At 34.7% G+C, this 71,621-nt stretch overlaps 5 protein-coding genes across 13 annotated transcripts; 3 read left to right on the forward strand and 2 right to left on the reverse strand.

Moving 5' to 3' along the window:
• Window positions 1-15,283: 15,283 nt before the first annotated feature.
• Window positions 15,284-22,630, forward strand: LOC107768414 (uncharacterized). Of its 5 annotated transcripts, none has more exons than XM_016587541.2 (8): window positions 15,284-17,870; window positions 17,961-18,019; window positions 18,348-18,400; window positions 18,582-18,653; window positions 19,598-19,722; window positions 19,870-20,038; window positions 21,808-22,123; window positions 22,205-22,630. In XM_016587541.2, the coding sequence occupies exon 1, from the start codon at window positions 15,467-15,469 to the stop codon at window positions 17,756-17,758; it is 2,292 nt and encodes a 763-aa protein (XP_016443027.1). In that variant the 5' UTR covers window positions 15,284-15,466; the 3' UTR covers window positions 17,759-17,870; window positions 17,961-18,019; window positions 18,348-18,400; window positions 18,582-18,653; window positions 19,598-19,722; window positions 19,870-20,038; window positions 21,808-22,123; window positions 22,205-22,630. The 5 variants fall into 5 exon arrangements, with proteins under 5 accessions (XP_016443027.1, XP_075103990.1, XP_075103993.1 ...); XM_075247889.1 differs by having other exon boundaries at window positions 15,325-17,870; window positions 18,348-18,407; window positions 18,588-18,653; XM_075247892.1 differs by having other exon boundaries at window positions 15,325-17,870; window positions 18,348-18,407; window positions 18,588-18,653; window positions 21,765-22,123; window positions 22,205-22,559.
• Window positions 22,631-24,437: 1,807 nt separating this feature from the next.
• On the forward strand, window positions 24,438-27,503 carry LOC107768389 (palmitoyl-acyl carrier protein thioesterase, chloroplastic-like). The gene is made up of 6 exons (XM_016587516.2): window positions 24,438-24,974; window positions 25,387-25,520; window positions 25,953-26,066; window positions 26,353-26,521; window positions 26,619-26,687; window positions 26,775-27,503. Exons 1-6 carry the CDS (start codon window positions 24,474-24,476, stop codon window positions 27,120-27,122), a joined length of 1,335 nt encoding a protein of 444 aa, XP_016443002.2. The 5' UTR covers window positions 24,438-24,473; the 3' UTR covers window positions 27,123-27,503.
• A 785-nt stretch (window positions 27,504-28,288) lies between these two features.
• On the reverse strand, window positions 28,289-35,198 carry LOC107768420 (CDP-diacylglycerol--serine O-phosphatidyltransferase 1). Of its 4 annotated transcripts, none has more exons than XM_016587554.2 (13): window positions 34,820-35,198; window positions 33,237-33,440; window positions 31,937-32,002; window positions 31,792-31,851; window positions 31,347-31,437; window positions 31,137-31,191; window positions 30,936-31,015; window positions 30,715-30,831; window positions 30,520-30,604; window positions 29,464-29,555; window positions 29,051-29,304; window positions 28,855-28,943; window positions 28,289-28,675 (listed from the first exon to the last, which is right to left on the reverse strand). In XM_016587554.2, exons 2-13 carry the CDS (start codon window positions 33,398-33,400, stop codon window positions 28,548-28,550), a joined length of 1,281 nt encoding a protein of 426 aa, XP_016443040.1. In that variant the 5' UTR covers window positions 33,401-33,440; window positions 34,820-35,198; the 3' UTR covers window positions 28,289-28,547. The 4 variants fall into 4 exon arrangements, with proteins under 4 accessions (XP_016443040.1, XP_016443047.1, XP_075104047.1 ...); XM_016587561.2 differs by lacking the exon at window positions 34,820-35,198 and adding an exon at window positions 34,609-34,740; XM_075247946.1 differs by lacking the exon at window positions 34,820-35,198 and adding an exon at window positions 33,845-33,946.
• A 13,544-nt stretch (window positions 35,199-48,742) lies between these two features.
• LOC107768435 (fructose-bisphosphate aldolase 3, chloroplastic) lies at window positions 48,743-52,798 on the reverse strand. 2 transcript variants are annotated; one of them, XM_075247117.1, is made up of 6 exons: window positions 52,428-52,798; window positions 50,868-51,137; window positions 50,625-50,734; window positions 50,408-50,498; window positions 49,861-50,130; window positions 48,743-49,299 (listed from the first exon to the last, which is right to left on the reverse strand). In XM_075247117.1, the coding sequence occupies exons 1-6, from the start codon at window positions 52,593-52,595 to the stop codon at window positions 49,021-49,023; spliced, it is 1,188 nt and encodes a 395-aa protein (XP_075103218.1). In that variant the 5' UTR covers window positions 52,596-52,798; the 3' UTR covers window positions 48,743-49,020. The 2 variants fall into 2 exon arrangements, with proteins under 2 accessions (XP_075103218.1, XP_075103219.1); XM_075247118.1 differs by lacking the exon at window positions 52,428-52,798 and adding an exon at window positions 52,133-52,154.
• A 6,042-nt stretch (window positions 52,799-58,840) lies between these two features.
• LOC107768447 (2-oxoglutarate and iron-dependent oxygenase domain-containing protein CP2-like) lies at window positions 58,841-64,179 on the forward strand. Its single transcript, XM_016587578.2, has 9 exons — window positions 58,841-59,336; window positions 60,479-60,526; window positions 60,784-60,960; window positions 61,056-61,206; window positions 61,311-61,397; window positions 61,584-61,708; window positions 62,815-62,933; window positions 63,635-63,746; window positions 63,888-64,179. Exons 1-9 carry the CDS (start codon window positions 59,010-59,012, stop codon window positions 63,921-63,923), a joined length of 1,182 nt encoding a protein of 393 aa, XP_016443064.1. The 5' UTR covers window positions 58,841-59,009; the 3' UTR covers window positions 63,924-64,179.
• The last annotated feature ends 7,442 nt before the right edge of the window (window positions 64,180-71,621 follow it).

Consider the following 71,621-nt stretch of genomic DNA (forward strand, 5'->3'; position numbering starts at 1 on the left):
ATATATTATTCAAACTTCAAACTTATGTACATAATGAACTGAAAACTCCTCTATTTATAGATGAAAGGAAGCAGCTGCGAGGTTTTTCAGGAAGCAGCTGTGAGGCTTTTCTTTAGCTGCTTGTAAGTTGTCTGCATGAGCTGCTTGCAACCTGTCTGTTTAATAAGAAGCTGCTGCAAATCATTTCATTGAGCTGCTTGCAACCTGTCTGCATCAGCTGCTTGTAGATAAACTTCAATAGAGTACTAAATGGATAATTTTCTTCAGGAAGATTATCTATAGCGGATTAATAAATGAATATCCATAATATAATTATTTTCATAACAAAAAAGAGTTTCTTTCTAAGACAAAATCAAGAAGCAGAGATGGTGGTGAGCTTCCTTTGCACTTTCAATTTCACTTCATCAAAGTACCCTACCATAACTAGTTTTAAAGTTAATAAATTTGATAAGCAAAATTAACATCTTATTCGAGACTAGACCTACTATTATGTGACTAATTGGAATTAGCTGTTGTTTCCTTTTCCTCTCAAGCTCTGCCTGCAAGTTCAAAAGGAAAAGAAAACAAGAAAATTCTTTAAGTTCATGCTATAGTGCTAGGATTCTATAGTCCAAGGATATAAAGTTATAATTCAGTTTGAATGGACAATAAAGCATATTTCAAAATTAAGGACATTTCTGAAAATATATTTACTACTAGGGCATGTTTCAGATGTGCAATTTCTTCTTTTAGCTGGTTCATCTATTATGAGTTATAGTGTGAATGAACAATAAACTATATTCCATCTATTATGCATTTTCTTGTGCATTCAAGAAGTATTGTCCTGCCATACCCATCACACCCACTAAACAAAAGCTGCGAGACGCACACCGCTTGTAAGAAACAGCTCTAAAAGTGAAAATATACAACACCAATTTGAGATATTAAACACAATATGAGTGGAAAATATTAGAGTTTGAAGAATCAAATTAGCTTGACCAAAAACCGTAAAGAATGCTCGAAAAGGGATGGAGAAACCGTAGGACCCCTAGCTCGAACTAAAATTTTTTAAGTGAAGTCGAAATTTGACAAAATCGAAGCAAAATTCACTCCAAATGAGCTCCTCCATTAATTTTCTCTTGCAATTTCTTCAAATTTGTTTGAGGTCTGCATTTGATTCGGAGAGAGAGAGATGGAGAATAAGGAGAGAGGGTTAAGATCTTTTTCTTGTTTTACTGAGAAATACACTTCATTTTGCTTTACCAGGTGAATATGCAATAAGCTCTAACAATATCACGTGAAAGCTTTAATTAATGTAAGAGAATTCACTTTTGGAGAAATAGATGATACCCAAATTACCCTTGGTATTAGCAAACTTATGTTTGCAACGTTAAGTTCCGTTAGTAAAAGGACTAGTACTTTGATTAATTGAAGGTTAGATGTATTGAGTCAAATATCACAGGGACTAAAACCGCAATTAGATAATAATACAAGGACGAAAATAGCCGTTTCCCCGGGATTATAAGTTCTTATTGTATTATGTATATGAAAAAAACTCAATTTATCACACCCAGATTCAGTCTGGTTGGGCTCATTATATGGTCATAACATGAGGTAAAATTTTCATGTGGCAACCAGTTTTGCGCCACCCATTGAATTTTTAATTATTTTTTAAAAAGAGTTTATTTGATACTCAATTTTTGAATAACTTCGTATACATACACTTTTCTCTTATTCTTTCCTACTGTTTTCTTCTTCTTTGTGCTTAGAGTTTCTTCTTCTTCTTTTTAGTTGCAAAGTGGATTTGTGAAATTTGTTGTTGTTTGATAATTTGATGATTGAAATTTGTTCTTTATGATATTTGAAAGTTATGTTTCAAATTTGAGCTCATTTGAAATAGATTTTGGCATTGAATCGTGTATTGGATTGTCGAAATTCGAAGAATAAGTTTATGTATGAGAACTTAAGATTCGAAACTGAAGTTGCATTCAATAGATTGAATTACTTAAGATTCGAATTTCTGAAGTTGCATTTGAAAGACAGAAGACTTCAAATTTGATTTCTGAAGTTGCATTGAAAAGATTGAACTACTTCAGATCCGAGCGGATACACTCCACAAAATTTTGTGCAATGTGAGTATAACTTCAAAAGTGGGTATATATAAAAATGCCTCTAATATGAGTGGGCCAATCACATTAACTAGTGAGATAACAATATCAACCTTTAGGAGAGCAGCCCATGGACTAGCCCATAACCAACGTAAGGCCAGGGTTAAGCTAGCATTTTAAAGGGCAAAAAACATAAATAGGAAAAATTTAAGAAAATTTTCCAGAAACATAGCACCAATAGCTATTTTACACACACGACAACTAAATAATTATATTCCTAGCAGACACCATTAAACCATGTACCTATAATCACGATTCACGCACCCAATATATTTATTTCCTTAATGAAAACGTTCCTAGTACTTTGTAACTTTTTTTCTGTATTTCTCTTGAAACCAATCCCTAACATATTTAAATGGTAATATGTTTTTCTTATTTTTTTGCTGGAATTAATTTATTCCATAACAGATTTTCTACTTTTATACATGGATCTACTTACTAGGAAAAAAAGTACATGTACCTTTTTTATACATCATAAACTCTAGTGAAAGTATACATCTTTATATTTTGAAAAAATAAAATACATATGTTTCAAGAAAAATATATTATATATTTGAGGTATATATACAATATTATTTTTTGGTAATTAACTTTCTTTTTTGTATTAATCACCAAAGAGAAACTGTACAAACCATAGTCATGCTAACTCGGCTGACTATCTCAAAGCTGAAGGATAAACAAAAGATACCTATTTTACAGACAAACTAATGAATCTACTCTGTTCCTAGCCAAAACTGTTGAATGTAGCTCTTAGCTCGAGTAGCTACTCTAACATTGCGTATGTAAGCTATCTCCCGCACAAGGACATCACTCCCTCAGAACCTTTTCTCAAATATACGTGTGTTTCTTTCAATCCATATTGCATGCGAAATCTCGGCATAGATCATTTTGAAGATGCTAGCCTTCTTGGATTTCCCTTTTCCCTGCTTGATGATTCACTGAAGATGTTGGTCCCAGCAAGTGGTAGCCATATATGATCTCTGAATCCAAGCCATTACTTTCTTCCCTAGTTCTCTAATGTACGAGCATGTAACAAAGAGGTGCTCCCTTGATTCATCCTGCTCTTGACACATAACACATTGAGGGGTAACATTTATACCCCAAGTGGCTAGTCTATCTTTAGTTGGCAATCGTCCATGAAGCAATAGCCACAATGTGAAGACTGCTTTTGGCCTAGCAGTATTCTGGAAAATCAGGCATTTCCAGCTTACTCTTGGCACATCACCTAGAAGCTGCAGGTATATTTGTCTAATAATGCTTTTGCTGTTATTATTTATACTTTGTGTCTGCAATAGAGTTGATCTAGCTCCAATTATTCGTCTCACCATCCAACTGGCTTGTTGTGGTATTGTCATTTATTGTAGCTGTTGTTGTTTGATGTAATAAGCATTAATCCACCTTATCTATAGCTTGTCTTGCTTATGTGCCAAGTCCCAACAAGTTTTGGCAATTGCTGCTTTGTTCTACAAAAGGAGATTAATGAGATTAAGTCTACCAGCTGACTTGGGAGTACAAATCTTTTCCCATGCTACTAAGGACTTCTTGGTTATTGTGTTAGTTCCAGACCAGATGTAGCTTCTACAGAGTGCTTCTATCATTTTCAGTACCTTAGCAGCATTGAAGGGTTCTGTGGTTTCTCCATTCACAAGAATAGTATAGTTGACAGTCTTAATACATTCCATTATCCATCCGATAAACCTGTCCGGGAATCTAAGCTCCTTCATCACCTGTTGTAAGAAGATCCATTCTACTGAATTATAAGCTTTCTGGAGATCAATCTTTATCATACATCTAGGTGATATCTAGGCCCTAGTGTAAGATTTGACTAGCTCATGAGCTATGACATTATCAGCAATCTTTCTACCAGGGATGAAGCCTACTTGAGGCTCACATATGATGCAAGGCACGACTTTTTGCAATCTGGAAGCCAAGATTTTAGAAATCATCTTATATAGGATTGAACAACAGGCTATTGGTATGTACTCTCTGACTGTGGTGGGTTTACTCACTTTAGGAACCAATATAACAGTAGTGCAATTTATAGCCTTATAGAGTTTCCGTCGAGAAGAATTCCTTTATAGCATCTATGACCTGAATTTTGATGATGTCTTATGCTTTCTTGAAGAAAACTGAATTAAAGTCATTAATACCTGGAGCTTTATCATCACCAATTGCTTTGAGGCTCTCAGTAATCTCTTGACTAGTTACTTCTGTACATAGATCAACCATTTGCTGGTAAGATAGTATAGGACCATTCTTCATGTACATTATGTTGATGGCAGGCAAAGTAGTAGCAGTTGTTCCCATTAAGCTCTTATAGAAATCAACAATCTCTCTTTTGATAGCATCATGGTCAGTCACCTTGTCTCCTAGCAAAGTTGTAATTTCTGTGATTTGTTTCTTTTGAGTTCTATCCTTCATCACTGCTATAAAGTACTTAGAGTTTGAATCTCCAAGTTGTATCCATTTTGCTCTAGCTTTCTGCTGAAGGACACTCTCTTCAATTAAGGACCACTTCTCAAGGTTTAGTAGGACTTTTTTCTCCATATCAAGTAAATCATCAGTGCAACCCTGTGAAATTTTCTCTTGAATGTTACTCAGCTATATTCTGGCCTTCTCAATTTTCTGAGTAATGCCCCTGAATTCCTTGGAGTACCCTGTGAACTATGTGTACTCCATATGCTAGCAACTGTTTGTGAAAATTCCTCATGTTCTGCACATATGTTAAAGAATCTAAAAGGCACTCTACCTTTCCATGTGGAGGTTGTCAGAGATAACAACATAGGAGCATGATATGAGATTTGAGGCAAACCATAGTTAGTCTCCACATGACCCCCACGACATCATCCATTCATAATTTCCAAATACTCTATCCAATCTACTGGTGACCCTATCAGTTCCAGGCTGCTTGTTAGACCATGTATAATAGTCACCTTTCCAAGGTAATTCTATTAATGCAGTGTGTTGAAGGCAGGCAGCAAAATCTTAGATTTTTGAGTAGCTTACTGGGTTACTAGATAACATGTCATTGGAGTATAATACTGTATTAAAATCTCCAGCTATCATCCATGGGACTGCTCTATTTATTGAGAGTTGCTGCAGTCTATCCCACATGGTTCTTCTTTGTTCAAGCCCATTGTACCCATACACTACTGTGAGTAAACAATCAATATATCCTCTTCTACTTTTTACCTGACAGTGTATCATTTGAGCATCATCTTTAATACCATTAACAATCAGGTTAGTGGCATCCCATAGTATCCAGATTCTTTCATTACTTGCATCTTTGTAGTTTGTCAGCATATTCCATCCAAGTGTAATAGCTTTTGCAATCCTTTGAGCATTCTATTCCTTCACTTTAGTTTCTATGAGTCTTACTATATTTGCTCTAATATACTCTCTTACCTCATTTTGTTTATATCTTTTATTTACACCCATTATGTTCCAGAACACCCAATTCATCATAGATGTATGATAGATCCACCTCTATCCCCAGGTGGCTTGTGAGTTTCTTGTCTACTTGATTATTGTGGTAATACTAATATTATCTCCTTTTGTCCTTTTATCTTTTTATTTTCTTGAGCCGATGGTCTTTCGAAAACAGCCTTTCTACTCCTTCGGGGTAGGGGTAAGGTCTGCGTACACACTACCCTCCCCAGACCCCATTAGTGGAATTTTACTGGGTTGTTGTTGTTGTTGTTGTTATTGTATTTTAAATCTATTCTTCACTGGGATGGGGGTCAAAGCTGGAAAGTTGATGTAGTCAAGTTCAGGGCTATTCTGCATTGCTTTGCCTCTATCATCATTCTTCTCCATTGCAGCTACAGGTCTTATTATGTTATGTTGGGCATTAGTCCCTCTAGGTTCAGGTAAACTTGTTATTCCTTTTTGAGCTACAACTTCCACATTATTATCCTCTAGTTTCTGTTCAACTGATGGAGTCTGCTTTGCATTCTAAGATTCAGTTGCAATACGTATAGGCCTTTTGGTTCTCCATTCGTGTGTGACAACCTTGTTACCCCTTAAGGCTGGCAAGTGGGTCGGTCCAGGCAGGGGACCGCGGCCCATGTGGGCTTTTGAGCCTAAACAGTCCTTAACGAGATAAGCCTGTGACCGTGGAGGTGGGCCGGTCTTTTGGACCGGTCCTTCACATTGAGCCTGCGAGACCGGGACCGTTTGAGACCGGGACCGAACTGGTCCTTGGCGGGCCTAAACGGTCATAATTTTAAAAAAAAAATCTGACCGTTTGGGATTGCAAAAATCTGGTCGTTGGCCTTTAAACAATAGTCGTTGGCTAGATTGCAAAAATCTGGTCGTTGGCTATTTATAAAATAGCCATTTAACCCCCAAACTTTTTATAATTATACTTTTTCCCTTTTTTTCAACTATAAATACCCCCTCATTCTTTTATTTTTCTCACAAAATCATCAATGTCTCTCTAATTTTCTTCTATAATTGCTACTATTGCTTGCTTTATTGTTACAATTTGTGAAAAAATTGTGAAGTTGGTGAATTGAAATCTTCAAGTCTTCAGCGATAATCAATTTTCAACAAGTTGTTCGTCAATTCGGTAAACTCGTTCCAACTCTTAATTTTTAATATTATAGTTTTGTTTATTTTATTTATTTTCTATTATTTGATTAATTACGATGTCTTTCTTAAAAAAATATTTTGGTAAAAATAAGGGAAAATCCAAGAGTGGCGAATCTAGTGGCCAATATGTTCCTCCTCCACTTCCCCCGGCTCCCCGAACCAAACCCCGTACCCATCCTACACCTGCTATTTTTAATAGTGATAATAGTTTATTATAATTTACTGAGAGTCAATTTTGCCATAAGATTGGAGCTGGTGAACAATTAGACCATGAATTAATGAATGCTCTTTATTCTAATCCAACTATTAATGAAAATGATGATGAGGAGGAAATAGATTTTGATGAAACGCAACCAGATGACGATACACACACTAGTCCTGCTCCTGAAGTTAACCCAACTAATGATAATCCAAATGATGTCCCGTCTGACCCTCTTGTTACTACCCTTATTTTTTCTAGACAACGTACCAAACAGACAGAAACATCTATTGTTTGGCCATTGTTTACTCAACTAATTCCACAAAATAAGACTAAGTGTAAAACTTGTGCCAAAGAGTTAACTTTTAAATAATTTGGAGGTCGGGGGGAGGGAACTTTTGCTAGACATATATTGATACACCCTCAAGATAAAACCAAATATCTTCGTATGAAAGCCTTGGCCGAGGGGACAAGTGTACCTACTCCTAGTCAGGCCGACCCTAGTACCGGGTCAAATCAATTTCAACCGGAAATTAATACTATTGCCGGTTATATTTTATATTATGATCCAAAAATAAATCGGGAAGAATTGACAAAAATGGTTACTGTTATGTGCTTACCCTATAGTTTTTCTTCTAACCCTCACTTTGTGCATTATATTAGAAAAGTTTATAATCCTACTTATAAAGGTTTTCCTCGCACAACCGTAAAGAGTGATATTTATAAATATAAACATGAATATGAACAATATTTGCGCTATTTATTTACTCATATAAATTATCGTGTTGCTATTACAACTGATATTGGTAGAAGTGGTAATGACTGTGATTACCTTATTGTTACCAGTCATTGGATTGATGAGGATTGGATAATGCAAAAGTGCATTATTGCTTATAAAATAATTAATTCACGTCACACATGACAGTTTATTTCTAGCACAGTTACAGATATTTATAAATATTTTTGCATTATTGATAAAATCATGTCGGTTTCAATGGATAATACTACTAGTAACACAAATATTGTAGCTTTGCTTACCACTACACTAAGTCCTGCATTTAGTAATATTTTTTTATGTTAGATGTATTTGTCATATTTACTATTTAATTATAGGTGATGGTATGGGAATTTTAAATATTGAAATTGAAAAGGTTAAAATGGCTCTTAACTGGCTTTTTTATTCAAACCGTAGAAGTAGACTTAGAGAATATTTTAAAAGATGCGATGAATTTGGCCTAAGAGAAAGAAAGGTTCCTAAACCTTGTCCAACTAGATGGAATTACATGTATGAAAGTTTGGTTGTTGCATATGAATATAGAAACCCCATAAACTCAACATTTAATGCACATGTAAGTGATGATGATGAGCACCTTACAAATGGGGATTGGGCTAATGTTAAAATACTTGTAGATTTTTTAGAAAAATTTCATATTGCTACAAATGAATTTTCTGGGCAATATTACCATACTATTTCTAACTGTTTAGTTTATATTGCAGAATTTGCAAATTTGTTTGCTCATTTTTCAGAGGGTGGGGAAATTTTTCAACTTGCTATTGATTCTATGAGAAAAAAAGTTTAAAAAATATTTTTTCCCTATTTCCCCTATTTATGGTATTGCTGCCTTGTTAAATCCTACTATGAAATTATGAGGTCCTCAATTTTGGTATGAAACTGTTTATAAAGGGTTTAGCACTTGAAGAAGAGGAGTTGTCTAAACTTCCGGAAGCAATAGACTCAATTAAAATAAATACTCAAACTATTTATAATGCTTATCAAGTTGCATTAGATCAGGCTAGACCAAATATTCCAACTCCTTCTTCTTCTGATTCTTAATCATCTAAAAGAACTGCAAGAGTAAGAGCACTTAGTGCTTGGGCGGGTTTCAGGGGTTCTCAAGGTTCTACTACTAGTAATTTTTCACAACTAAATGAGCTTGAAGTTTATTTGTCACAAGGAATTGAGGAAGTGAATCCTAACGGCTCCTTTAATATTTTGGAATGGTGAAAGGACAAAGAAAAACACTTTCCGATTCTTTCAAGGATGGCCCGAGATATTTTAACTATTCAAGCTTCAACAATGGCATCAGAGAGTGCTTTAAGTCAAGCAAGACTTCAACTCGATGATTATAGAGCATCTATGAGGGAGAGCTTGGAAAAATCAGTACTTTTCAGAGATTGGATCCGTTCAGAAAGAAGAAATTTTGGACTTGCTGAATCACAACCAGAGGTAGACGAAGCTTACGAAGAAATGCTAGTTGAACTTGCGGAGGATGCTGCTTCGCCCAGAAGTGGCGATGACCAAGCTACTTTTCCGCCACCGCCAACAGAAATTCCTCGGACCTTGATGGATTTATGAAGTTTGTAAGAGATACCATGTAACTTGTATGAACAAAAATTAGTATGTATTATGTAACTTGTATTTTGGCACATCTTGATTAGTTTTTTTCTTTTTCTCAATGGTGGTATTAGCACCTTGTTGTGCTCATTCCACAGGGGGGAGGAAGACTAGGAAAGATATTGCCATATTTATTTAATGCTATAATAAAATTATAACGCATTGCTTTGAATATCTCTTTACAATATTTTTATCTTTAAATTTGAATTAAAAAATTTAGGTCACATATAATTTACAAGGAATTGCCTTAGATATTTTTTATTACCATATTTATTTCTCTAACTTCTATAAAAAATTTAAAAAAAATATCCGTTGGGCCCACTTAGCCCGTTTAAGCCCAGGACCGGGATCGGGACTGGCGCACTTAGCCCATTTAAGTCCGGGACCGGTCCACTTGTCAGCCTTATTACACTTAGAAATCCCTGATAATCCAAATGACGTCCCGTCTGACCCTCTTGTTACTACCCCTACTTTTTCTAGACAACGTACCAAACGGACAGAAACATCTATTGTTTGGCATTTTTTACTCAACTAATTCCACTAAATAAGGCTAAGTATAAAACTTATGGCAAGGAGTTAGCTTTTAAATATTTTGGAGGTCGGGGGGAACGAGAACTTTGGCTAGACACATATTGATACACCCTCAAGATGAAGTCAAATATCTTCGTATGAAAGCCTTGGCCGAGGGGACAAGTGTACCTACTCCTAGTCAGGGCTGACCCTAGTACCGGGTCAAATCAGTTTCAACCGGGAATTAATACTGTTACCGGTTATATTTTATATTATGATCCAAAAAAAAATCGGGAAGAATTGACAAAAATGGTTACTGTTATGTGTTTACCCTATAATTTTCCTTCTAACCCTCACTTTGTGCATTATATTAGAACTTTTTTTAATCCTACTTATAAAGATTTTCCTCGCACAACCGTAAACAACGATATTTATAAATATAAACATGAATATGAACAATATTTGCGCTATTTATTTACTCATATAAATTATCGTGTTGCTATTACAACTGATATTGGTAGAAGTGGTAATGACTGTGATTACCTTACTGTTACCAGTCATTGGATTGATGAGGATTGGATAATGCAAAAGCGCATTATTGCTTATAGAATAATTAATTCACGTCACACAGGGCAGTTTATTTCTAGCACGATTACGGATATTTGTAGATATTTTTGCATTAATGATAAAATAATGTCAGTTTCAATGGATAATGCTACTAGTAACACAAATATTGTAGCTTTGCTTACTACTACACTAAGTCCTGCATTTAGTAATATATTTTTTTTATGTTAGATGTATTTGTCATATTTACTATTTAATTATAGGTGATGGTATGAGAATTTTAAATATTGAAATTGAAAAGGTTAAAATGACTCTTAACTGGCTTTTTTATTCAACCCGTAGAAGTAGACTTAGAGAATATTTTAAAAGATGCGATGAATTTGGCCTAAGAGAAAGAAAGGTTCATAAACCTTGTCCAACTAGATAGAATTACATGTATGAAAGTTTAGTTGTTGCATATGAATATAGAAACCACATAAACTTAACGTTTAATGCTCATGTAAGTGATGATGATGAGCACCTTACAAATGCGGATTGGGCTAATATTAAAATGCTTGTAGATTTTTTAGAAATTTTTTTTATTGCTACAAATAAATTTTCTGGGCAATATTACCATACTATTTCTAACTGTTTAGTTTATATTGCAGAATTTGCAAATTTGTTTGCTCATTTTTCAGAGGGTGGAGAAATTTTTCAACTTGCTATTGATTCTATGAGAAAAAAAGTTTAAAAAATATTTTTTTTCCCTATTCCCCCTATTTATGATGTTGCTGCCTTGTTAAATCCTATTATGAAATTAGGAGGTCCTCAATTTTGGTATGAAACTGTTTATAAAGGGTTTAGCACTTGAAGAACCTCAATTAAAATAAATACTGAAACTATTTATAATGCTTATCAAGTTGCATTAGATCAGGCTAGACCAAATATTTCAACTCCTTCTTCTTCTGATTCTTAATCATCTAAAAGAACTGCAAGAGTAAGAGCACTTAGTGCTTGGGCGGGTTTCGGGGGTTCTCAAGGTTCTACTACTAGTAATTTTTCACAACTAAATGAGCTTGAAATTTATTTGTCACAAGGAATTGAGGAAGTGAATCCTAACGGCTCCTTTAATATTTTGGAATGGTGAAAGGACAAAGAAAAATACTTTCCGATTCTTTCAAGGATGGCCCGAGATATTTTAACTATTCAAGCTTCAACAATGGCATCAGAGAGCGCTTTAAGTCAAGCAAGACTTCAACTCGGTGATTATAGAGCATCTATGAGGGAGAGCTTGGAAAAATCAGTACTTTTCAGAGATTGGATCCGTTCGGGAAGGAGAAATTTTGGACTTGCTGAATCATAACCAGAGGTAGACGAAGCTTACGAAGAAATGCTAGTTGAACTTACGGAGGATGCTGCTTCGCCCAGAAGCGGCGATGACCAAGCTACTTTTTCGCCACCGCCAACAGAAATTCCTCGGACCTTGATGGATTTATGAAGTTTGTAAGAGATACCATGTAACTTGTATGAACAAAAATTAGTATATATTATGTAACTTGTATTTTGGCACATCTTGATTAGTTTTTTTCTTCTTCTCAATGGTGGTATTAGCACCTTGTTGTGCTCATTCCATAGGGGGAGAAAGACTAAGAAAGATATTGCCATATTTTTTTTAATGCTATAATAAAATTATAACGTATTGCTTTGAATATCTCTTTACAATATTTTTATCTTTAAATTTGAATTAAAAAATTTAGGTCACATATAATTTACAAGGAATTACCTTAGATATTTTTTATTACCATATTTTTTTCTCTAACTTCTATAAAAAATTTTAAAAAAATATCCGTTGGGCCCACTTAGCCCGTTTAAGCCCGGGTTTAAGCCCGGGACCGGCGCACTTAGCCCATTTAATCCCCGGACCGGCCCACTTGTCAGCTTTATTACACTTTGTTCTCCTTATCTGATTTGGCTGCTGCATAACGGGATGGGTTTGGGTAGTACATTTATGTCCCACAACCAAACATTTATCACAATAAACAGGTTTTCAGTCGTAGGTTACAGAGTGTGGAAATTTCTTTCCATAAGGGTCCATAACCATGATTTCAGTGGGCAATTCTTTTGTAACATCAACTTCAATAAGCATTTGAGCATAGGATACTCGAGTCTGCTTAGTAGTACACTCATCAACAAAGACAAGGGTCTCTATTACACTAGCAATCCTGCTCAAAGAGCCAACTCCCCAGCACGACATAGGTAATTTAAGAAACTTTACCTATAGTGGCATAACAGTAGGGAATTCCTCTGTGAAATCAAAATCTGGAGTCCATGGTTTTAGGATGATGGCTTATTATCAATTGAGTAAGGACCAACACATAATATCTCTCGTGCATCTGCTGTAGACTAAAATTTAATGATATAATAGCCTTCATCATGATAGAACAGTTCAGGTTCAGTCACATGAGCCCAATGCAACTTGATGTATCGCCTCATTGCATTATACCCTGGGCCATCACCTATGATATATGCTAGCAGTGCACATCTCCATATGTTCTCTTCCTCTTCTACTTCTATCTTATCTAATTGAACCGTAGGTTGACCATCAATAATTTGTGGCGGAATATAGGATAGTGACATACCATTGGTGGCAAATCGATTCTTCTGAAACAGAGTTATCCATGGGGCTTTAGGTCTAGTAGACTCATCAGCCACTACCACCTCTATCCCTGTTGATTTCTCCACATTACCTTGGATATTTACTTGATTTTGAGCTTGATCTATCAGGTTTACCATTCCATTGACTGGCACTGATAGGGAAGATGCAAATTGACTACTTGTCACTGGGGTGTTCAGATCTAGCCTCTTTGAGATACCAGGGTTCAGCGATGAAGAGCCAATTTCACATGCAGTACCTCCGATTGGAGCTGAATCTACAATGGGGACAGATGTTGGCGTAGTTATCTCTTGCGTCGATTTCTCCATCGGTGGTTGACTACGAGTTACCACCAACCTTACAAAGTTAGCTAAGGGTTGCTTCTTAGGTCGACCACGTCCTCTAACTCTCCCTTTCGCCATGGCTGACACAGGCGGCGTACGTTAATTCACGTGCGCCGGGAGCATGGTATATATACAATATAAACCATGTAATTTTATATCATGATTATTCCAGGGAGTACTTTCTTATTAAAATGATCAAAGATATATTATTACCATTGGTATACATAGTATTTCTCATTAAAATAGCATATTCTTAAAAAGATCACATAAGGTATATTCTTACGTTAATATTTATATACATTGCATTTCTAAAATTAAAAAAAAATTATACCAGATATGTGCTAATATATTACCTTAATACCATCATAACATATATTGAGTTATACTATGTATATTAATACATTAGTATACCTCTAAAAATGAATTATACCATGAATATATAATATTATACTTACATAAAAATATAATATAATTGAGTTATACCATGTATACTACCTTTTCTCCTATATTAATACAATAGTATAAACAGAATTCCTCTAAAAAGTTATACCAAATATATGTATAATGAATAATTGGATATGTAGTATTAGTTTCATAATGATTAAATGAGTGTAACAATTAAGAAATGTAATGAAAAATATGAGAACATAACTAAATCTCTAATTTAAAATAGGAGAGAGAGTGTGAAAAGACAAACACCCCATATTTTGTGCATTTTGGCTCTCATTAATTATGTACATAATCTCTATCTGCCATTAATGTAAAAAAATTTACCATTTATGAAATAAACAAAGAGTAGTATTATTTTCTTAAATATTTTTTTAAAAGTTATCAACCGTGTATTTTATCCCATTTTAAACTTGAAGAATTAACCCAAATGGCCGCCTACCTAATCTTTTAAACTAAAAATAGCCTAAAGATGTATATTATATATATAATTCATGTATAATATATGTATAACTATGTCTAATCAATGTATAATGTATGCATACCGGCTAAAAAAAGTAAACATTACATCTGACCGGCTATTTACGTAACAATCCCTTTAAACTTTAAAGGCCCTTTAATTGATGAATTGGGCTAATAAAATCTATAGCCCAAGTGGGCAAGTTTTGGGTTGGGGCAGCACATTTTAACACTTCAAGCTAGTAATGAGTTTCAAAATTTAAAGGTGAAACTCCATGATAATCATCTAAATTTTTTACCTTCGAAATTTAAAACTGCATCATTTCAATTGTAGGGGCTGAAAAGTACTTTTAAATTTTTATCCATTAAAATGTATTTGAACGTGAACTTGGCTTTAAAAGAAAAGTGTGAAAGCTAAAGATTGTAAATGAAAACTAATATGTAATTTGGTCCGTAAGCATTTGGACAATATTTGGTTGAAGTTAAAAACAAAAATCTAAAATTGAGGTTGAAAAAGCATATTCAAAAATATTCACTGACTGCTGAGAAAAATAATAATTGAGAAAATAACTTACTTTCACCTAGTATTTGCAACAAACTATTTGAATATTACTATGATTAAATAACAAATTAACGTAAAAATACATACAAATTTAACCATAATAAGGCAATACATAATAAAACGCTACTATATAATTATTGGTTTGATATAAACAATATTTGAGTCGGACCTAAAGCCCGTTAGGATTGGCTTAAAAAAAAGTAAATTTTCAGCATAAATAGCTATTAAGCCAAAAAGCAATAAGTTGGGATTGTCCAGCTTATTGATTTAGGTTTGTTTTAAGCAGTTTTTAACTTATTTTAAACACTTTTTAACTTTGTCAATCGCTTAAAAAAATTAAAAAAACTTAGAAGCTGATTTGACCCGCTTAAAAGCCGATCCAAATAGAGGATCCTTCGAGTCCGACCCATTGAAAAAACGGGTCCGGATTCCGGGCTAAGGATCCAGCAGTAAACACAACACGCAGCTACCTTCTTCGCCGCTCGCTTCTTTGCTTCTCTTCTTCTTCTTCTTCTTATGTGCGTACAGTTGCCAAAATTCAATACCCATCTCGGGTAACTACGCCGTCAGTTTCAGGAACCATTCGTTTCTCTTCAATACCCAAAACTCAATGCATGTTTTTCCTAATTTTTCTCTTTTACAGAATGATCCTTTATTATGTTAGAGCTTCAAAATCCAATCTTAAAGATTTCAACTTTCTCTTTTCTTCCCTCAAACGCTTAATCTTCTATTCATCTCATTTTCAATACCCATCTGACTTAACAATCACAAATATTAGAGCTAACAGTAATGATATTGACAATATTAAGAGGAGTTATAATAACAATAATGGTGCTATGGCTGATAATCCCATTAAAAATTCAGACTTTAAGGAAATTTTCTTAAAGAAAATTGAAGAAAAGAGATGGGATTTTGATGAGGAATTTTGGGTTGTTCCAGATTGTTTTAATTCTTTGATTTATGATTCTGATTTGTTAGTGAAAACTCTTAGCTCAATTCGTCGTAGGCCGAATGTGGCGTTGAGATTATTCAAGTGGGCTGAAGGGCAAAAAGGGTTTAATTATTCAGAGTTTGTTTTTTGTACTATTCTTGATATTTTAATACAGAATGGTTGGCTTAAATCTGCTTATTGGGTGGTTGAAAGGGTGATTAGTTGTAATGTGCATAGAGTCGTCGATGTTTTGGTCGATGGGTATTTGAATTTGCAAGTTTCTGTTGAGATACTTAATCTTTTCTTGAGGGTTTACGCGAAGAACGCGAATGTGGAGCAATGCTTGTTAGTTTTTGAAAAGATGTTGAGGAATGAGTTGTTGCCTGATGTGAAGAATTGTAATAGAATTTTAAGGAATTTGAGGGATAGGAATATGGTTGCGAAGGCAAGAGACGTGTATAGGATGATGGACAAAGTCGGGATAAAGCCGAGCATAGTTACTTATAATACGATGCTGGATTCGTTTTGTAGAGAAGGCGAAGTGCAACAGGCTGTGGATCTTTTATCGGAAATGCAGAGGAGGGAGTGTTATCCAAATGATGTTACGTACAATATCTTGATTAATGGGTTGTCGAAGAAAGGGGAGTTTAACTTGGCTAGAGGTTTAATTGGAGAGATGTTGAATAAAGGATTGGAGGTTTCGGCTTATACATATAACCCTTTAATTTATGGATACTGTGAGAAGGGAATGGTTGTTGAGGCCTTGGGCCTTGGAGTGGAGATGGAGGTAAGAGGAGCTTCACCGACTGTGTCTACTTATAATACATTCATTTATGCGCTTTGCCAGCAGGGGCGAGCAAGTGAAGCAAGGCAGTGGTTTTCTGTCATGTTGAAGAAGAATTTGGTGCCGGACATAATGTCATACAACACTTTGATTTATGGATATTGTCGATTGGGGAAAACTGATGATGCCTTTTCATTATTACATGATTTAAGAAGTGGTGACATTTTTCCTACGGTAGTCACCTATAATACAATTATGGATGGACTCTGTGGAAAAGGTGAGTTAGAGGATGCTATGCAGCTGAAAGACGAAATGACGAGATGCGGTATCTCTCCTGATGTGTTTACTTACACGATTCTTGTTCATGGTTCCTGCAAGGCGGGAAATTTACCATTGGCAAAAGAACTATTTGATGAGATGTTACACAAGGGGTTGGAGCCGGACTCCGTTGCCTACACAACTCGAATAGCAGGTGAACTGCGGTTGGGTGACATGTTGAAGGCGTGCAAACTACAAGAGGAAATGTCGGTGAAGGGATTCCCACCAGATATAATAATCTACAATGTATTTGTTGATGGCATCGCTAAGCTGGGTAATCTAGAAGAAGCAACTGAGTTGTTACATAAGATGGTTGGCGACGGACTTATGCCTGACCATGTAACATATACCAGTGTAATTCATGCCTACCTCGAATTTGGGAACCTAAAGAAAGCCAGAGAGTTGTTTGATGAGATGATAAGCAAAGAGATATCTCCAACAGTTGTAACTTACACAGTGCTGATTCATGCGCATGCTGGTAAGGGGAGGCTTGAACTTGCACATATGTATTTTTCGGAGATGCAACAGAAGAGCATTCTGCCAAATGTGATTACCTACAATGCGCTGATAAATGGCCTTTGCAAATATAGAAGAATAAATGAGGCTTACAGTTACTTTGCTGAGATGAAAGCAAGAGGAATTGGCCCTAATAAATACACATACACCATTTTGATAAATGAGAACTGTGATTTGGGTAACTGGCAAGAGGTTTCGAGACTGTTCAAAGAGATGTTGGATATAAGGATCCAACCTGATTCTTTAACGTACAGTGCGATGTTGAAAAATCTCGGCAAAGATTGTAAATCACATGCCATGGAATACCTTGACTTCATAATTTTAGGTGATGAAGGCACTGCTGAAGCAAAGAGTTGAGCAATCCGTGAACGACCACTGGAATTCTTGAATGACTACCTTCAGTTCTTGAACTTTGATCCGAAGGTATAACACCGTGAGCTTCGTGCAGACACCTCTGTAATAGCTGCTGGTACGTGTCTGGTATATGCTATTCTGACCTCTAATTATTTTAATCATTGTTCTCCACCATGCATTTACTACTTTTATATCCTTTTATTAGGTGAAGCAGATAGAACCTGTCATGGTTCATTTTGGATTTGGGCCTACTTCATATTTGGTGTAAGATTGCTGAACCTACTTTGCCTTTCTCTTCAAATTAATGCATGGATCTTTGAATAAAATTTTCATTCATATCTCTCTCTATCATCTAATAAGTGGCTCTTAATTTGCCCTTTCCTCGTTTTTGTTCCCTCTGTTTCCTTTCTCAAAATTTTGTCGCAATTTTACTTGCATACAAGCCTAATAAGTAATAATCTGCTCCAACGTCATGGCTGAGTATCTGATCTAAACCTTTTTTCAAAGGAAATTAAGACCATGATGCTAGATATTAGAGGCAAAAATTTAATTTTTTGTTGTTGAATGTCACCTCCTATTTTTTTCTTTGCAGGGCAAACACAAAAGTCTATGCACATTTCCATATAACACAAAACTCAATTGCAGGTTAGTGGTATTTAATTTCAGTTGAGGGTCTCAAATGTTATCAAGTTTCCATTTTCTTGGGCTTTCCTTGCATTTATGTTCAGTTATTGGTCTGTCTTCCTGTGTAACGATTCTAATTTTTGGAAACACTAAAGATATATGGTAGACTTGCAAAACTGCTTACCACTGTCTTGTTAAATAGGACTAGGACGGGCTTATTAGCTTCAACCTACTTTGTTGCTGTCGGTTCTGTGCAGAAAGCCGGGATTGACATGTAAGATCTTGGTGCATTTGAGATACTTAAATTTTTTCAGTGAAATGCAACATCTTTTGACTTTTTTCAAGAGCGTCTTTCTATAATCTGTACTCATAGGGGCTTTTTATGCCTATTTCCAATATAAGCTGGCTGCAAGTATATGTGCTCCAAAAAGCTACATTAAGGAATGGAATGTGTTTTCTATGTTACAGAAGACAGTAGTCCAATAAGAGGCTGTGATATTCAGAGGGTTGTGGAACTGTGAATCTGAACGAAAATATGTTGGCTAGCCCTTTTACATTTGCAATTATATGATGATCTAATGACTTGATTTGATTGGTCCTGCCTTTTAAAATGAATAAATCTCTGGTTAGTCTTGCCCTCTACAAAATAGTTGTGGACTTTATGACTTTATTATCCCAGTTTTCTCCTTGGCAGTCTGTTTAAGGATATGCGTGTACTGTTCCTTTCACGAACATGTAGTTTACTTTTGTTCGTTCCTTTACCTTTTGATGGCTGGGCATTGGGTTAACGCAATAAATATCTATGCATGTTGACATGTTTGAAGTGAGACTTACAAGTACCTCTTCCTGCATTTCGCTCTTGGTTTAAGGGATTTCTTCCTTCCAACTGCCCCTGTCCCACCCCAACCAACATGGACTCTCTGTCTTTGGAAACTGCATATGTACAAAAATAAAATTATACGATTAAGGGGAAATAATACCATTTTATATTAATCGATTCAGAAATATCAAACAAATGTGACATAGTTTAGGTGATTAGGATATAGATTGGATGTGAACTCTATATCCAATCAGAAGTCGATCATTGTTTTATATGTAGAGATGAGAGGTGTCTCTTTTGATGTCTATCACACTGCATCTAAACCTTTTTTTTCGCTTTATGTAAAACCTAGCTATCTCATTTGATATGAGCTGTTTGATCATTGTTTTTCCGTACAGCAATCATGGTTTTATCCAAGCTGCAGAGGTATCAAGGAGAGATTTACGCCTTCTTCTGTGTCCTCTGAACCTGCAGAGATTCTTAAGAATGTGGTGACGTGCAAATTCTTGAAAAATTTGCGCTGGTACTTGTATAATTTTTTTCTTCATTTAATGAAATCTGAGAAACATATCCTGTATGCTTCTGTATTTAAGGTTAATTTCCTGCTTAGTTCCGCTATTAGGATTTACCTTTTTGTGGCCTATCTGACCAGATATAAAAAAATTGTCAGGTCAGTGGCACGTGTTGCTCCGATCCCTGAATATTTCTACACAAATGTCAAAGCAGTAAAGCAAATAATGCAACATACTCTGGAAGTCGTGAGTGGTGGATAAATGATCGTTGAGGATAGTGCTATTCTGGTTGAATCTGCCATATCAAATTCAATCATTTAAAGCGTGGTAATAGTTACTTACCTGAGGCCTTTTAAAGTCTAAGTTGTGTCATAAAGTTTCACCCTTTTCATGTGGCATGTTTGTTGGTTTACATGCTTCCCACTGGTTGGTGCTATGCCTTCTTTTTTTTTGGTAAGTATGCCTGTTTTTATTTTATTCTTCTATTTTCCAAATGTTTCCTGTTGGCCAAACTAAACATGTGTCCACACAAACATTTACTGAGTTAAGTATTCCTGATTATTTAATCCCAATTTCAAAGGTGCGCCGATCTATCGTTGCATTAAACTTATGAGTCATGCAATAGAACTTTCGGAAATAGTGATAGAATGTAGACTTAGGGACACTACAAGTGCAATAGAGAACTAGTTTACATCTTTATGCATAGTAGATCTACGATGGGAGGTATATTCTCGTGAAGAATATTCATGAAAATTTATCACAAGAGGAAAGATCTATACATGTTCATTGACCTAGAGAAAGCATATGATAAAGCACCAAGAAAAATCTTTTGTTGGGTGCGGAAGAAGAAAGAAATTTATATTGGATATATAAATGTCATAAACGACATTGTATGAAGGAGTAGTCACTAGTGTGTAGTAGGGGATGCAAAGGAGTACCCGTAACAATTGGTTTACAATAGGTCTCGGTATTGAACTTTTACTTGTTACTCTAGTTATGGATGGACTAGCTCGATGTTCTAGGAGAACTATATGAAAGATGATTGGTATGAAAGATGAAAATGTTACAGAGAATTAAAATAAGGTTGTTGAAAACTTGAAATAAACATGTGCTACTAGAGTGTTTTTTTTTTAAAATGATAACAGGTTTCATTGATATATAGATAAATCTCAGCGCCAAGATAGTGCTGAGAGAAAAGGTCCCTAGTTACAAGACTTCCAAAAACTAAGAGACTGATGAACAAAAACAAGTGGAGAAAAACAAGTCTTGTGGCATTTACAAGGACCCGATGAGATCAACTAGGGAATCTGCATCTTGTACTAAAGCTTCTTTACACCAAAAGTGAAATAAAGATATACAATTCATTTTAATCTTCTGTTCAGGATTTGCTGAGTCTTCAAAACATCTGGAGTTCCTTTCCAGCCAGATAGTCCACCAAATGCAGTGCTACTAGAGTGTTATGTGATAGAATGATACCTACAAAAGTGAGTCAAGTTCTATGTAACTGTTATAAGACCAGAAATGTTATATCGGAGTGAATGCTGGGTTCTAAAGTCCATCATATTCACAAGGTGAGTGTCATAGATATGCTAATACTAAGATGGATGTGAGGTTATACAAGATTAGATTAGATTAAAAATGACCATATTAGGTAGAAAGGAAAAATCTATATGGGCGATAACGATAAGATAATATTGTAGTTGCATTTCTTCCTCTTTCTAAGGTGAGTGTTCTCTCTCTAGTGATTGATATAGGTGATTCCTGGAAATGGCCACCCAACATAGAGAGCCTCCAACCTTACCTAGGAGGGGAAGAACAGATACGTCATCATAAATGAATGCATAAATCATTAAACGAGTGTTAACCACATGTTTATGTATAATCTATAGTGAACTGGTATTTCTGTGGTTTATTTAATTGGCAAGTTGAGCACTTTGTGCACTGTGGATGTTCTGTACCTTTCTTGCATTCTTATAACGCCCTGTGCTCTAAAAGTATTTATGGGCTAGTTGAGAACACAGGCCTGACATCCACATTGTTTTTTGGGTAACAGATATCCTGACAATTATTTTCCATGTGCTCTGCCTGAAATGCAGCGGTAAATGGTCAAATGCAAGTTTTGAGCTCACAGAACAATACGTGTTGCGGTGGGAGGTAGCAGGGACACAGTAAAATAGTCGAGGTGCACAAGTTGACCCGGATACCATTGTTATTCAAGATGAACGGAAAATAAATAAATAAATAAATAAAGAACTCGCCAAGAGCAATATATTTGAGAGCTGAGGCACTGTGATAAGGGCATCCATGTGCGATTCACTACAAGAATGTATACAAAATCTTGAATGGTGAAGATTGATAAGTTCATTCTTCTACTCAAACGGCATCACCATTTGATCTGCTATTCACTTAAAGGTACAGCCTTATCACCATTTGCAGACATTGATGTATTGCAAAGCAAAATTTGAATCTCAACATAATTCTGGACATTTGCAGCTTTGGCAATTTGGTTGGAGAAAGGCGGCAAGTGTTCTAATGAGAAAGGATGCATGTTTTTGAAGTTCTTCAAAGTATAACTTTCTTATAGAACTTTCTTGTACCCCATGGAATTAGTCGAGGTGCGAGCAAACTGGTCCAGGTAGGGGTAAGGTTTGCGTACATACTACCCTCCCCAGACCCCACTTGTGGGATTACACTGGGTTTTTTGTTGTTGCGCGCAAGCTGATTCAGACACCACCATTATCCAAAAACAAAAAAGTAGAACTTTCTTATATGTGTTTGTTAACTTCTTGTAATTGCATTTGTTTGTACTGTATTACTTAAAAGAGCTGAAGCTGATTTTCACCCCTCACCTCAAAGAAACAGAAGTAGTTTTTTTTTCATGTTGTCTATATTGCTCATCGAAAGAAGATGCACATTCTTTTAGTTGATGTAGTGTCAATGAAACTTGTAAATATTTCCCATTATTGAGCAAATAAACAATCGATGAATTAAAATGCATTGTTTTTAATTACATGAATTATCTTTAATTTATAACTGCAAATTGTTCTCAAAGGCAATAAGTTTAAATAGAGGAGTTAACAAGGTAAACATTAATCATTAACTATGTCCTAAGTCATGCCAAATACACCAATTTAGTTTTATCGAATCTTAACTTGTGAAATACATTTGACAAGGATGCAACATATTCATTATGGGGATCTTTACAAAAATAGTAGGCCGGTTGATTTAAATAAAATATATACATATTATATGTGAATGAATTATACATGCAATATATATATGCCGACTATTGTTTTATTTTGAGTAAGTTGCTATTTAGATTAATTCTTTTCTCTCTTATGGCCAAAGCTTGGCATCCAAATAAATGGCTATCCTTTTCTTGTTTTGTGTGAACTACATTGTTCAAATTCTAAGTTAACAAATGGAAGAATATTTAGGAAATTGGAGCAAAGACAGAATTATTTAACTAGGGAATTCAGACCATTTAGGACTAAAATGCAAAATGAATATTATAAAACTAAACAATATATTCCACTGGTTATTTCAGTTCTATGAACGATAATCACATAATAATGTACGTCAAGTTAGAGACTAACCGTCAAATATTGCGCCGTCTTTTATTTTTTGGGGTTAAGGAGTAAGAAGAAATGAAAATAAAACATTTTCTTCTTTGGAGTTGGGAAGATATATTAAATACTTATGTATTTTGGGAAGATATATTAAATACTTATGTATTTTGGGAAGATAAATTAAATACTTATGTATTTGTTAAAATGAGTCCTCATAGATTAGGATAATGTATTTATCCTTCACGTCTTAACATATCATAATTATTTATTTTTTTTGTAAATTTGATTACTATATAATCATAACTTTAAGCTTTAAATATGTAAAATTATCTTATTGAGAAAATAAAAAGAATAAAATTTCCAAGATTTTCAATAATTCAAATAAATTTAATGTGATGTTTTCTTATTGCTTATAAATTTTCTTTTATTACATGATACATAAATTTATTGCATGTTCAAAAAGGAAGAAAAGTTTAAAAGGCTGAATTGAATAAGAATTAAAGGACACGTATACTCTTTTCCATAGTTTGAGTCTTTGAGTTTCTTTTTTTGTTTTTGTTTTAACCATTTGATATCCAAAATTCTGTAACTCGTCTAATTTGAATTCGTGTTGGGTAGGCTTACATACGGAATGAAGCACTCCCTATCAACAAGTTCTTTATTCTTGAGGCGTAAAACCGAGACTTTCTAGTTAAGGGTGGAGGAATCCGAACCTTTTCACGCCCCTTGGTGGTCCAAATTTGAGCTTTACAATAACAACAGAAAAAACTCAGTGTAATCTCAAAAATGGGGTCTGCGGAGCGTAGTGTGTATGCAGACCTTACTCCTACCTTATAAAAATAGAGAAGTTGTTTCCGATAGACCAAATTTGAGATTTGAGACACCAAAAAAGTGGTAAAACACTAGAAGTTAGCATTTGTATCCTAAATTGTACTTTTTCAATCTGTCGATTACTGCTAAGAAAATACTCATTAAAACAAATTAACATCAGCTAGACAACAACAGCTTAGAATCACTTAGAGATTCTCAAACTATACAACAAAGCTCCAATTTTCTTGCTAATGCTGATGATCAATTTCTTTTGTCAGCTCTTCTTGAATTTGCCTTATAAAATCTATGTCCAATCCCTCACTTTGGTTCTTCAAACCAAAGGGAATAACCCCACAAAATAATAAAAGTAAAGATAATTAAAGATGTGGTGTTCCCTTTTATCTGCTTCTACATCCCATTTTACGACTCCTTGGGGTGGGGCCCTTTCACATACTCTGTGTGAACGTGAGATGCTTCGTGTGACGGATTTTACACCCTTTCGGAGTACGGTCTTTCCTCGGACCATGTATAAACGTTATCTGCTTTGTGCACCGAGCTACCTTTTTTTTACATCCCATCTTACCATAATTAAATGTTCAATCCCAAGTGAGAATCAAGAATCCAAAAATCCTATCAATGGTAATGCTGTGAAATTGGACGTGTTAAAATCCAAGAATGGTCATGTGACAACAACTTGTGATGAAACTTTGTACATACCAATGTCACAAGTTAGGCAAAATATACCTTCAAAAAAGCAACTTGTGGATATTTATAGACAGGGATTAATTGTTGAAGGGGCATATAGACAGACAGTTGTTATAAGGTCTTATGAAGTTGGTCCTGATAAAACTGCTACAATTGAAAGCATCCTTAACTTACTTCAGGTGATCATCATTTTTTCTTCATTTCATTAATGTTAATGTTATTAATTGTTAAACTCGAACCACGAGGATAAATAGAGCGAAATGGATAGGTAGATTCATATAGCTAATCCCAACTTGTTTGGGATCAGAGGCGGACCTAGGTAGAGGGGTCACCGGCACCCGTAAAGTTCAGCAAAAATTTCATGTATACATGTATATGTCTTTAGAATATAGTGATATATTAATAGTGGGCACCCTATATACAAAACAGATTTTGGTTGAATCAAAAAGTGCACCCGCGATCTCTCAAATCCTGGGTCCGCCTCTGCTTGGGATTGAGGCATAGAAGTGTTGTATTAGTACTTTTGTTTAACTATCCGGTGTCCAGAACCTACTGGCCCGACTAATCCAAATTCGTGCCGTCTTTTTGCAGGAAACAGCATTGAATCATGTGTGGATGTCAGGACTACTTAGTGATGGATTTGGTGCTACACATGGGATGATGAAACACAACCTTATATGGGTGGTTTCAAGAATGCAACTTCAAGTGGACCATTATCCAATATGGTAAACATTAAGTACTCCTCTTATCAAACTTTTTAACCTAGTTTTTGATATTAAAAACTTTTGAAAAGTCTACTTTGTAAATGACTTGTACAACCAATTTGTTTAACAAAGTCTCACATTAGATAGCTAGTGATTTTGTTCGTATTAGTAAAGTTGGAGTTTACTAACTAGCATATATGATATTGAGGATTCATACGACCGATCTCAACTAACTTGGAATTAAAGCGTAGTTGTACTAGTAGTTGTTGTTGTAGTAGTAAAGTGGGAGTTTACTCGTGCCACGAATTCTTGAATGTTAAGTAGGAAACTTTCGCAAGTTTCATGTAGCATGATCAATTCATTACACAAACAACTTTGCTAGGAATCTTGATTTCTATTGTAGTAAAGAAGATGGTATTAGGCCTAACAAAAAGATTGAAACAATTGAAACAGGGGTGAAGTAATAGAGATAGACACATGGGTTGGAGCATCAGGCAAAAATGGAATGAGAAGAGATTGGCAAATTAGAAGTCAAGCCACAGGCCTTGTATTTGCCAGGGCAACCAGGTTTAGCTTCCAATTTAATCTTTCAACAATCTCTTTTTTCTAAGTAAAGGGCAATCTGGTGCACTAAGCTCCCGCTATGTATGGGGTTCGGGGAAGGGCCGGATCATAAGGGTCTATTGTACGCAGTCATACCCTTCATTTCTACAAGAAACTGTTTCCACGGCTCGAACTCGTGACCTCCTGGCCACATAGCAGCAATTTTACCAGTTACGCCAAGACTCCCCTCCCTCTTTTTTCTAAGTAAAACCAACATAATGTTATAACTTAATTCTTGTGTGAAACACAGTACATGGGTGATGATGAACCAACAAACGAGGCGCCTTTCTAAGATGCCAGAAGAAGTGAGGGCTGAGATCTCACCTTGGTTTATCAATAAACAGGCAATCAAAGAAGAAAATCCTATTAAGATAGAGAAGTTGGATAATACTGCTAAATATGTCCTTTCCAATTTGAAGGTGATCATGCATTTTTTTCAAGATTTCAGCAATCTCGTCGATATGTCAAAGACTCATAGTTACTAATCGTTTGATCTTTTTTCAACTTTTTTTGCAGCCAAAGAGAAGTGATTTGGACATGAACCACCATGTAAATAATGTAAAATACGTTCGTTGGATGCTAGAGGTGAAATAAACATCTAACAACATGATTCTTGACGAGAAAAAACATATACTACAATAATTTTTGGTTATGTTTTATGTGTTTTTGCAGGCTATTCCTGACCAATTTTTGGAGAGTTATCAGCTGTCTAGTATCATACTAGGATATAGGAGAGAATGTGGAAGCGCGGACGTTGTTCAATCCCTTTGTGAACCAGATGAAAAGGGACTTTTCGACGATGGATTTAATGATCAATACAAGAGAAGAATTAGTGTACTACATGGATTTTCATTTGGATCAGGAATTCTTGAGGCAAATGGATTGCTTGAGTCATTTAATCAAAGGCCATTTAGTTACACACATTTGCTTCAGATAAAGGAACAGATCAAGAATGAAGAAATTGTTAGAGGAAATACTAGTTGGAAGAGAAAGATATCTTCTATGCCATTTCCTGCATAATTTACAAGTATGATTAAAAGGGACATTTGAGTGAAGATAAAAATAAATATGGTAATTCTGAAGTAAAAGTCATAGGGGAGAATTGCAGCATAGTCTGAAGATTCAAATATCATGGATTTGCAAAAGCAGCATTTTTTAGGAAATAAGGATATTCTTAGATCAAAGGAAAAGGAAAAAGTAAACTTCTGTGCAGTGTATAGATCATAGAAAAGAACTAATACCAACAAATTATTGTTGAGTGAAAAAGTGTGTAATCATCTATATGATTATAGAAAAATCATTCTCAAATATGAGTTGGTTTGAAGAATATATATCTTTCCTCCCCTCTCCTATTGTCTCTCCCAAAAAAGCTCAGCAAATTATCATACATTTACTTTACTGATCTCATCTTTTACGAAATTGATCTTCTTTGACTGTAAAAGAATATTTGGAGCTCAGCATGTAGGCAAGCACAGGAAAATGTTAGTTTTTCGATATATATTATTACAGTTATTCATGTGGATCTTTAGCGTAAGTGGTAAAGTTATTGTCATGTGTCCACGAGGTCAGGGGTTCGAGCCGTGGTAACAATCTCTGCATCCAATAGACCCTTGTGGTCCGACTCTTTCCGGACCCCGCGCATAGTGAAAACTTAATGTGTCCTTTTATTCATATGAATCATCCATAACATTACTATACGTTTCCTATTTACAATGTGGTTAAAAACTCTTAACTAAATGAGTATTTTACATTGAGCCAACAAGAAATTTCATTAATAACTGACCATTTTGATCTTTATATCTCTCTCCCCAAGAAAAATACATAGTTAAAATGGATGGATCTTGCTTCTTCTTTTGCAATAACAAAAAGAAAAGAACTAAGAAAAGAACAGCTAAAAGACAAGTTAAATACATAGAATTCCTCCACTTAGACACAAGCAAACAGTAAGAATAACTTGTCAACTTCTGTATTTTAGATTAGAACATTTATATTCACAAGTCAACAAGAAGAAAAGTGGTTGCATGTACTTGTCACAATTTGTACCAGTAAAGCGTTATATATTGGCGACAGCCACTTTAAGTCTACTATTTAAAATATATTCATAATTTATAATATATTAAAAGATTAGCCAATTCGCCCGAACTTCAGGACTAAATATCCTGAAATCCAACTTGAAGAGAGAGTCATACTGAAAATACTTCAACACCCTGTATAAACGAAAAATTTTGCCTGCAAAATCGAGGCAGAAATATTGCAACTCAATCAACAAGACATCTACTGACCTTTAACCTATAACCTATTGAAAAGAATTGAGATTCACTACATGTTTAAACTGTAACATCTAACCTAAAAACCAAGCATATACAATTACAAGGTAATGGGTATTTACAACATGGTTGATTCTACCCAAAAGAACGCAAAGAATGATGAACTGCAAAGGTAAACTCAGTCGCGCTTTCTCCTCATTGTTCTATGTAAATGCCACGACCACGCAGCCAACGATATCACAAGGCCAGTACCGATACATGACCAGCAAATTGCCACCCACTTGGGCATTGAGTTCGGAAATAATCCTGAAAGAAGGGGATCAAGTGAAAAACAGATAAACTAAACCTTAATCCCAGGCAAGTAGGGGTCAGTTTTATGATTCATCACTGTTCATATCATCACTGTCCATGTCGCTCCATTTAAATGAAAAATACATGAACTAATAAAATACTCTCAAAATGAAAACTCAAAATGGCATACTTACCATGTCCAAACTTGATGCAGATTAGGAGCTCAACAATGCAGACAGCCAGAGAAAGCCAGCAAAATGCTCCCACCTTTTTCACCGGTTTTCTGAATATGATAGTAGTAAACGAGAAAGTGAGAAATAAGGAAAAAATGAAAGAGAGCTTATGGGAATAGTATATATTTTTCTTTATAATGCTAGTGGTAGGGCATACCTGTCCTGTAGGTAAGAATTATACTCGCGGATTGTCGGTAATGCAATTAACCACCAGAAAACCAACCTATACACTATCAGAGGGTTTCTCGGAGGAATCCAAAGACAGAACTTCAAGAAGAATGTGTTTAATTCTACGGTCAAGAATATAACACAGAGAGTAAGGACTTGAATAAATCGCCATGGACCTAAAAGGGGATGCCATTCATCTTTATCCCAATGTGCTGGAGTAAATTGGCCAAGTGTTCGCTTGACCTACAAAACAAAAAACAGAAATTGCGTTTCTTCAACACCAAAACCATAGTGCTTCCGATATAAACTGTACCGGACATGTATAACACAACGTCGCACATCTTTTGTTCCTCAAAACCCAAAACCAAGTATACAACCAACATAGCACTTAACCAGAAATACCTTGCCCATGATATTTGGCTGTCGGCTTATACCAACCCACTCATATGTTTTTCCATCAAAATACCGAACAGTACGCATTCCAGCCCATATACCTAGATAGGATATCAAAAAAGGTAAATTTAGTGCACAGCAATTCAGGAGAACGAAACAAAATTGTAGGACCATACTCGAAGTCTCAAACTTAAACCACAGATCAGTAATTATGCAGAAAATAGGGATTTAATGTTTTTATTATCGTGACTATTTGATGTAGTCCTTATTTAATAAAATATTATAATCATATTGATGCATGTCAAGCCTCAAAAACATCATGCATGAAGACCTATTATCTCAAGTAATCTCTATACACAGGCACAATTCCTTGCCATCTGCAGTAACACAATTGTTGATGAAATAGGATGCAAATTTAGGTCATTATCGAAATTTTCTTACGAAAGATCCAGGGAATGGGGGATTCACTCACAAAAACAAAAGGCATAAATTAATAACTTTCTCCTTCTCATGATTAATTCTTCTTCTAACAGTGGTCTTTATTTACTGTGCCTCAGCATATAGTAATTCACATCAGACCAAATTAAGAAAGCAAATTCAACAACACGTGATAAACTTCATCAATCTGGGAATGCTTTCAGAATTCAAATGAACAAGCACACTTAACAGGCAAAAGATTGCACATTTACCCCTTTGATTGACTACAAATGATCGGAATTTGAGAGACCAGCACATGGAAACATCAGTGTACTAATCATAATATCCATAATCACATATTGGGGAAACCAAACACTCGTGAGATAAACAGTTGAGAATATGACATTAGCAGAGGCGGGGCCAGGATTTGAAGCTTATGAGTTCAGGATTCTAGTCGAGCTCTAAATTAACAATTTGTACATGTTCAATGGATTTTTTAAGACAAATACAGAGTTTGGATCAAATCTACTGGGTTCGGCCATATCCATCACTCGTATTCTAGCTCCGCCCCTAGACATCAGTTTACCTAAGCATGTCAAGAATGCAAATTTTACAAAAGCCCAAGACAAATGGCTTCAGGATTCTCACCGAACCAGTTGCAGATCAATATGTCAAGAATAATGCTGTCCCACCAGCATTCATTGAAGTTTGGTAACATGTGGCGGAAGGTAAGCTGAAAACATAAAGACTAATGAGGATGGAAAATATTGAACCACTTCCCTATTTGTCATTGGAAAACGAAAAGCTGGAAACCATTCAAAAGGATCTGAGAAAGGTTCTGACCTCCATCAACTCGAATCCAATGGATAGAACCCACAAAAGAGGTTGGTTACGAATCATGATGGCCTTTCCCCACCACCCTATGATATGAGCCAAAACAAACTCATCAAACAGTGTGTCCTACAGAGCAAATGTGCTAATCAGAGAAGCTGCAAATACAAGGTTTTGAAAAAAACAAATTGAAAAAAGAAAAGGTAAAAGGATTGTGAAAGAAGATATCATACATAAAGATTCTTAAACCTGTTTGCGGGATTTTCAGGTACATATATTCTGCAATCAGCACCATAGGATCTTTCAGGAAGCTCTGCACAGTAAGTTATAATATGTCAAAGCTGTAAATTCACATGGCAAAGGAGATAAACAACACGGACTTTATAATGAACTGATTCAGTCAAAATGCTATGATGAACAAGCAAAATTCTTACCAATACCAAGATCAGGATGCAGATATCTCATAAATTGCCGAGCATCATCCCGCTTCTGAGGAAAAGACAACAAAGTATTCATATCTCACAGCAACAATTGAATGGCTGGATTTACATCGGAAAGGAAACTGAGAGCTAAGAAACAAAAACCATTTAATTATCTCATTCCTTCATACAATTAGGAACAATAGTTTCTGCTAGCCAACCCACCTGAAAAAGCAAAAACGTCAAAGCAACAAGGTAAATGACAGCCATTCCGTGAACCAGGCGCCAAATGGCAGGATGTGGCCTAATGAGCACCCTGTAAAGAAAGAACATCAAAGAGAACTATGGTAAAAGACTATAGCTCATAAATTGCACTTAATTGATTAACAATACAAATTAATTGATAAACCAAAGAGGAGTTAAAAGAAACTCCAACTTCTAGCACTTCCACAAGACCACAACCAAAAGTGAACATCATACCTTCTTTTTATTCAAGAAGTGGTAAAGTAGAAGTGGAGAGAACACTCGATAAATAAGATATACAAAGAATAAATGCAGACATGCAGTCATGTCTTAGTAATTCTTTTAGGTGAATCATTTCACCAATCACATTTTAACAACTGTCACCCCAAAAAAAACGGAGAGAGAGAGAGGTGTAGCAACAACTCACGTCGAGGGGGCTTGGAGCAGAGAGTAAGCAAGGTACACTGCAATCATTGCCCAAACACCCCTAAAAGAGGCACAAAACGACTTTTACTTTCTCGTGAAAATTATGAAAGAATATAAACAGAAATGTCATGTTATAAGGTGCACACCTTTTCACAGATGTCACAAGATCACCAGAAGGAGTGCTTTGTGGATTAAGAGCTCCACTTGCCCAGCTGCAATCATGATGGCATAAGCAAGTAAAAAAAATGATATTGGCTTTAGAAAAAAATAGGAAAACTTCATAATAGAAAGCAAAAAAGAAAGGAACCAATAATTAGTAAGGCATCCTATTTATCAGATGCTTTTGTCGACCACAATTGTAAACTTCTTCTTTTTTTTTTGATGAAGTAAGAAGGTCCACCACAATCGTAAACTTAGTAAGACCTCAGATACGACAGAGCGAAACTTTTCAACTATGTATGCCACTGGCCGCGGAAAATAGGAAGAAGCTTGGTAATGTTCGAGCAAAGTTACAGAAAGGATTAACAATCAGTAAATGAGTAAGGAAGAGATCATACAGAACATTGCAAGTGCTTTTCTCTACCAAACCCTTGAGCTCAACAAGAGCTCAAATACATTAGGAAAGACGACTATGAAAGAGGCACATACAGAAAGGGAAAAAAACACGTCTTCACTAATCTTAAGTAATTCTGAATACTGTTGCTAAATCCAAGAGGAGATTATGATAGAAGAGCTCCGAATAGCATCTTGGTAAATTTTATACTCAATGTTTCTTTTGTGGATAATCACATTATTAATCGGAAATTTTGTATCTGCCAAAACCGTACATACAGAAAATCTCCACAAGATCATCTTGACAGTGTGCAACCTTCTAACTGTCATAAGTGTTTTCCCCCCTCAAAGGGTTTCTGAGGAGCGGGAATTACTATTGTTTTAGTTTTTTTTCCCCATCATTTCTTTAATTTTCACTCATACAAAAGTTCAAGATTTAGAAGAGCCAATTATGTTGAATCTAAAGTAATTGCTCCTTTCAATGAGAAACTATATGGAGCTCCAAATGCAGGATCCCATATAATATACATGTGTAAGATTTTCTAATCCACTTTCTCCCTACAAGTTATAATTTGTTTGAGATAAGGAAATGCAGTAATCTAGAGCTTCCTTTTGTAATCCTACACCATACCAAAACAAGTAAATAAAGAATCAGACAATACCAATATTTATGATACAGAATACAGTATAAAGATTCAAAGATTAGTTTACCTTATCAAAAAAAAAATAAAGTGTGCAGATTCAAAGAAACATGAGAATGTGACATGAGAAAATAGAATTCCTTCCATAAATTTCCTCAGTCCAAAAAAAGTTGTCAAGAAAAATTATAACCGTTAACCGCAATAATTTCACCTATGCTTATGGAGTCTATAGTCTATACATCAACAAACTTACATGAGTAAACATGCACCAATAAGCAACAACGTAATAGTACGAGGTTTGTACGCCCAAGCAGTCCATGGATCTAGCTCATCATCAATATTCAATGTGCTAAGACCGCCATTTTGTAAGGTAACATAATTCTTTTTGTTACTCTTTCTATGCCCATTAGGCTCCATACGCCTAGTTTGCCAGAATTCAACTCCTTAAGCCTTTTCACTGCACAAAAAAGATAAATGGGACTATGATTACCAGTTCATATAGTGATTCTAGTTGTGAAAAATAAGGAGTACATTTTTAAAAATCGATTGAACATCATGAAGGATGCTACTTATTTGCCTCAAGCTAGTATAGAACAAACAAATGACAATAGATTTTATCAAAGGTACCTTGTCAAATACTACAAACTTATGAAAACTAAATCATTATTGCAAATCCTAGAAAAGTAAGCAAGACTTCCTTCCGCAACAGGAGAATAAAGAAGATGGAAAGTGAAGGAAAAGCAAATACAATCTTTTTATTGAGAATGGTAAACTAAAAGCAAACCCAATCTAAAAGAAAATTTGCAAGTAAAGATAGGAATCCTATACAATAACTCAAGGATATACAAGAAAGTCTGTCACCTTCACCCCAAATAAAATGGAAATTACCAACAATAATCCATTGTATTTCGGACTTTAGCTCTCTATTTGTATCAAAACTGACCTTAAAGATATAGAAGCATACAGAAACAAAAAGCAACTTCAAAATTAAAAATAAAATTTATATCTCAGTAAATGAGTGTGATTGATGGGAGCCTTGGCATAACTGGTAAAGTTGCTGCCATGTGACCAGTTGGTCACAGGTTCAAGCCGTGAAAACAGCCTCTTGCTAAGGCTGCGTAGGATAGATGGTCTGGCCCTTCCCCGGACCCCGCACATAGCGGTAGCTTAGTGCATCGGACTGCCCTTGCCTATATGAGTGTGATTATATTCAGCTTCTATGTATATAGCATACAAACCTATCTTCAGCAAAATGATAAGTTCCTAAATTTTAGAATCTAGTAATCCTAATTCAGTTTAGAATCTTTTCTAATTCATCAACACAATATATCCTAGATACTAAAATAACACTTTTCTTGGCGAGTTTAGAGTTGACCGTTAGAACAACAATAAGAACAATTCACACAACTACCCACCAGCAAATTACAGTAGTAACTTCTAAATCATATTTACCAATTAACCAAAAATCAGTTCTTTACTAATACCACAAAGAGTTAACTATTCAATCATAAACCCACCTAAATCACACAAATCCAATACCCAAAAACAGAAACGGAAGGAGTGTAACTATCAAATGAAAATCAAACAATAAGGGCATTCAAAAAAAATTCCAAATTGTAACGTACATAGTGCATGCCAATCACAAATTCCTTCAAAAATGCAAAAAACTATTAATTTATATATAATACTTATTACGTAAACGCTACAGTAAGAAAAAAACCCAGTTTTTAGTTACAGTAATATACTCAGTTAGCTATATAATACATTCATATATACATACATAAATCTATTTATGGAAAAAGTATAACTAAAAAGTATGGACAGAGAGAAACTTACGTAGAGAAGACAAAAATAAACTAAAAAAAGAAAAGCTGACAAATAACAGACTGAGAGGGTAAATATTGGCCGTTGGATCAAAGAAAGGGGAAATGTTTTTGAAAAATGGAGAAATGGGTTTTGTAGTTAATTAACTGTTTAACTAAAATGAATCAAATTTATTGAGATTGTAATGAATCAAAAGGCGAAAAGATTGATTTTTAAAAGAAAAAAGCAAACTTTTTTTCTTCTTTTTGAGAGGAAAAAAGGTGGAAAGGAGAAAGGTGACTGAAGTTCTCTGGCAGTAAACAGCGGCGAAAGGCGGTGATTTTAGAGAGAGAAAGAGAAGAAGGAGAAAATAGAGAGAGAAAGTGCGTTTTTTTTTTTTGGGTCAAACATAGATTTGGTTTGAAGATTATAAGGAGTATTTATTATGGATTTTAAGTTATATATAGTGATACTTGACAGAGCAGATAAGATTTCTCGTTATTAATTAAATATTTGGATTTAAACTTTAAAATTAGAAAAAATCTTAGTAAAGAGTATTTTTCGTTCTAATGGATGTTGTGCAGTTCGAATTTGAATTAGTGGAACATTAAGACGAATACCAAACCTCAAGTGAAAAATCAAGAAACATTAAAATGATTCTTTTTGAATTAATCGAAACTTCAAAGAAATAGGAAATTAATAAAAAGTTATAAGCATAACAATAGCTAAAAAATTCTTTTTAATTATTAGTGAATTGTATTTGCGATTTTTATATAGTTAGTGAATATAGTAGTTAAACTTATTTATTATTGTTTCTTTAAGGTATAATATTTTTAGGAAAATAATAGGTCGGGAGAAATAAAGAAAAAAATGGCAGCATGATACACAAAGTATTTTATGTTTACGTAGAATTCGTGTCATATATAATTCGAAAAATGACCGCATCCAAAGGAATTTGATGTAAGTAGTCTACCCTGACGTAGACGGGTTGGAGGAATTTGATGTAAATTAAAGATTTTGCTAAAGTGCCCTTTTTGAATATTCTCTTATTTAAGAGTTATAGGATTATGTATGTACTTCAGGTATATGCTCTACTGTTTGGTACCTGTACTGTGCTTTGAAATGACGAAAGTACCCTTTGCCTAGGGACAATAATTTTTGGTAACGTTTGTCTTCTGCTTCTCTAATTATAGTGTACTATTTGATATAGATTTTATCAAGAAAAAATGATTTCTTAAGTATTTACCATTAACTAAGAGGAGAATTTTTTTTGTCAAATGTCTCTATCACTATTTCAGCAATTGAGGGGATTTTGATAAAATTAATGAATAACGCGAATTCATTATATGCATAAAATAAATTACTTGTATTATTTACGCTATTGTAATTACTCAACTGAAGACATCAAGTTACTATTATTTGTATCTAAAATCGTGTAAGAGAGATGAACTTAATTTTTTCTTTAATTAGCACGATATTTAGTTTAATATTTCTTTTTATAGTATGAAAAAAATGCTAGACAATTTCTTTTAACACTATGTAAGCTCATATTGTATAAGAATAGTAAACTTATTTTTTCCCCACCTTTTTCTTCTTGAAGTACTTTTGAACTAGAAATAGTGTTTAATCTAAAAAATATTTAACCTTTTATATATGGATTACACAAATAATTTTGAAGAAATTAAGAATGCTTTACATTACAAGTTATTTGAGTGTGTTTAGTAGTAAATAAAGTTGACTAATCTACAAATTTTGAAAAGTTTCAAATAGGAGAAAGGAAAGAAGAGTAGGTATTTGCTTTAATAGAAAGAGGAGGAAGAAAAGGGAACATGAATTTGTGTTGCTTTTTAAACATGATATCTATCATTTTGGAATATTCTTGGAGATCGAATATAATTTTTGTGTGAATAAAATATCTAAAATTAAATAACCATGATATTATCCCAAATTGACTTTGATTGAGATGATAAAAAAAGGGAAGCAAAATAATTTTTCTTCTTTTTGTAAAAGGAAAAAGTACATACATATGGAAAAAAGAAGTTCATTAATCTATTGAACTCTGATTTCCCCATAAAATTATATAAGGTTTTTTATTTAAGAGAAAAAGATAACATGAAATAGTAAAGTCTTCTTGCCTTCTAATGAAAAATGAAATTTAAAAAAAAAATGAGGTTTGTCCCTTTTATATATCAAAAACTAAACACCACCTATGATTGAAAATGAAGCAATTAAATTTTAAATTATCCCCAAAAACAATTCGCTCATTACTTGTTTTAAATATTCGATTTTTTTCAATTCACACTCAAATCTTTCAAAAATAGTAATTAAACTTAATTCTAAAAGGTTTCTCCATTTGAAATCCAATTTTTGCTATTACTTTATTTTTTTCTTCTTTAATAGTATAAGAATATATCTCTTTTTCTTCCTTCTTATTGCCGGGGAAGAAAAGATATATTCTTTAAAAGTGAGTGCTAAAATGGGGGGAAAGACCAATTTATGGATATATATAAATAGGGGAAAGTTGGTAATTTTGACTTAAAATAGGGGGACAAAAAACAAATATAGGGGAGTAGGCATACTACTACTAGGCTTATAACCATTAAATTGCAATGGGGCCCAAAATTCCATTTATTTGCACTATTAAAGCCCTTTAACATCTGTAAAAGTACAAAACAACCACTTCTATTTGGTACAATTAAAATTAAAAAAGTGAGAGATTCCAAACAGAAAGAGACAATTTATTATTCGTCAACTCTTAGCTCAAGTGCTTACCATCTTTATCTTTTCATGCCCATTTTCTTATTCTTTCCTTTTCTTTTTCTTTTTTTTTATAATCTTGATCCGAGTTAGCTTGCGTGCAACTCAATTTTACGAAATGCATGTAATCTCCCGCTAATATAAATTTTGGATAACTTTATTCACCAAAACTTAAACAAATAATTAGACATACTTTCTTTTGATTAAAAGTTATTATTTTTTTGTTAAGAAAAACTAATGAATTTGGAGTACGAGTACCCAAATAATTGGCATTTCAACATTAAAAATAACATTTACATAGTAAAAAGCTTGATAAAATGTACTATAGATTGCATTTTTTATAATGAAAATATTTAATATGCAAAATTTATAAATAAAGAAAAGATTATTTGACTCTCCAAATAAAAATAGTATCATATAAAATAAAATTGGCGAAATAATATTTTATTGTATGGGTATCAATGTCCCATATTCTTGAATTTTACGTAACATGGAGTAATATATCTCCCCCCACCCCCCACCCCCCCCCCCCCCCCCGTGTTTTCCTAGGGAAGGGGTTAGAAATGAGGACAAAATAACAAATATTTAATATTTTCCAAAATTATAATATTAAAAAAAGGTCCTAGGGAACAGTACCCATATGGTGGAATGGTTTTCAATACTTGAAGAAATGGGGAAAACAGAATAAATTATAACGACAAAATTTAATTGATTTTGACCAAATTTATATGGTTGACTCATATTTATTTTGGTATATACACTATATTTATATTTAGATCTAAAACAAAGAGCGTAAAAAATCCCTTTCCCTTTCCTTTTTTTTTCTTTTGGGTTGATAATAATATTTTAACTCCATTACGCATAAAAAGATCCGTTGAAATCATGATTTTAAACATGGGATAGCATAGTCATGTATTACAATGCATATTCACTTTCAAATATATATTTTCAATTTAACTTCAAATATATTTTTTATAAACTTTAACCAAATATTATTCAGACGATTACAAATATGTTGATGGAAGCTGCATGTTATTCGCTTTTATATATAGTAGCAATTTGAAAAAAGCAAATTTGAGCAATAAAGTTAGATATGGTAGAATTATAAAGAAAAACAAAAGGATAAAGAAAAGGTATTTAGTTCAATTTAGCTGAATATTCTTTACTTATTCCTCCTTCTTCTTCTTCTCATTGTGGTCATTTTTTAAAAGAAAGCAATAAAGATACAAAGAAAAAGGAAAAGCAATAGGAATTATAGACTAAGACAATAATTGTTGGATTTTGACCAAATATCAAAAGTTGTTAGCTTTAATAACCATAATAATTGAGGCTTTTTCTTGAACTACTGATCACAAATGATTGGCCAAAAGAAACAGGTTGTCAATAATAACTCCTTTTTAGTCTTCAATCCATTTGTTGGATCTACCAAATTAATAATTAATTTTTTAATTTCATACTGACAACCATCCATCACTACCATATGTTGTTGAGATTTGACCAAAATATCTTGTCCATTTTTTTTTTTTATAAAAATCCCAAAGAGAATCTCAAATTTGAGATCCAAATCAAATATGGATCAGATTTACAACATTGAAAAGATTGAATCCCCCATCCCCATCCTCCTAAAATTATTAATTACAGTAAGATTTTTGTTTAGAAAAACAAAATAGTGAAAATAAAGAATTTGTTATATTTACATAATTCTTTTTTACTTTTTTCATATTCAATCGACAACATGTAACTTGTAAATGTGCACCTCAATTGATGCAAAAGGGAAGCAAGTTCAATTAGTCATGATCTTGTTTGGTATGTATAACTAATATTAGTTATACATCATATTCGGTACTATTCTTATAATAGCAAATCATGGCATTAGCAATACCATAATTTTTAATACATGAATAAGCGCGCATAAAGACAAAACAGCCTTTTCGAAATCTTTAATACGTCAAACTAAATAGTCGACAAGAAATAAACCAAGCATAACTAATCCCAGAATTACTAAACTTATTCATACACCCTATTCAGTATTATTCTTATATATCCTACCAAACGATCTCTAAAGGTAATCGGTAGAGTATAGAATCTCTCCATCTTTAACTAGACCCTCAAATTCGAAGCTTAGGTATGAAAAAAATCTTAACAGAAAGCGCTCTTGAATTAGTCGCAACCAGAAAACAAAGAGAAGAGGTAAAAAAAAAGTAGTGTGAAAGGTTCCTCTTTGCCTCAACTTTAGTGTCTACTCAAATGAAAATGTGACACTAACTTTAGGGGTCATTTGGAACTTGTGAATATGAATGTGACACTATTCCTTTTGTGGACACCCTTCCCTGACCCCTACACACATACACCACAAAAAAAAAAACACACACATACAACAACCAAAACATTACAGCAAAATTGACAAACATTTAATGGTGTCTTCTCAGACATTGTTGGTCCTTTGAGTCATTATAAGGTAAACATATTACCTACATGTTTTATACTAATTGATGTTGATGAGAGAATTCCAACCCACCAAAGGCAGATTTTAGGCCTGAGTTTTGTAGATTCAACTTAACATATTGTATATAGTTATATACGCACACTTAGAATAAAGGAAATAGGTCCAAATTTTGCTCTTGTAATATTCAGAATTGCTCAATTTTGTCATTCGTCACACTGTTGATTAGCATCTATAGTGTTGATGAGAGAATTCCAGCCTACCAAAAGACAGATTTAGGTTGAGTTTTGTGGGTTCAATTGAACATATTATATACACACTCTTATAATAAAGGAAAAGGTTCAAATTTTGCTCTTGTAATATTTGGAATTGCTCAATTTTGTCATTTGTTACACTATTGGTTACCGTCCATATTTTTTCCATTAGCATTCATCTGGTATTTTTCCTTACTATTAACGAGCTCCAGCATAGAATGGATGGACTCCACATGTCAGAATTCTTAGCAAAAAATGGTCCAAATTTATCCTTCAATTTCTGATTATGATTTAAAATTACCCTTAAATTTGAACTTCGTTAAGAGTAATTATTATCTCCTTACAATAACGCTAATATTAAATCAAAAATTTAACGAAGATCAAAGTTGCTTAATTTCTTTTCAGATAATATACATGAGAAAATATGTTCATTTTCTCTATAATGATATCGAACTCGTTGACTTTAGATCTTGGATTTGCGTCAACAAACAAGACCACAGTTGGACTAAGCTTAATAAGAGGGAAAATGGGTTTGTTCTCTAATGGCCAAACAATGACAAAAGCTTAGGTCTAATAGACAAAAAAATCAAGATTTCAATTAGTAAAAAAGTATGTAGAAGACAGGAAAGAGCAGAGGCTTCCCTTGATGTCTCAAATTCATATGGTCAGATTCCATTTCTCTCAACATTATTCACCTAATTTAATTTCATGATTCCGACAGCCAGATCAATGTCGCATTTCGAGGACTGGTCCAGAATTCCTAGTTTTTTGTAATAAACCAATTGAGTGTCACTATCTCACATTAGGGAAGATATCATATTTTTAGAAGTATGGTATTTCTCCGAACTTTACCTGAATGCGAGATGCTTTGTATACTGGGTTGCCCTTTAGTATCATTGTCTCACATTATGGTAGATTGTCTAAATCACATTTTTAAAGGTACGACCTTTCCCCGGACCTTACCTGAATGCGAGATTCTTTGCATATTGGACTGCCTTTAGTGTCATTGTCTCACATGAATTTCTAAAAAAGATGGTAAAAGCATTATAGAATAGATGGACCACTCTCAAGTCTCTTGGCATGGATTTCATTGAAAATTGGTAAGAGGCAATTGAGGAGCTAAAAATTTATATAAAGAGATCCAAAACATTCTAGAATGTCATAATTGGTCCTATTGGAAAATCAGTTATCACTACACTAGAATATATTTTTTCAATGTCAAGGAGATTCAACAATTCATATATAACAAAAAAAGTCATATTTACCCTATTTGTGCAACGTAATTTTTCGACGTAGGGAATTCAGTTGAACCAACCACCTACTCTCTAGTTGAACCACCTACTCTCTACTTAGTCCTGTCATTCCTAAGAGGCTTATAGATTGAATGTGTTCTCCTATTTAATAAGCTAGTTTTTAGTCCACCTCTTATGTTCGGTTTACAAGATTAAATGAGTGCGTATACTAAAACTAATATAATGATATATATACTATAATAGATGATCTCTTTCTTGTTTTCATAATCTATGTAGGGTTGGGATAGGGGAGTGCATGGCGCTAACGGCTAAGGAGGGAACGGATACGTGGTTAAGATATTATGATGTTCAAGAGACACAATATAAACAGGAAAATAGAGTAATAATATACCCTAACATGTATACTATGAATGTCCTATAAAAGTTTGTTTAGATGGTCTTGATACAAGGGTTTTCTTTGGACAAAAAGCCTTATCTGGACCACAGAGAATTGAAAGGGGAGAAAGTCTATATTGTTGGTCCCCCTTTTATTAATCTTTCTTTTATTATTACTATGTTTTTATTATTACTTTTGATCCTAGAAGATACTGGAGCATAAATAAAAGAATATTCCAAATTAAGATGGTTAATAAATTATTATCCTTATCTTGAACAATATACTTGTTAAAAACACTTTTCTGTATTAATTACTACTATTAATCCATCTTGGTTACGAATTCCATGTTAATAAGAAATTAAAATTAATCAATTTTTGCCCGTTCTACCATCTCTAGTTTCATGAGGTAAATGGCGTAACTGGTAAAGTTGTTGTCATGTGACCAGGAGGCCACAGGTTCGAGCCGTAGAAACAGTCTCTTGCAGAAATGTAGGATAAGGCTGCGTACAATAGACCCTTGTGGTCTTACAGAAATGTAGGATAAAACTGCGTACAATAGACCCTTGTGGTCCGACCCTTCCCCGGACCATGCCTACACAAAATAATAGCATAGTACACTGGACTGCCCTGCCTTGCCCTACCATCTCTAGTTCCAATGAAAAACACGATCATAACCTGAGGTATTGAAATAAGTGTGAAGAGTCAACCATTACCGATCCGGAGTCCGTAATCAAAATGTGGTCTTTTTTTACTCAAACGACTGAAATACGTGAAAAAAAACTTAGTGACCAAAATACATATAGCGCCCTTTTAAAGGGAGCTATACCTTAACGTTCGTTTTAAACGTTAAGGTATAGCGCCCATGTATAAAGCCTTTTATACACATGGCACAGATAAATAGAATTTAACGTACCAAAAGAAATCCAGATTGTTGGATGGTGCAATGGTTAAAGGCTAATAAGTTGGCTATCTCCTTGAGATCCAAGGTTCAATTCCCTCTAGCAACATTATTTTGTTTTCCTATTTCTTTTTTATTTTTCATTTATTTTCATTATTTGGTTCAAATATTTAGATATAAATACTTTAATATTTATAATTACTTTTCAATGTAATTAAAAATTTAATATTTATTAAAAAATTATAATTTTTGAATTCATTTAAAGGAAAAAAAAAGGAGAAGCCTTTTATTATTTCTTTAAAAAATCTATCGACATTTTTAATAGTTGTTATTTTGTATTATACGTAAAACAAAATTATTTTTTGTATTTTTTTAAACAAAAAATATATATAGTTTAATCTACTGCTTGAATTTTTTTATTTTTTGATATCTTTCTTTTTAAATTTAGTTATTAAAACTTTAGTTATATTTACACTATATGAATTTTATTAATCGAAATTCTAATTATAAATCTTATAATTTTCTTATTATTAAATATAAATTATTATAACTATTTAATCTTTAAAATTATAATTCGAAGAATTATTATTATCTAAGTAATGGATTATGATTTTCATATTCTTATCAGGACATTTAATTAAATGATTGTTCATAAACTAAATGGTTATAATATAGTTTAGTTTATGAAAATTTAGTATAGGAAAATTCATTAAATGGTTTTTCATAAATTAAATGTTTATATTTAGTTTAGTTTAGGATAATTCTTATTAGAAAAAAAAAATTTATGAGCAACCATTTAATTAGTTTTCCTAATAAGAATATAAGAATTATATTCCATTACTTAGATAATAATAATCCTAATGGATTATAAGAACAACCATATTTTTATTTAAAATTTTTAAATGGATAATACAATTACAATAGCCAAGGAATAAAAGGAGATATAAAAAATACATTTCAAATTCAAAGTAAAAAAAAAAAGCCTTTTATTATTTCGTTAAAAAATCTACCGACATTTTTAATAGTTGTTATTTTGTATCATACGTAAAATAAAATTATTTTTTGTATTTTTTGATACAATATATATATATAAGAGAGAGAGAGAGAGAGAGAGAGAGAGAGAGAGAGAGAGAGAGAGAGAGAGAGTGTGTTTAATCTACTGCTTGAAGTTTTTTTATTTTTTGATATCTTTCTTTTTAAATTTAGTTATTAAATTTTAGTTATATTTACACTATATGAATTTTATTAATCGAAATTCTAATTATAAATCTTATAATTTTCTTATTATTAAATATAAATTATTATAACTATTTAATCTTTAAAATTATAATCGAAGAATTATTATTATCTAAGTAATGGATTATGATTTTCATATTCTTATCAGGACATTTAATTAAATAATTGTTCATAAACTAAATGGTTATAATACAGTTTAGTTTATGAAAATTTAGTATAGAAAAATTAATTAAATGATTTTTCATAAATTAAATGGTTATATTTAGTTTAGTTTAGGATAATTCTTATTAGAAAAAATTTAATCTATGAGCAACCATTTAATTAGTTTTCCTAATAAGAATATAAGAATTATATTCCATTACTTAGCTAATAATAATCCTAATGGATTATAAGAACAACCATATTCTTATTTGAAAACTTTTAATGGATAATACAATTACAATATCCAAGGAATAAAAGGAGAAATAAAAAATACATTTAAGGAAAAATATAAAATATATAATTAGAATTTTGATTAATAACTAAAATTTTAATAACTAAATTTAAAAAGAAAGATATCAAAAAATAAAAAAAATCAAGCAATAGATTAAACTATATATATTTTTTGTATCAAAAAATATAAAAAATAATTTTGTTTTACGTATAATACAAAATAACAACTATTAAAAATGTCGGTAGATTTTTTAACGAAATAATAAAAGGCTTCTCTTTTTTTTTTTTTACTTTAAATGAATTCAAAAATCATAATTTTTAATAAATATTAAATTATTTTAATTACATTAAAAAGTAATTATAAATATTAAAGTATTATATCTAAATACTTAAACAAAATAATAAAAATAAATGAAAAATAAAAAAGAAATAGGAAAACAAAATAATGTTGCTAGAGGGAATCAAACATTGGACTTCAAGGACAAAACCAACTTATTACCTAGCCTTTAACTATTGCACCACCCAGCAGTCTGCTCTTCATTTAGTACATTAAATTCTATTTATCTGCTTTCCGTGCGCCATGTGTTAAAAGGCTTTATACATCATGCATTTCGGTCGTTTGAGTCAAAAAATATCACATTTTGGTTCCGGACTCTTACCGACCCTATATTTTTATTTTGTTGGAATTTTTTTCTTTCTATACAATATTTGAAACTTATTTACTAAAATTGTCTGAGTTTGGCATATTACCCACCCTAAACAAGTTTTTCTTACAATTTATATACAATCCATTATTAGTGCCTTAAATTAGAGGATTCTTTGCTTGGAAAAGGGCGTAACTGAAAGGAACGAAATTCAAATTATACTTTCATCTACATAAAACTCCTACCAGTTAGCGCAACTCTTCTCTCTCTGTGCCATAATTACTTATTTTAACAAAAGAATAATGTATGGTAAAGCAGCATACAAATTAAAAATAAATTTCATACAAATTTAATATAAAATTTGATATATCAACAACAACATCATACTAAAAATAAATTTCATACAACTAATTATATATAATACAACTTATTTATAACTTTCATACATCATTCTTACCCAGTTAAATACAACTACAACATCATATAACTTAAATATAATTTTTATACAAATTTTATATGATATGTCTTTTGTATGTGTTTTGTATATAATTTGTATATGGTGTGTTCTTCTGCTTCTTCTTCGAATTTTAATCTGAAAATCCAGCCAAATCTTCACCAAATACCCTCAAAATCGAGATATAAACTCTATAAAATATTCTCAATTGTTTGCAATAACACTCAATCTAAACAATTTTTTTTTTTGAAAATCCGAATCTGAATTCAAAGTTTCGAAACTTTTTAATGGTTGTCAATGGTGGAAAGTCAAACACCTTCAAAATTTATTGATTGGCAATTTTAATTCGAACAATCCAGCCAAATAATTAATATACATCTACTGCTAATCCACCATAAAAACACCAACAAGAAAAGAGGAAGCCCAAAAACGCTCCAAACTCCAGCCATGGCAAAATTCAAATCGATAAAAAATTAATCCCTTTCTTCGCCATTGTTAGAGAAAATTCTGAGCTTTAGAAGAAAAAACATTGTAGAAAGAGGGTTGAATTCAAAGAGAGAAAGAGGAAAATCCTTTAGAAAGATTAGGGTTTATCTGGGTAAACAAGGAATTGTGAGGATTTTTCGGGATTTACTAAATTAAACGGCTACAATCAAGGGATACTCATTTAAAACTAATTTGTATATAATTGATAAATTGTATACGACCATGTAATTAAGTTAAAACTTGATTATGAAGGGTAAATAAATTTCCTATATAGTATAGGTAGGTAAAAATCCCTTTATTATTTCTTGGAAGAATGGCCCTTATATGCTCCTAAATAGGAAATTTTCGCTCTACTGAATCAAAAGAATGACTCTCGCGTTTGAATATGGATACTTTATTTTGCATATCAATGCCTCCTATCACAAGGGACGTCCCTTGTCCTCAAGGATAGAAGGAAGGAATTCAAGTGTGTAGCTCATTTGCAATTTCTAGGTAGTGTGTTTTGCAGGAATATCTGTCCATTTCACCAAGAATTGCACTAATGTTTTTTTTAAGTCAATACTCACCACTTTCGTAGGAGGTTTAGGCTCGACTCCAACCTATATATTAACAAAAAATAGTAGAGTGTGGGATGGAGATTTATAATCTGATCTCATCCCACGATACAAAATATGAGACTATCATTTGCTATAGTTAGCATGCCTTGTACATACAAGAGGATGGAATACAACTGTAGGTTAGGAATAAGAACTATTTACAATTGTAAGCTCCAATTAGCAAGATAATCAGCTGTACAATTGGCTTCTCTAAAGCAATGAGAAAAATAGAAGTTGCCTTCCTACACTAGCTCCAAAATTTGCTCCAGAATGTGAGAAATTTGCCATGAGATGAAAGAAAGGTTGTTAATAGCATTGATTAAAATCTGTGAATCAGATTCAACAAAAATCTCCTCGTAACCCTTGTCCAGACACCATTTAATTCCCATGAGAATGACTTTCGTTTCAACCATATTATTTGTGGAAACACCAAAAAAGCTAGAGAAAGCCATCACCAAATCTCTTATTTGATCTCTCAAAATACCACCTCTTCCTGCTAGGCCTGGACTTCCTTTACTGCATCCATCAGTATTGAGTTTGATGTATCCATCAGGTGGTTTTTGTCATTTGATAGCATAGTTGCTTCCAGTTATTAATTAAACTTAGGAAAAATAGCAAAATTGCTGGTGATAAGAGTAATCATATAGGATTGAATCGGGTAGATTCGCCTTTGAATGGAGCTACTTCCTTCAGCATATCTACCTGCACACCAATGCTTTGTTCCCTTGCTTAACCAATACTCTATTTAGAGGTTAATTTCATTTGCACTTTATTCACTATAACAATAAAGTTAGAATTATTTTTTGTCATAATAAAGTAACTACACTTTACCTAGCTACTAGAGTAGCAAAATCACAAAATTATTTTGTGACTTTATTATTATAATAATGTAAAATTAATTTTATTGTTATAGTGGATAAAATTCAGTTACTTTGACGTAACAAAAAATATTTGTTTACATATGTTTGGTAAAGTCTCTATCCTCACAAGGTAGGGGTAAGGTCTGCGTACACACTACCCTCTTCAGCCTCACGGTGTGGGATAATATTGGGTATATTGTTGTTGTATATGTTTGGTAAAGCACAATTAAATTAAATGACAAAAAATGATTTTTATGATTTTACTAGTACAGTGGATAAAGTTTAGCAACCATATATGAAATTAATCCTGAACAAATTCAGGAGGTGGACAAAGAAAAATTGAAATATCAAGGACCGGAGAATTGGTGATAGAGGCTGGTCGCTGATAACTAGGTTCGAGAAAGCGAAACGTGGAATTTTATAGATAGAATGGGATAGGGAAAAATATTGTGCGTATTTGCTAAGGCAGTCAGTCACAACGACGGTCGCATCTCTCCGGAGAAATTAAAAAATAGTCAAATTTACGAGTGATCATTCAAAAATAGTCACAATTTCAAAAGTTATCGAAATTTAGCTACTTTTCATGTAAAGATAAATATGAACGAAAACATTGTTCAAAATTCGGAAAAATACTCCAGCAAAGTATATTGGAACTCCAGTATATTATATTGGACTAGTCTTTGTTGCAGCAAAATAGTGGCTATTTTTCAATGACTTGGCAAACGCTGACACTATTTTTGAATGACCAGTCCGAAAACTTACTAGCCCGTGCTATTTTTACCATCCTCTCGCTAACAATCAAATCGACTAGCCCGTGCTATTTTCACCATCCTCTCGCCAACAATCAAATCAAAGCGTATATCAGGCTTTGGTCTAGTGGTAAGAGCACAACTATTAATATATGGGTTAAACACACGTCACAGATTCAGTTCAAAACTCTATGCAGAAGTTTACCTAGTATGTAAGTTGAGAAGTGGAGAGAGGCAGATCCATTATTCAAAGCTCATTATTGATTTTATTGGTTAGTGAATTAGCGCGGTTTATTTAAGACAAGAAACAGTGTATACAAAATTTCATTAATGTGTTCTCCTTATATTGTTATTGTCTTCTGGTGTACCTTGGAAGTTCTAAAGGATCAAAAGTACAAGTCACTGTATAGAAAGAAGAAAAAAAATAGTAGATGTTTATGAATAAAACCAGCAAGGAACGAACAAATGCAGCATTACAGGAAATTAGAATTTAAAATCAATGAGCGCTTGGAAAAAGATTGCATAGTTTAAAGAGTCCTCAATATAGGGATAATAATAACAAGGTATTCTAAACATTCTTGTAGACATACATGTCCCTCATATATAAAGTATAAACCCGAGAACTTCTGGGATTGTGTTTCGACGAATCACCCCTTGCAGCTTATTAATCAAGTAAACTAACTTGAGATCAAAAAAGAAGAAAGAGCAATTAGTCCACTAAAAACCTCTTCAGCATTCAAATCTAGCAAACGATAAAAAACTGGAAAGTACATAAAGTTGCAGCAAAGCGGAGTGCTTAGTAGGTGTAGCCCTTAACAAACATTCCTTTCTTAGCTTCCTCGCTTTCACCTGCTGCAGAGTATTTTCCAAGCTGAGCCAAGGAGTTTGCTTTTGCACGAATCAAGAGTGCCTTTTGTGCAGCATCTACATTCTCAGGACGACCTTGCCATGTCTTAAGCACTGTGTTCTGGAGTGCACGTGCATATGAGAACGACACATGCCATGGGTTGGGGCTCTGGTTCATGGCGTTGAGGTTGAGTGTCGCTTCCACTTCGGATTGTCCCCCCGAGAGGAACTGAAAGGTGAGAAGCACACCGATTTTTAGCATAGTTGACCAAGAAATGGAATAAAAAAAACCAATAAGGAGCAGCAGAATAATGCCTGCTATATTTTTTTCAAAGGGCTGAGAATTCAATCATGTCATAATTTAGGATCCCTTTCCCGGTAATAGGTATCAACATTAAATATTCTACAGGTAAGCTATTTGAAACCTTAACAATGATGGTGGCAACACTAAATCCAGATAACCCCAAGTTGAAGATACCAACCGACATTTCCAGGCATTATGGGATGCGATTTTTTTTTTTTTTTGGGGGGGAGGGTGGGGGGGGGGGAAGAGAGATCTGTGAGATGATGTTTCTCTCACCTTTCTTATGGGTTCAACTCAGATTAGTTTGAAACAAAAAGCAAAGAAACAAATGAGGAATCACAGAGAAAATACCACAGCTCCCACGAGAACATCGAGGATTAAAATATCACTTTGGGAAATGATTATTTGCCTCTTGAAATAGTGAATATGTGACAGCATATATTTCCTATCTATTGGAATCAGTTAGGAAGGGAAAGGGATATGTACCATGATTCCTGGAACAGCAGGAGGAACTCTCCTTTTCAGCATTCTGAGTGTGTACTTAGCAATAGTGTCTGGAGAAGACTTCTCTTTGTGTTCGGCCCCAGGAGTAACCATGCTAGGTTTAAGCAGAATTCCTTCGAAAACAACATTGTTTTCTGCAAGGTAGTAGAATACTTCAGCCCAAACACGTTCAGCAACTTCAAGTGTTCTTTCTATTGGGTGGTCTCCATCAAGAAGAATCTCAGGCTCCACAATTGGCACTAGACCATTGTCCTGCAGAATGTAAGAAAATAATCTTCAGCAATCCATGAATAGAAAGATAAACTTCCATCATTCCCCAAAAACATATCTGATGCCTTAAAGATTGTTCTCCAAATTCTTAAGATGGGAAAATATCCCAAAAACGTGCGACCAACAAATGCTTAAATTGGTGAATCTGGTGACTTAGTGTCTCCTACTTTCTTGTTATATCTTTTTTTTCTTTTGAGTAAGAGAAACCTATTGTCATGTTTTATCTTTGGAAAGATAGAAAGAAAGTCCTAAAAAGCACCTGAGAGATAGCAGCATATCGAGCAAGACCCCAGGCAGCTTCTTTTACCGCCAAAGCAGAAGGACCGCAAGGAATGCTAACAACTGTTCTCCTGAAAATTTCAAAGTCGCATATGATTTATGTTCCGTAATTCTTCAGAAACGTTTAGACCACTTCGGTCTTCCAAGGAAAAGGACAAGAGAAAGATGATAGAGGACGCAGAAAGTGCACAACATACCACTTAGCAAAACGGGCCCCTTGCTTGTAGTATTCAGCAGACCTAGAAGCCAATCCATCCAACCCTTGGCACCAAGATTCATCATTGGATCCTGGTAGGGGTACCAAACCCTGTAAATAAAAAGAAGGGTTAAAATTGGGCAAAGTTCAACAGGCAAAAAAAATATTTGTACAAAAGTAGCAGCATAATCCCTGAAGCGCGGAAAAAGTTACACAAAACATAGAAACAAGTTAAAAATCACACCTTGTCAACTTTGATCCCAGGTACAATATTCTGATCGCGCAAGCAGTCAACCATCTTCTTCCCATCGGTAGTTGACTGATAAAGTGTCTCCTCAAATAGAATGGCACCAGAGATGTAATCACCTAGTCCGGGAGTGGTCAACAAGAGTTGACGGTAAGCTTGTCTGTTTGCTTCTGTATTGTCCAGACCAATTGACGCCAGTCTCTTTCCGCAAGTTGCGTTTGATTCATCAATGGCAAGGATGCCCCTTCCAGGAGATGCAATAGTTTTCTACATCAACAAAACAATGAGCAGCTTAGTTCAAAATCATTATATATTGCACAAGCATATTCTACTATACATTGTCTAAGTTTACAAGGACGTTACAGAAAAGTCACTTTTAATTCAGAGGCGGATCTAGCACTTTGTATTGTGAACACACTACCAAACCCACTGATTGTGGCTCGGACCATGTCTACATATGCAAAAAAAAAATCATATGCATGGATGTAATAAATCGCACTTCATCTAAACCCACTGACTCAACCTCTAACTTTTATCAACTTTAAAGCTAAATTACATTAAATTTAAGAAAATGAGGTTCCATCAATAAAGTTCCTTCCTTCAAGAAAGGGTTTGTAAACTACCAGAAAACAAAAAGATCAGCTTTTTCTTGTTATTTACAGCGTGAAACAGACAAGACATCACTCTAATTAGATGAAAGGCACCCTTAAAATAGCTAAAACTTTCTTAAAATCAGTCTTTCCTGAACTAAATGCGAATTCAGGCACGTAATGAGCATGTTTATATGTAGCGGTCAAATGTAAGCCCAGAGAATCACTTTTTTAGTAACTTTGGAAAATAATTTTCTAAACATCCAATGAAAAGAAAGGAATTTGAAGACCTATATAACTAGAATAAATCATATAAAGAAATCCAATTCATAAGTACAGCCAAATATATCAACATCATTATGAACGATTAAAAAACAAAAGTTGACCAACTAAACCTTTTCAATTTCAATCAACCCACTTAAACAAATGGTAGTACAGTTTTAAAATTCAGTATACTAGCGGAATTTACAAAAAAAAAAAAAATCAACAGAAAATGAATGCTGTAAACCTTAAAAAATTAGAAAAAACAAAATCAAAATTAATCACGTCGTAAAAAGAAGCTTTCAGATCCGATCACAAAACATGCAAACAAATAAGTGAGTTTCTGTGTGTATGAGAGAGAGAGAGAGAGAGAGAGAGAGAGAGAGAGAGAGAGAGAGAGAGAGAGATTACGGCGGTTTTGAGGAGCTCATCGGTGTAAGTAAATCCAATTCATAACAAAAGCCAAATATATCAACATCAATACAAAAAAAAAAAAAAATTGACAAACTAAACCTTTTCAATTTCATCAATTCAGTGGAGCAAATGACAATTCATTCCCAAAATTCAGTATATTTATGTAAACAAAAAAAAAGATAAAATAAAGTCAAAATTAATGCATCGCAAATAGAAGCTTTTTAGATCCGATCACGAAAAATGCAAACAGATAAAATCAGAAAAAAAAGTGAGAGAGAGAGAGAGAGATTACGGCGGTTTTGAGGAGCTCATCGGTGTAAGATCCGGCGCGGATAACATTAACACGGCGAGTAGAAGACGGCAAACGGCAGGAAGATCCTGATCGTTGATTAAACGATTGTTGACCGATCAATGAAGATGAAGAGGCGTTTAGCTTCAACAGACTGGAACTTGCTGCCATTTTTTGAGAGTCGCCTCTTCTTTTTGCTCTGTGAAAATAGTGCTTTTTTTTGGTTGAGAATTGGTAGAGACGGCTACTGCTAAATAATGGAGAGCGACGTTCGGGGTTGGTGGGAGACGGCTTTAACAAGAGGAGTGTAAACAGAGTTTTGTTTTTTGGGTTCCTCGAAAAGTCCGCTGGTAAAACAGTACGGACAACTCTAGTTGCCGAGCTATCAAATAATACGAAAAAATGTACTTATATTTTTAGCGCTCTAAAAACTAATCGATTAAATATACTATATTTTTTACTATATATATATATATATATATATATATATATATATATATATATATATGACTAACATAGTCAAATATAGAATAAAGTTATCATATACTATTGGAATGTGTAGAGGGTAGTATGTATTCGAATCTTATCCCTATCTCATAGAGATAGAGACTTAGTTTTTGATAGACACTCGATTCAAGGAACAATGAAGATAAAGTAATCAAGTAGCAAAGAATATTAACAACAATATAATATAATAACGGACGTGAATGATACAACATGCATAATAAAGAACCATAAATAAGACTAACGAAGATAAGTTTATATATATTTTACTAACGAAGATAATCTTAAATGTTGTCCAAATAATATCAATTGTTCGTATAGGATGTGCATATTTCGGCTTGGTATGGAATGATTAATTTTAGCGTCTGAATTTTGCTTAAGATAATATAATATTTGATTTATAGCATAAGAAATAAGTAATCCTTACATACATTTAGTTTGTGATATTTAATAATATATGTATTAAGTTGTGCGAGAAGTTATATACATAATTTTATATGGGACAAAATATGTAACAAGAATAAATGTATAAATAATGAAAGGAATGCTTTCTGACTATTTTTTTTAAAATATATATATATATATATAAAATACATGCATTATAATCGTGGCATAAACGACCGTATATATATATAAAATACATGCATTATAATCGTGGCATAAACGACCCCATTGTATTATATGAAAGGTTATTATAGGTGTTTGTAATTGCGTTTGATTTAACTTTCATGAAAATAAATTCCTATCGATTAGTTTTGATTCTTTTTTCTTGTTTGTTTTTTACGGGTTTTTTTTAAATAAGAATTGTAAATTCAATTTATTAGAGTTATCAAAAAAAAAATCCATAAGTTAATACTATATATTTAGCAAAAATTGAACAAATGGACGAATTTATATATGATGCATTGAAACATCAATATTCTTGGGATTGTTTCGTCTATATATGAGAATTTAAATTTATTTATCCGGCTTTGTCTAAGTTTCAGATTTACATAAAGTAACTAAAGTTTTTTTTACAAAATATATACAAATTCGGTCAAAATCTGCAATTTATTTACAACTTAAATACATATTTTTTGTACCAAATCCTATCAAAAATTACAATTTACATATAATTTATATACAACTTATATATAATTAAGTCATAAGAGGGAATTTTAATGGTCATATTGGGTTGTCCGTTGGTGGTTACATCGAGGTGCATGAAGGCTTCGGTTTTGGGGAGAGGAACGGAGGAGGTACCTCACCGTTGGACTTCGCTAAGGCTTTTAGGTAGGTGATTGCGAACTCAAGCTTTCCGAAGAAGGAGGAGCATTTGGTTACTTTTCAAAATTCGGTGGCGAAGACTCGGATTGACTATCTCCTCCTCTGGAGGTGTGACAGAGGGTTGTACAAGGATTGCAAGGTTATTCCGGATGAGATTCTCGCGACGCAGCATAGGCTCTTAGTGATGGACATTGGTATTATGTTAAAGAGGAGGAAAAGGTATGCCCGAGGAAGACCTAGAATCAGGTGGGGATCCTTGACTAAGGATAAAGCCCAAGAGTTGGAGGGGCGGTTGTCAGATATGGGAGCCTGGAGGAGCAGTGGTGATGCGAGCATTATGTGGTCGATGATTACAGACAGTATAAGGGAGGCTGCGAGAAAGGAGTTTGGGGTCTCGACGGGCATTTCTGGCGGGCATAAAGGAGATTGGTGGTGGAATGAAATAGTCCAAGGTAAAGTGAAAGCGAAGAAGACGGCGTACCTGAAGTTAGTAGGAAGCATATGTGAGGAGGGGAGGTGAACGTGCATGGAGAGGTATAAGGTAGCTAGGAAGGAAGCTAAGATGGCAATCACGGAGGCTAAGACTGCGGCTTATGGTCGTATGTATGAGGAACTGGGGGGGAAAGGCGGAGAGAAGAAGTTATTCCGGCTGGCCAAGACGAGAGAGATGAGGGCTCGGGATTTGGATCGAGTGAGATGCATCAAGGACGACGATGATAGAGTATTGATGGAAGATGCCCAGATTAAGAGGAGATGACAGACTTACTTTCATAAACTTCTGAATGAAGAAGGGGATCGGGATATTGTGCTAGGTGAACTGGAGCATTCTGAGAGTTACTGTGACTTTGGGTACTGCGCATCGAGGTTGAGGAGGTCGTGGGAGCTATGCGTAAGATGAGTAGGGGCAGAGCGACCGAGCCAGACGAATTTTCGATTGAATTTTGAAAGTGTGTGGGTAGAGAAGGTTTGGAGTGGCTGACTGGGTTGTTTAATGTTATTTTTAGGGCGAAGAGGATGCCTGATGAGTGGAGATGAAGTACGATGGTTCCGTTGTATAAGAACAAAGGTGATATCCAGAGTTGTAACAATTATAGGTGTAGCAAATTACTGAGCCATACCATGAACGTTTGAGATAGGGTGATTGAAGCGAGGGTGAGGATGACAGTTCCTATATCCGACAACCAGTTCGGGTTCATGGCGGGTCGTTCTACTACAGAAGCTATACACCTTGTTAGGAAGTTGGTGGAATAGTACATAGAGAGGAAGAAGGATCTGCACATGATGTTTATTGACCTTGAGAAAGCATATGACAAGGCTCCTAGAGAAGTTCTCTAGAGATGCTTGGAGGCAAAAGGTGTGTCGGCTGCCTATATTAGGGCAATTAAGGACATGTATGATGGGGCTAAGACTCGGGTTAGGACAGTAGGAGGCAACTCTGAGCATTTTTCGGTTGTTATGGGGTTACACCAAGGTTTCGCGCCTCAGTCCATTCTTGTTTGCCCTGGTGATGGACGCGTTAACACACCATATTCAAGGGGAGGTGCCATGGTGTATGCTATTCGCTGATGACATAGTTCTCATTGATAAGTCCCGAGACGGTGTTAATGAGAGGCTGGAGGTTTAGAGACAGACTCTTGAATCTAAGGGTTTCAAGTTGAGCATGACGAAGATGGAATACCTGGAGTGTAAGTTCAGCTCTGAGCCGAGGGAAGTGGGCGTGGATGTGAGGCTTGAATCACAGATCATCCCAAGTAGAGGCAGTTTCAAGTTCCTCGGATCGGTTATTCAGGAGGGATGGGAGATTGACGAGAATGTCAAACACCGTATTGGGGTAGGATGGATGAAGTGGAAGTTAGCATCTGGAGTCCTGTGTGACAAGAGAGTGTCACCGATACTCAAAGGTAAGTTCTATAAAGCAGTGGTTAGACCGGCCATGATGTATGGGGCTGAGTGTTGGCTTGTTAAGAACTCACATATCCAGAAGATGAATGTAGCAGAAATGAGTATGTTGAGGTGGATGTGTGGACACACTAGGATGGATAAGATTAGGAATGATAATATTCGGGAGAAGGTGGGCGTGGCTCCCATTGATGACAAGATGCGGGAAGCGAGGCTCAGATGGTTTGGGCATGTACACAAGAGAAGCCAAATGCTCCGGTAAGGAGGTGTAAGCAGCTGGATGTGGAGGGTACGAGAAGAGGTAGAAGGAGGCCTAAGAAGTACTGGAGAGAGGTGATCAGGCAGGATATGGCTAGGCTTCAGATTTTCGAGGACATGACCCTTGATAGGAATCTGTGGAGGTCGAGTATTAGGGTTGTAGGTTAGGAGATAATTGAGTCTAGCCTTACTTCATACCTTTGTGAGACTAGTCTGGTAGGACTTTTGTCTAAGATAGCTAGTGGTAATGTTGTGTCTTACTACTCTTTCATTTCTCATAGTGCCGGGTCTATTTACTGGCTATCGCTTTTGCTTTGCATTTATGTTCTGGTTTTCATGTTGTTGTTATTTTTTCTATGATCTTTGTGGTGGTACTGATATTGTTTCATTTTGTCTTCTTGAGCCGAGGGTCTTTCGGAAATAACCTCTCTACTCCTTTGGGGTAGAGGTGAGGTCTGCGTACACACTACTGTCCTCAGACCCCACTAGTAGGAATTTACTGGATCGTTGTTATTGTTGTTTTTGTTGTTATATACAATTAAGTAAGTTACAGATATTTTCTATACCGTTTCTACACTCGACATACAAAATATATACAATTTGTTTATGTCTTCTTTTTAGAGTTTCAATATGAAATTTCAACCAAAACCACATCGAATCTTCACCAAATTCTCTCAAAATTGGGATATAAACTCCAAAGAATTTTTTCAATTATTTGCAACAACACCCAATCCAAATAAAAAATAATTTTGTAAATTTCGATTTTCGAATTCAAAGTTTCTAAACTTTCTAATGGATTAACATATTTTTCAATTCAATCTTCTCGCTTCTGATTGATATTATTTTGTTTATTGATTCCAAAATACTAAAAGAAATTAACGATCTTCCCTCATTCAAAAGTGATAATTCGTTCATTGTTACATATAAAAAACAGGAAAAAAATATATAATAGAATTGCTTGATGCAAATCTCTTTGTTCTCGTAAAGGTATGGCTGAAGTTGAGGAGAAAGAGGCCAAATATTCTTCTGTTAATTTATATTCCTGGGAGAGAGAGTTTTAAATACCTCTGGTCAATTATACAAGGAAATTGAGAGATCGACGAGGATGTTACACATCATATTGAGGCAGGATGGATGAAGTGGAGGCTCGCTTAATGATAAGAATATGCCACCTAAACTCAAAGGCATGTTTTATATAGCGGTGATCAGACCGACTATGTTATATGGGGCGGAGTGTTGGCCAGTCAAGAACTCTCATGTCCAAAAGATAAAGGTGGCTGAAATGCGGACGTTGAGATGGATGTGCGGGCATACATGGCTAGATAGAATTAAAAATAAAGTTATTCGGGACAAGGTGGGCGTGGACCCTGTGGAGGACAAGATGCGGGAGGCGAGACTTAGATGGTTCGGGCTTGTGAAGAGGAGAGGCACAGATACTCCGGTGAGGAGATGTGAGAAGTTGGCCCTGAAGGGCATAAGGAGAGGTAGAGGTAGGCCGAAGAAGTATTGAGGGAGAGGTGATTAGACAAAATATGGTGTTGCTCCAACTCACTGAGGATATGACCATGGATAGGAAGGTGTGGAGGTTGAAAATAAAGGTGAAGGGCTAGGATAAGTCGCATAACATTGTCCTTGTATGTGATAGTAGCTTTAGTACATGAGTTATCATTATTTGTGTATTTTCGTATTCTTTGACTTATGTGTTTGCTTGTCGTTGCTTTCGTTCTGATCTTCTGATTACAATTCTCAATTTTAGTTTTGTATCTTTGTATTTTAGCTTCGGTTTTCTAATTGGTGTGATTGCTGCTGCGCTTCTTTTATTTTTTCTAAGCTGATGGTTTTCCGAAAATAACCTATCTGCCTTCTTGAAGGTAGGGGTAATGTGTGCGTATATTTACCCTCCCCATACCCCACTTGTGAGATTATACTGAGTTTTTTTTTGTTGTTGTTGGGGTGGAAGAGTGAGAGAAAATATGAAAGATTAGAGTCTAATACATTATTTTGTTAAAATTGGTAATTTGTATATTAACTTGTAATTAAGTTAAAACTTCAATAGTGAGGGCAAATAATTTTTAAAATTAGTATAGATAAGTAAAAATCTCAATATTCTTATGTGAGAGATTTGCTCGAAGAAAATTATATTTATTCCCCAATCTCAATATTAAACTAACATCAATTTTATTTCTAAGCTTAACCAAATAACAACGACGCTTCAATCTCAAACAAATTTGATGATACTATAAGTTGAGATTAAATGAATAAGTAAAGATTCATATAATTGATCACTTTCACTTTCATGTGAAAAACTTTGACTTGCACTTGTAATATAGAATTAATCAAATTTGAATAATTAAAAAAAAAACAAGCAAATGAATTCTACTAATAATTTTCACGTATAATACAAAATTTATTTTACATTACAAAAACATAAACAATATTCGGTATGAGTATTTGCCTAATAAAAATATTCCAGAAAACAAAAATAGGTCTGAGGCCAGCTCCACACATCTAAACCCTACTTCTTCATCACCATCAACAAATCCAACCCTAAAAAAAATGAAAACCCTAATCTCCATCTGATAAAATGATCCCATAAATCTTCACAATCCTCTCCTATATCCCACACTCAACAGAAATCCAAAACCACAATTCTCAACAATGTCTCAAGATGGCGCAGCAGCAATGGATCGGAAAAAGGATTCTCAATCAACAACAAACCCTACCCGAAATGGTAACGGTAACGGCGGAACAGCAACAAACGGCGCCGTTTACCCGTCGCTCAATTCTCTGAGGCTGCGTTTAAACCCTAGCATTGATCACAAATCGGATAATTATGAGGATCTTCAATTGGATTTTAGTCCATTGTTATTTAGCTCACTCGAACGGTACCTTCCGCCTACTCTCCTCAATTCGTCACGTGACCATAAGGTTCATTACATGCGTGAAATTCTCCTTAAGTATTGTCCTGAAGGTGAACGTACACGTGTATGTATAGCATTTTCAATTTTGCAAATTACATTTTCGATTTTGCGTTTTGTAATTTGCATGTGATAGTTGTTGTTTTTTGTACATTTTGATTAGTGTATATATTGTGTTAGAATGTGGGGAGTGAATTGAGCTATGATTGACCGATGAGAAGCTGAAAATGGAAAACTTAGAAGCTGAAATTTTTTTGTGCTTTGTATTGCAATTTTGCATGTACATTTCCATTATGCAATTTGCTGAAAAATTAACTTTTTAATTTTTTTTTTATGTCGAATTAGTTTTTCTTAAATAAATATCCGTTGTTAGTATTAAAAAATAGTGAAAGCGCGGTTTGTGGAGCTTTAAGAGCTTTAAGTAGGCAGAGTTGTGAATTCAGCTGTAATAGAATGCCGATTGATGTGAATGAAAAAATTAAAAGAAAAATAAAAGCTAGAAAAATCCGGGCTTTTTGATGGTTATTGCTGAAAATCTCGGGCTTTGTATTTATTCTCATCCGTAATTGTCGTGAAGACAGATTTGCATTTTGCATGTGGGCTTTTTTTGTGATTTTTTGACGGTGGTGTCCGATTCAGCTTGTGCGCACTTCAATTATTCTACTGGGTACTTGCTACTTCCAACCAACACAAGTACCGGGTAACTCTACCTACCAAGGCTTAAGCAGATGAGGAGAAATCACCTAATATTTTTTTGCCTCCAATGCAAATTGAACCTGATACCTCATGATTTTCCTCACTTCATTGAACGCCAGGTCACACCCTTGGGTGCGACATAGCGTGTTTCTCTTTTCAATAGGCAAATGATTAAATAATTCAGGGAAATGTGACCCGAGTATAGATGAATATAAGAACAACCAAAATTTTGGATTTTTGGTTAAAAAGAACAGGTGATCTTAGTTAAACCTACATGGTTAATTTGATTATAATGTGGTGGAATAGTTGTGTAAAGCATGCTAGTCTCCTAATGAAGTCCTTGTTTACACTTGAATTATTATGAATGTTGTCTGCTGATATAGTCATTGTCCTTTGCTTTGCAAACTTTTCCTTGCTATTTGTGAGATTTGTATTCTCTCTCTCTGTCTCTCTCTCACGCACATTCCGAAACTCTATCAGTACAATATTGTTTCATCTCCTCTGCTTTAACAGGTGCAGAAGCATAGGGAATACAGACAGAAGATTATATCAAACTATCAGGTATTTACTTTTTGCAGAAGGGATTTGCGGTTAATATCTAAATGATGGTTGTAAATGAAGAAATCAATTTTTATGCTTTTTGCTGTTAACTCTACTAAAGTAAGGTAAGGAAGTTCACATAACTTTGCTTGTATTTTCTCTGGAGGGAAATGCCTTTCAATTTGACGAATTACATGCATAGGAATGTAATACTCATTGATCTTCATTGAATCAGCATTAATCTACTTTCTTTCTAATTACTTTCCCGTCTATTCCAGCCTCTACACAGGGAGCTATATACCATGCATGCTGCGAATTTCTTTGTGCCATCATTTCTTAAGGCGATTAGTGAGAACACAGAGGAAAGTTACAGAAACATAATGTCAGAACCCTCTCCTGGAGTTTTAACATTTGAAATGCTTCAACCACGATTTTGTGAGATGATGTTGGCTGAGGTATCGACCGGCTTGCTGCTGTTATTTTGCATGCTAAATCTAGTTTTCTTTGTAGTTTAGCTTTTCTGTTTTCTTATCAGGTTCTGATTGCTTAGGTAGAAAACTTTGAGAGGTGGGTCCGTGAGACAAAGTTCAGAATAATGCGTCCCAATACAATGAACAAGTTTGGTGCCGTTCTTGATGACTTTGGCCTCGAAACTATGCTTGACAAGCTGATGGAAGATTTCATTCGTCCCATTTCAAGAGGTAAAAACTTTGTTATTGACTAGGATGCAGTAAGAAAGGAAATAGGAACTGATTGAGAAAATTACTTGGCTCTTTTAATCTTCTTCTTTGAAATTTTTGTGCAGTTTTCTTTACTGAAGTTGGTGGATCCACACTTGATAGCCATCACGGTTTTGTTGTCGAGTATGGGATGGATAGAGACGTTGACTTGGGTAAGTTTTGGTATACTTCTTGTACGGGCACATTTTTGCTCTTTCTTTAACGAAATTATTACCTTATAAAAAAAAGGTTATTGTTTGTGTAGTACTTACTGGGGTCAGCTATTGCTTTGAAGTGCTTCAAAGCCTTTTGGTTCTTTGAGGGACACTGTCTTGCATCTCAACTAATTTAATTTTCAGGTTTCCATGTTGATGACTCAGAAGTAACTTTAAATGTGTGCTTGGGTAAGCAATTCTCTGGTGGAGAGCTGTTCTTCCGAGGAGTGCGATGTGAGAAGCATGTAAATACTGAAACACAACCAGAGGTAATAATTAGTCCATTGTGCGAGTTGATAAACTGTGCACGAGGAATCTTTGTTCCAATAGGAAGCCACGTTTCCATTATTTCATATTTATCAACAAAAAAATTTCCATTATTTCATTTTTTTTTGTTTAAATGGTTATTGTGTTGTCGAAAGTAGTAGCTTTTTCAAAGTGCCCTTACTGTCAACAACCTTGTAACTAAGTGTAGTGCAACTATTTCAGAGAAAAGGCTTACTGTTTATTGTGACAATTTGAAGCCGTGACAAATGATAAATCTGAGTTTCGAAGCTTGATCTATGACAATCTTCTTGATCATAATCCGGAATGGAAAGTGGCAGAAGACTTTTCTTATTTCTTTTTACTTATCCAAGTCAAAATGATTCCATTGATATCCACCAACCACCATACGATGTGGATTAATGATAAGCTTCAGATGAAAAAACAGAAACATCCAACTAATATAAAAAATATGACATGTCGTCTACTCGTCTTTACACCAAAAGTACAAATGAAACAAAATGTACATTTTAACTCTCCGCTATGGACTCTCATCCCCTTCGAACATTTCTTCTGCTCCAAATTAGCCAATTAAAAGAGGAGCAACTTTCCACTAGTACCTTATACTGGCATCCAACTGGTGGTACCTTTTGTTGGCACCTTACTTTGAATTGTAGATTTGCTCACTTTATCTCTATATTAATAACAAGTGATAATGAACTGTATATAAATGTTCACATTGCTTGTACTATTGGAGAGATGGAAGTGTTGTATTAATTTTGAATCTTCAAAACATGCTGGACATGCTAGATAGCTTAGGTTTCTAGTGTTTTATAACCAGCATTATCTTTGTACTATCACAGTATCAGCTTGATGCTGTTTTTTCTAATAAAGTCTTACCTCATCAAGTGATAATGAATATATGTTGTGTTTGCTTGATTACCAAGTGTATCAGCTCATACTCGAAGTCTACATATGGTGTAATAGTGAAGAAAGAATGTTGTTAGCTCCACTTTAGGTGTGTGTTAGAGTAGAAATCATCAAATTCAGAATATAACTTAAGCAAGTCAAAAGCATGAGCATTCACTATGGATTTGGAACAATTTAACAGGAGATCTTTGATTACTCCCATGTCACGGGGCGTGCAGTGCTTCATCGTGGTCGCCATCGGCATGGTGCTAGAGCAACAACATCAGGGCAGAGGATCAACTTGCTGTTGTGGTGCAGAAGGTATTAGATACTGTGGCCTTGCTATTTTGGTCGTTTCCACTAGACAATTTGCTTCAAACGCAGTCGAGGAAAATTTGTTGTTTTTGGAATATTTATTGCTGCATTACCTACTGTTTGAAGTGATGCTGTGCTTTCTAATTGTTTGAGTACAGCGGCAGATGCAGCTCTTTGGCGACTAGTTCATCTGAACATCATATTCCCGCTAAATTTCAACAAATATTAGATCTAAACTCAAAATTTTTAAAAGAACAATGAGTTCGGAACTAAGAACCTTAAAGGTCAAACCCGTCAAAGTTTAAATCCATGTCCGCCTCTTTTTGAATATGCAATATTGATGCTTAACTATAGTCTCCTTTTCATCTGCACAGTGCCCCTTGATGCAAGTACTGAGAAGTAGTTTATGTATGTCAACTTTCAGTGATATGAGGAATGGTGTAAAGTGACGGTGGGGAAAGGAGAGAGTACTGTCTTATAATCATGAAAAGGAGACCTGAGACTTATATTCCTTGGGGCACCTAAATATATGTGCCATGCTGGGTTGGTAACTGAAAATGGCATGAGTTAACTGTAAATATATTTTTTTTCTGAATTGTTTTTGCTGCAACTCAATCAGACCAGATCTCAATAACTTGGACGTCTTACTTTCATTCTCATCTGCCAGAATCGTTGAATACCTAACAATTGCTATCTTTCCCTTACAGTTCCGTCTTTAGAGAGCTAAGGAAGTACCAGAAGGACTTTTCCAGCTGGTGTGCAGAGTGCCAGCGCGAGAAGAAGGAAAGACAACGGCTGTCTATTGCTGCTACTAAATTGGTATGCAATAACTTGTCTCTCTTGTAATCTCTTTAGCCAAAGTTGACAAGTTTTACTTATGCATTGCGACATTAAAAGCTAAAATATAGTTAAAACAAGTCGAAGTATGTTCTAAATTATTTTGTCCTGTATGTTTTCCAGGAGCTGCTGAAAAGAGAAGGGGAAACTGCTACATAGCTGCTCATTCTGTTTTCCCGCTAATTTTTTTGTTTGTCCTTTTGCCTCATGTAATATAGCTGTACGCTCATTTTCAAGGCCGAAGAACTTTCTTGTTAGATATAGTATAATATGAAAGGGTGTTGTTCGCGTTACCGAAATAGCTGTACATGTAAATCGGGTAGGTACCCTCCTATTTGCCAACTGAGATGGTATCAGTACAAAACTGGCAATCGTGTAAGCATTGTTTTATAGTTATGTTTGTTATTGGGGGCAATTTCTTTCTCAAGGTAGGCTATGCTATTGTGTTATGTTATCATTTCCTTTTTTATCGAGTCGATAGTTCTTCCTTTACCAATCAAATAGAACCTTGTTCTATTAATGGTGGTCTAATTGGTTGGCTAGCTGAACTTCCACTCGTTGGTATTGGTGAGGATTCGGTTTACTATGTTGTAATTTCCCATTTTTCCTTCCTCTCTCCTTATGTATAACTAGTATCCGTACCCGCCGCGGAAATATTAAATATAATTTTTATAAGAAAATATTATTTGGAAAATGCGGTAGACACAAAGGTGCAAATGGTGATATTTTATGAATATATAAAGGCATTGGATATTCACACATTCAAGTCATGAAGGAATATCTTGTTGTAAACAACTAGTGAGGATGATTGGTCATTTTTATTGTAAGACATTAATCTGATCAATCAAGTAACCCATTAATTAGTTAACTCTCACAATATGAAGCCTACGCAGGAGGAGTAAATCGTAGTTACGATGGATGCTCCCACCAACTAAGTTGTCAATTGGGAGTACACCTTTGTATAGTAACCACAATTTTGCCTGAGAAATGAGAAATAATAGTAATAAGGTGTGAGAAATTCCGAAGCTTCTTACGCTTCTTAAGAAGTAATAGTATTGGTTGAAAAACATAATTTTCTTAAATGCAGCCTCAAACTGGTGACATGATACAGTTTCACAATACGGGTATCGGCATGAAGAGAAGGTCAAATGAATTGCCTGATTTCTCGAACTCAAGCATGGTAACAACTTCTCTAACTTTGCGAAATAATATGTTCAATATCCTTGTCACAATCTTCAAGAAGCGCAAGTCATCAGGCATCCGAGATATTCGAATTGAGTATCAGTACTTATCAAATGTAAGCGTCCATAACCATAAGAGATCTCATAAGTTAGATCTTTAACAAAAGTAAGCATCTCCACCAAATAGGAAATAAAGACCATATGTTACAGAGTGCTCCATATGGATGCAAATGCAGCTGCAGACAGATGGATGCCAAACAACAATCATTTGCACAATGGCCCTCCACCAAATGTAAAAGATCACATAAGTAATTACACATATACCTTGCCATCATATTCTCTTCTGGATAGGACCTCGAGAGCAAAATAAGCTGGAGTCCTAACAGTTGATTTTGGCCTCAAATGCAACAGGGACGACTGCAATTGTAGGACGAAAACTATGAGCCTTTCTTAGGGGGATAATAAGTCTATATATACAAATCACCAGAACATCATTAACCTTTGAGTATCCAAAATCATATATCTTCAAGCGTGGAGTTGGACTTCCATCAAGAAGGGTATTCTCCAGCTTCAAATCTGTATGTCATATTTGCTGTAGAGGCAATGGAAGTTTGAAGAAGATTAAGCTCCTTTAAACTAAAAAGATGGCATTTGGAATAAAACTTATACACATAAGTCCAGGTCTAAGATGTATCTAAATTTCTGTTCATATGTTCACACATAAAGAAAGTTCTTTTTTTTTGTTGATAAATTCTTGTAAGTTTTTCACCATTTTGTGATAGTAGTGGACTCCTAAAATAAGCTGCTGGAAAAAGTATCTGGCCTGAAATGATAACAACAAGAAACCAAATGAGAGAAGCATTGAAGATAGTAAATCAAGGCTCTTAAAATCACAGAAATGTGACTTTTAAAATTATATACATCATTACCATTTCTTTATCCTTCAGAATTCTTCTATATGGTAGTCTATGTGAGACTGATTACTGACAAAGTTAAAATTTGAAAATATACCTCATCTTCGCAAAACCTTCCTGCATTGCAAATGCGCTCAAACAGTTCTCCACCAGCTCCATATTCCATAACAATGGCAAGATGAGTGGGAGTCACTAACACATGTATCTCATAAAATAAATGCACAACAATTAGGCCAGCTATTCCGTAGCTTTTCTTGCCATTTTCAAAACAAACTAATATTATCAATAGGGCATTGCAGAATAATAAAACATAAGCACACAAACTTGCCTCCTTGAATTGAATTATGTTTGGATGTTGAAGTGATTTATGATTAATGATCTCACTTGCTAAATTCTCATCAATCTACAATAAAATGTGATATCTCAACTTCATAGAACATTACATGATATTGCTAATTGCATACATGTTTAACTGATAATTAGGAAAATGCGTAACAACAATAATAATAAGACAATGAGCATGAGAAATTTATATCAATTGGAAGACACTTAGTTCAATTAATTGATTTGATGACAATAATAATGCAAACATTGTGTCCTCTCTCAATGTATTTCATAGCCACAAGCTCTTTGATCCCTTGTGCCTAATAAGCCTTGTCACACCAAAATTCCATGACCCTATATTTTTCACAAGCTCGTATTATTCCATTTTCTTATCCTTCACAAACTTCACTATATATTAAAATAAAATATAGAACCCCTTACTAAAAACGACAAATCCAGAAAAACCTTTCAAACACAATCAAAGTCAAATTCTGATGACATATACCAAATTTGGAAATTAAGGTTTTAAATTTAACACAAAGAGGATCAACAAGTGCTAAATACATCCAAGTTTTCCTCAGAAGAAACAAAGACGATTTCAAAATCATGATTGTTGTGATGTTTAAATTGGTGGTATACACTGATCAACAGGTTTGTAAACTTTGTACATGGTAGATACCAGTTAGATAAAATGTATAGACCGATAACTTTGCTTTCAAGGTCGTAAACATTCATATGCGTCAAGATAATGACTATCTACTTGAAGTCCCACATTTAATCAGAGGTGAAAAGTATGTGAAGTGCACAAAATAAAATTCCAATGCAACAACATAAATCATTGAATTGAGTTTAAGGTTTATCCATATATAGGCACAGAATTAGCAGTAAATTCTGATTATCATACCCTGAGGCCAGAGAGAAATAGACCTTTGACATCAAAACCTAATGGGCAAATACAACACATAAATTGTAGTAATTCAAGATCTATGTTTGGGTGTGCTACAAGAACCAACCGTTTCGTCTGCTTCATGTCTAAAGATTGGATGCTTATTGACATCTTTAAGAGTCCAAGATATTCCATCTGTAGTGATTTTATTATTTAATTTACCCAATACAAAATCAACCTCATGCTTTAATAACACAGTCTTTGAACATACAGATCCAGTAATTGCGAAAATTGCTTCGGGTCCACCATTGTTCTAATGTGCACAAAGAGCAGCATAACATTCATACATGCCATGTTATTCACTCAAAAGAATTTTTCTGAGGTCTTGGACACGGGAATAAGCAGGAGGAGCAGCTAGGTCTATGGATAGAATGGGTGACGACACTATTGTTGAGGAACTGCCATTAGTTCTCTAACGACCCGGCCGGTCGTTTTGAGTATTATAGCCTCGTTCCTCTATTTACTGCTCAATTTATATTTTACAACTATTATGTAACTTGTCGGGGTAATTGGTTCTGGTCTGATGAGGCTTTGAAAAGAATTGAGACACCTAGTCTCCAAGATGAAAGCTTAAGTTAAAATAGTTAATCGGATGTCGACTTATGTGTAAACGACCCCAAAATAGAGTTTTGATGATTTCAATATCTCCGTATGGTAATTTTTGACTTAGGAGCATGTCCGAAAAATTATTTGGAGTTCCGTAGTGGAATTAGGCTTGAAATAGCGAAAGTCAATTTTTTTGAAAGTTTAACTGGGGGTTGACTTTTTGATATCGGGGTCAGAATCCGATTTTGAAAATTGAAATAGCTTCGTTATATCATTTATGACTGGTGTACAAAATTTAAAGTCATTTCGGATTAATTTGATGTATTTCAGCATAAGATATAGAATTTGAAAGTTCAAAGTTCATAGATTTTGATTTGAGGTGCGATTCGTATTTTTAGCGTTGTTTGATGTGATTTGCGGTTTTGACTAAGTTCGTATGATATTTTAGGACTTGTTGGTGTATTTGATTGAGGTCCCCGGGGCCTCGGGTAAGTTTCGAATGATTAACGGATCGAATTCGAAATTAATAAAATGCTGGAATTTTTCTGTTGCTGATCTATTCGCACCTGCGGAAATGGGCTCGCAGGTGCGATGGTCATAGAAGAGACAAAGGAGCCGCAGAAGCGACCAGGGAGGCTTTGGACAGAGGATGTAGATGCAGACATGCGGGCACAAAAGCGGCCCAATGCGCGCAGAAGCGCGACCGCAAATGCGATTTGCACATCGCAGAAGCGACCACACTTGCAGATACGAACTTCTTCCGCAGAAGCAAAGGTCGCAGATGCGACCGCTTGTCCGCAGAAGTGGAATGACTGGACAGAAGATAAAATCGTGGGTTTTGGTTTCTTTCTTCTTTTTTCGAATTTTAGAGCTCGGTTTGGGCGATTTTGGAGAGAAATGTTTCCACACAACTTGGGATAAGTGTTCTTGACTCCCCTGTGATTATACTTTATGAATTAATCTTCATTTTTTGTGTAAGATTATCGCATCTTCAAGAGTAATCGAAGGAAACTTCTATAATTTCATAAAACGAATTTTCGACTTTTGAATACCGATTCGGAGTCGGATTTGAGTGAAATTAGTACGGTTGAACTTGTAATTGGATAGATTGTCGAATTTTGTGAGTTTTGTCGGATTTCGAGATGTGGGCCCATGAGAGATTTTTGAGTGTATTTTCAGATTTTATGGGAAAACATTAGTATTTTGATATGGAATTAATTCCTATAATTGTATGAATTAAATCAAATTAATTGTGACTAGATTTGAGCCGTTCAGGAGTGGATACACGCAAAATAGAATTTTTGGAGCATTGTTTAGCTTGCTCGGCATTGGATTCGTCTTGTTCGAGGTAAGTAACTCTTCTAATCCTGGAGCTGAGGGTATGAACCCTGGCTATACATGTTGTGTGTTTGGTGTTGAGGTGATGCACATGCTAGGTGACGGGCGTGTGGGCGTGCACCGTGTGAACTATGACTCTGTTAGTTCTGTGGTACTGTGTAGTTACCTCAACTTATCTGTAATCATGAAATCTCTACGTACTAGAGTTATCGAGCTCTGATTCATGTTAGAAGCCATGTCTAGGCTACATGCTTACCTTGTTGGACCCATTGAGGTCATTATTGTTGTTGAGTTATTTGTTTACGTTGCAATGTCATACTCAGTCATATTCATTCATTGCATATCATATCTCAGTCTCTGTTGTTATTTATTGATACATCATATCATCATTTTGTGCTAGTTCATGTCATTGTGAGCCCGTGAGAGAGAGATTAGAGAGATTGATGATTGAGTGAGGCCGAGTGCCTGATTATGAGTGACATTTATGGGATCGGGCTGCACACCGCAGCGGTTATACTGATTTATGATAGCGCTTGGGCAGAAAGAGACCCTCCGGAGTCTGCACACCCCCAGTGAGTGCGGTTGATTTATATTGAGGGATGAATCTTACCTGGACATGGATCTTGGCCGAAGCATTTATACTTAGGGATGGATCTTCCCCACGGGCTGGATTGGACCTACCCGGTACTGAGTGACTGATGATCAGTTGATATTTATATTCCAGGATGGATCTTCCCTCGACCAGATTGACCATATACAGTACCGAGTAATTGAGCATGATGAGTGAAAAGTGTGAGACAATGAGATTGAGTACTCTGAGTGTGAGTACATGAGTTCATCTTTGAGATACATTGCATTGGCATGCACACATGACATACAATCATAGAGATGTATTTTTTCTCATGTTGTACGGTATCACGTCATTCATGACTTCTCACACATATTGTAAACTCTATTCTTAGAAGCTTATGATTTGTACTGCCAGTCCTTGGGGAATATATTATATTAAGATATTTTTTTACTTAATTGTTATTAGAATTAGTTAGTGGTTAACTGGCCTACCTAGTGGGTTGGGTTAGGTGTCATCACGACTAGTTGGATTTTGGGTTGTGACAAAGTGGTATAAGAGCTATAGATTCATAAGCTCTACAACTCATGAGCAAGTATCTAGTAGAGTCTTGCAGATCAGTATGATGACGTCCATACCCATCTTCGAGAGGCTACAAGGTATTTAGTATATATACTTCCCATCTTTCTTTCCTTATCGTACAGGATTGATTCAGCTTGAGGCATAACTCTTTGAATTCCTTCCACGTATTCGTGTGCGCATGTGAGCGCTCGGTATCAACTGTGCATCATAGGCTTGTAATTCTATGAACAATGTTCGAGATGGGTATTCTGTATTTTGGTGATGGGCCAGCCTGGAGGACTTGAGGCCAGGTTTAGACCGCAGCTTAGCTTCGGTAGCTTCAGTTGTATGAACTTGTACATTTGGACTCATATATTCGGTAATGTCCCTACGAGTGGAATTTGTGGGTCGGTGAGCGGTGGAATGGATTTGTGATGAGTATGATGTAACTACGGGATGTGTTAAGACGATTTGAATATAACGAGAAGTGTTTCCTTGAAATGTATAGGAGGGACCATTGGGTGCTTGATTTTTGTTTTGATGTGACGTACCGTCTCGAGTATGAATGTTTTGAAATATCTTTCATGTTGTTAAATTTTGGGATAAATTAAATTCTCATGGTAGGTTAATGAGTTTGGACTCAGATAGACTAAGTGATTGCATAGTGATTGTGACTGCGAAAAGGGTATAACACGATACTAATTTGAAGCTAAGCATGTGGGTTATCTCATGCGGAGTAATCTACGTGGGTATGTTCCTTATAATGTGAGTGAAGAGTTTCTTTTCTGCCAGCGAGACATATGTGTTTAGATTTGAATTTGAATCTGGTTGAGAAAGTTGACTTGAGTGTTAAAAGAATGAATGCGATCTTAGCAGACAATTGGGTTATTTTTATGGTTGGCGTTGTATGAGCTTGAGAAGAATTTTTGTTGAACTGACTGCAGTATTATGGCAGTAATAAAGTATGGGTATTGTGAGTTATGGAGTATTTTACTCTATGGCTTTGGGCCACATGGGGGGCCTGCTATTGACAATTCAATTCATGGTTATATGTTAAATTTTAGTTTTGGTCTGAGGCATACTTGTGGATTAGTTATGACTTGCAGAGGTTGAGATCGAGGATGACTCGAGTACTGAAATTTATAAATACCGGTTATATTGCGCTTTATGAGTATATGAAAATCATGGGATGAGTGAGTTGTTATTTGTGAATGATGTAGTGCACACAGAGTATGAATTTGATCAGTGGTGTTTAGGCATGATTACCTCTTTGAGTGGTGTTATGCTAATGGGGGCACATGTCTTTCAGCCTATTTGGGCGGTGCAATTTAGATTCGAGCAAAGTGGGTGACTCTCGAGAAGGTGCTAATGGATTCAAAAAAATATATATATAAGTGGTAATTGAAAATTTTTCGGATTCGTACATCACTAGAATTGGTTATTTACATTTGGATGGTGTCGAGACTTGCGGTAATTCTA

Source organism: Nicotiana tabacum, chromosome 24 (assembly GCF_000715075.1).
Source record: "Nicotiana tabacum cultivar K326 chromosome 24, ASM71507v2, whole genome shotgun sequence".
Taxonomy (NCBI): Eukaryota; Viridiplantae; Streptophyta; class Magnoliopsida; order Solanales; family Solanaceae; genus Nicotiana; species Nicotiana tabacum.

Coding starts and splice junctions, on each gene's coding strand:
- LOC107768420 (XM_016587554.2), bottom strand. CDS start 33,400: ATGGAGCCTAATGGGCATAGAAAGAGTAACAAAAAGAATTATGTTACC. Junction 32,003..33,236: donor ATTGGTGCATGTTTACTCAT/GTAAGTTTGTTG, acceptor TCATGATTGCAG/CTGGGCAAGTGGAGCTCTTA. Junction 31,852..31,936: donor CTTGTGACATCTGTGAAAAG/GTGTGCACCTTA, acceptor TGCCTCTTTTAG/GGGTGTTTGGGCAATGATTG.
- LOC107768414 (XM_016587541.2), top strand. CDS start 15,467: ATGTTTTTCCTAATTTTTCTCTTTTACAGAATGATCCTTTATTATGTT.
- LOC107768389 (XM_016587516.2), top strand. CDS start 24,474: ATGTGGTGTTCCCTTTTATCTGCTTCTACATCCCATTTTACGACTCCT. Junction 25,521..25,952: donor GTGGACCATTATCCAATATG/GTAAACATTAAG, acceptor CAATTGAAACAG/GGGTGAAGTAATAGAGATAG. Junction 26,688..26,774: donor ACGTTCGTTGGATGCTAGAG/GTGAAATAAACA, acceptor GTGTTTTTGCAG/GCTATTCCTGACCAATTTTT.
- LOC107768435 (XM_075247117.1), bottom strand. CDS start 52,595: ATGGCAGCAAGTTCCAGTCTGTTGAAGCTAAACGCCTCTTCATCTTCA. Junction 51,138..52,427: donor ATGAGCTCCTCAAAACCGCC/GTAATCTCTCTC, acceptor TTGTTGATGTAG/AAAACTATTGCATCTCCTGG. Junction 50,499..50,624: donor GGGGCCCGTTTTGCTAAGTG/GTATGTTGTGCA, acceptor TGAAATTTTCAG/GAGAACAGTTGTTAGCATTC.
- LOC107768447 (XM_016587578.2), top strand. CDS start 59,010: ATGTCTCAAGATGGCGCAGCAGCAATGGATCGGAAAAAGGATTCTCAA. Junction 60,527..60,783: donor AGATTATATCAAACTATCAG/GTATTTACTTTT, acceptor CGTCTATTCCAG/CCTCTACACAGGGAGCTATA. Junction 60,961..61,055: donor GTGAGATGATGTTGGCTGAG/GTATCGACCGGC, acceptor CTGATTGCTTAG/GTAGAAAACTTTGAGAGGTG.